The following is a 72,089-nucleotide window of genomic DNA, read 5'->3' as shown; positions in this document are numbered from 1 at the left end:
AAAACTATTGACCTATCGCAGAACAGAATACCTGAACTCCCTCCTTTGTTTTTCGTATTTCTGGAAAAACTCGAAATATTGAATTTACGTGACAATCAAATTGAAGATATAGACTTCAAATTGATTCAAATGAAAAACTTATCCAGTATCGATTTATCTAAAAATCGAATACAATTTCTCGGTTCATCAGCGATTAATTACTTGGAATCCGTGTCAGACAATCGCAAATTCTCCTTGAATTTGAACCGAAATCCGTTTGCTTGTTCGTGTGCTACATTGGAATTTCTAAAATGGATATCGGAAACGAAAATCATTTTACTTGATCGCAGAGAATATGAATGTAAGTACGAAAACGGAACAAAAGCTTCACTTGCAAACGTCAACAATATAATCGATAAATTGAAGAAGGAATGTTCTTCGTATCCAGGCATCATCATAGGAATCACTGGCACCATATTTTTGTCTGTTTCAATAGTTCTGTTTGGACTATTCTACAGATATCGCTGGAACCTACGTTATTTATATTATATGACTAAAAATAGATTCCGTGGATATGTTCCTGTCATAGAGATTTCCAAAAAATCTTATCTCTACGACGCTTTCATATCTTACGCAGAACAAGATGGCAATTTTGTTCACCATGATGTAATTGAAAATCTAGAGAAAAAAGGCAACCTAAAGCTCTGTCTTCACAGACGCGATTTCCTTCCTGGAAACGAGATTTCCGCAAATATAACAAGTGCTATTCATAACAGTCGTAAAACGGTAATCATTCTAACCCGCCATTACTTAAATTCTCAATGGTGCATGTTTGAATTCAATATGGCAAGAATGGAAAGTATGTACTCGAGAGAAATCGGAAACACACTCTTTCTGGTTTTTCTGACCAGCATTCTCCCAAAGGAACTTCCCTTGGTTCTGATGGAATACATTCATTCTAACTCATATATAGAATATCCTAGTGACGAATATGGGAACATTGTTTTCTGGCAAAAAATGAAAGAGGCTCTACGTGCTTGATTTGAAAATTGAATAACTGTGAACATTTACTCTGAACATATTTCTTATCAAAGGATGTTCAAATTAAATGAAGCTATATGACCCTATATCATTTCTTTGAACTGTAATTAAGTGAACATATTTCTAACTAAACTCTGTTCAATTGGATGAACGTAACTTTTATAGAAAATAAAACATCAAAATTACCTATCGTTTAACAAAAATGTGTACAACTACATCATGTGTTGCTCGTTGCAGTTTGTCTTTGCTTGCATGGCTGTTTTTTTAGAAGGTGTCGGATGTGGTCTGTAACACAATGTATACTGTGGGGTATTATTATTAACATTTATTTTTTTTGGCGATTCCTGGTTTTCGTATGCGTGTGTTATTAGTAATATCATTAGTGTTTTCTACCGTTTTAGTATATGAAAAATATATTTATATAGAACTTGTTGCATACAGCGATCACTTATTTATACCTTCCAAAACTTTTATCATGCTAGTAATACAAGAGTAGGTATATTGTCAGACATAACAACATTTGTTGCTTTTAATTTTGATGTATAATAGAGTATGAGGTTTTTTTATTTTGTTTTGTGGTATGTTGAATGTGATTAGCTCTAATGTTTTGGAGTTAAACCTATAACAGTTCTCTTCTAGGCTTGTCTATTGTGGGAATATTTAATTTTATGTTTATGTTTAAGTTTTAAAGAAGATCTTGCTTTTGCAGATGTTTGTGATGACATGAAAAGAACTGTATGGTTTTTCCCCATACTTTTGCAATTGAACCATTATCGGTCAACGTGAGAAAAATTAGATTATTTTCTGTTTTAATTACTTTCAAACCTTTTCTGAAAGTAAGTTTAGTAGTTGAAGTTGGACAAATGGTTCACAATTATTTTTTTTTCTATTGGAAAAAATTATCTACAGATTTACAAATCTTTAAAAATTTCCTCAGTTTGCATAGAAAAATGAAACTTCATTCACAAACATTTATTCTTTTTTATTGTGAAAAGCAATATATAAAAACCTGAAATAATTCAAAATGAAGAATGACAATGCGCCAGGCAGTATAATTATGGTATAGCGACATCCAATGCTGTATTTGATATGAAGCTTTGGTAACTAGAGTTCTACTAGAGTTGTGTTTCTTATATTACTGATATTTTATATTCAGACGTAGATGCATTGAATATCCATACAGTAAATGGTTTACATTGTTTTGCGTTCTTTAAGACGACTGTTCTCTGATAATAAACTTTATTTTGGCATGGGGTTACTAGGGAGTGGTTAACATCATACGCTACCAATAGGGGTCTCGCATAGTCAGCATGGAGTTCCAATACTAGTAGTGTATTGATGGAAAAGGGTTTCATTTCCAGATAGGGACGGATACTTCTACTTCTACTTTTTAGTGACCGCCTTCAACACGTTGAAGTTTATGTCACTTGTACTGCGCATTGCTTTGTTGAGACGTATATTCAGTGAAAAACTTTACATTTTATGATTAAAAACAAAAAATGATTATAACATTTTTACAAAGTTTTACATATTTTTATTTTACATGTATGTATTTATATATTAAGATAAAACTATTTACACATGATGAATTTACTGGCTTTAGGTGTAGGTTGATATGGCTGTTTTAAACGACTCTATAGAGTCGCTCATAACAATACTAAGATGAAGGCTGTTCCAGTTTTTAATTGTTCTTGGAAAGAATGATTGTTGGCGTAATTGTGTTCTGCAGGATGGAATCTGGTATGAGAGTGCGTGCATGTTCTGGGACTGTCTGAACGGTTGTATTAGTCTGTCTGTTTTTGTGATGGCGATGAGATGGTATGTAATTTTATAAAACATGACAAGGCGTGCATCAGTTCTTCTGTATGCTAGGTCTCTCTATTTTAAGTGACACTTGATGTGTTTCTGTGTCGGTTATTGACAAACATAGCAGCCCTCCGTTGTACCTTTTCTAGTTTGTTTATATCCTCAGTAAAGTAAGGATCCCATACTGAACAGGCATATTCTAGTCATTGTCTGACTAAAGATTTATATGCCTGTTCCTTTACTGAGGTGGAACTGATGTTAAGTTTCCTTCTTAGAAAACCCAGTGTACTGTTAGCCTTATTACAGATGGTGTTTATGTGACCGTGCCATTTTAGGTCTGATTGTATTGTCACGCCTAGGTATTTTGCCTTGTCTACATGTTCAAGAACATGGCCGTGTAGAGTGTAATTGTAAGTTATTGAATTTTTATTTCGACTGATGAACATAACATTACACTTGTCAGGATGAAAAGCCATTTTTGCAAGTATGTTCCCAGATGCCTAGTGTGTTAAGATCGTTCTGTAGGGTCTTGCAGTCGCTGTTAGATTTTATAACCAGATAAGCAATAGTATCGTCTGCGAAAAGGCGTATGGTGGAATTTAATCCAATTTGTATATCATTAATATAAAATAGAAACAGACTTGGGCCCAGATCCTTGAGGCACTCCTGACTTCACAGGGACATAGCCTTAAGTCTCGCCCTCTTAGATAACTGCTTGGGTACGACATGATAAAAAGCCCTGTATCCATGCATTTCTTTCCCTGTATATCATAGTAATTTAGTTTGTTTGATAATAAGTTATGACTGACTTTATCAAAAGCTTTAGAAAAGTTCATTATGAGTACATCTGTTTGTTTTGAAGTTTCAATATTTTTAGTGACATCATCTATAAATTCCAAAAGCTGAGTTTCACAAGATCTATTTTTTCGAAAGCCGTGTTGAATGGGATACAGGATGTTATGGTTGTCTGCGTGTGTCATGATTGCGCTAACTACAACATGTTCTATAATTTTGCAGCATATGCATGTTAAAGAAATAGGCCTATGATTTTCGGAATTATGTTTGGACCCGTTCTTAAAGATGGGAGAAACATGTGCAGTACGCCAGTCAGTGGGGACTTCGCCAGTGTCTCTGTCTTTAATCTTTGCTTTTCTTTCAGCATAGTAAATTCTAACACAACATTGTTTAGCAATATAAAACCCCAAATTTGATTGTAATAAAACAATAATGTTATATAGGAACCCGTAAGAACTATGAGCATGCCATGACTATCTTTACATGCTAGTACTCGAAAGATAATAATTCAGAATGACAAAACATGTGTAACCTTGATTTAACTTTAAGGGAGTTCGCTTCTCAGTTTCAAAGTAATTAACTTTTCAAATCTCTAGTTTATATTGATTGAGGATTAATTAAGGAATCAAAAGAGCAAAAAAAATATATAGATCACCGTGCTTGTTTTCGAGATATTAGCCATTGAAATTTGGAGGGAAAATATTCTCTCTTGACTTTTCATTGCTTTACCATTGACAAGTTTAAGTTCTCAAAAAGTATTAAAAAATAATCAAAATTTTATAAGACTTTAACAGATGGCTTATCCTTATACATGTAAAAGATTTACAAAAAGAAAAATTGGGGTCACCGGGCAACTTTTTTCAAGGCATTCAAATGGATAAAACCAGAGGATTCCGAAAATCTGACAAAAATCCAAAATATGACAAGCCAGCTTCCTTAAGGTTTGGCTATGTAAATGATAGCTATCCTATTCCTTATGAAATAAAGGATACCACAGATATAATGTTATCAGCTTCTTTTCTGTAAAACCAACATAAAGAGTCGGGTGAGAACTATGCTTTACGACAATGAGATGACTGTTTCCCCATGGTGAACCTTTCAGAAGCATCTATTCAGCATATAAGTTGCACATCTCCTAATTAATAAGATATTTCCTACAACATTGCTTCATGTCAGGCAGTCCTGTGTTTCTCACAATGGTCATACTCTAGAATGGGAGAAAGGAATATATATTTTGACAAGTGCATTGTTGTCCGTTATATTGGTTATTGGTCATAAGATTTGAATTTCCCTGTAATAATTGAGATGAAACTTGAGAGATGGCTAGGAAAATCATAATGATTTCCAGTTCTGCAGCTCAACAGTAAAATCATTATGTCTACCAATAGATGTGTCACTGGAAAATGGTTTCTGGATGATACCGTAAATTCAGAAATTATTGCATGCATTTACTATTGCGATTCTAGACTAAGATGAAATTTTGATTTTTGATATATTGAGAAAAATTCATGATATTAGGAAGACACATTTTTGAGGAACCACCAAACTCAGCGGTCCCTCCATCTTAAATTTCTATGCCTTACATTATTTTATTTAAAATACACTAACCAAATGACCCTTTCATGACATCAAGAGATATGAGTTGTAAATATAGAAATATAATTGCTTGTTAATTATGGTTGACAGAAGTCCATTTAGAGTGCTGCAAAACAGATATTATAAAGTGATGTTTTGTATCAAATCTGAACTTTTTTGTTTCCATGGTTACCAAAAGCAGAGTGAACTACCTAACTTGAGTGTAGAAGTCAAACTTCACATGTATTCGTTACATTGATTTTCATGTGTGCTATGCTGATTCTGAGTTATTTCAGCAATATCAGGTTGGTTGCTAAGGCTGTTTCCTGTTGCTATGGTCCTTTAGCCATTTTAATTAAAACTAATATATTTTTTTTTTATAATTTTCAAACATTTATAGGTTTTAGTCTTTTAAATTGCATTTGCACAACAAATAGCAAAAAGTTGATAATGAAAAGGTATTCATTTTTTTTTTAATTTTTCATGAATTTTACAATTTTTTCGTGCCATGGTAACAAAACAATACCAATTCTGATTTCAATAATTCAATATATGGACTTTAAGCTGCAATCATAGTTTTTGATAAAATTATTTGCCCATTTTCAATTTTACTTGTTTCAAAATATGATATTTAAGCCATTTTCAGAAAATGTAAAAATACAGATTTTTGCAATTTTTTGAAATAATGTTTTGGCCTTATATAAAAAAAATATTCACAACCTGAACATTAAAATATAAACTTCAAATAATCTATTATTTATGTGTGGAAAATATTTTTATCTTGCAATTCCAATTTTCATATCCAATTTCATCATAAATTCCTGAAAAAAAAGTGGCTGCATGTTTCCATAGCAACAGTTCAACAAAATTAAAAAAATTGAGCTTGCAACCTTAATTTCAATTTAAGCTGTCTATTATATGAAAGAATAAAGCAGTTCTGAGACATACGTGAATCACCCCCTGCCTGGATCTTACAAATAGCTGTACTTAAGTGGTTAAGTTGAATTCCATTCTTTGGAAATTTTCTGGTCATCATCATGATTGTGTTAATAAAAGGTTGTTATGGAGTAGCTGTGTCATAGATAACTACGGATATTTTAATTGGCGAAAGTAACAATTTACCAAGGACTATTGAAAACAATGAGAAATTGTTCATATTTTTGCCAATCTGCTATTCTATATTTTTTAACTGCATTGCAGTATCATTCACGTGTAAAGTTTAATGAAGATCACGAACGATACCAACATATATTAGTATTTGTGCTTGTTATCAGGGTATTAAAGCGTGTTAGGTTCTTTTCATATATAAAACTTAGAATTAAACCATTCCAACATTTCTTCAGTTAGTATCTTTGTTTATCTGTTGACGAAGTGTCACCATGATTCGCAGGATTGGAATCTTCTCAATCACTCTGTGATATTGTTAGGGATTAGATCTTATTTTAGTCCGGACTTAGTCGTTGTTATCGTCACCAAATGCTGAATATGCATTGTCTTTCAATATATCCATGCAAGGCATCATCTTTTACCGAACTCTTTTATCTTACACTATTCTTTGTATTATCAGGCCGCTACTTCTAGTTTACTCCAGTACGCGTGACTCTTTGCATAAAATTTGTAGAATTCATTTGATCAATTTTTCAAATAAACTTTATAGGGTTATTTTATGGAACATTTCATTATCCAATTTCTTTAAAGATTTTTCCCGTTTTATGTACAGGACAAATACATAAACGTGGAAACGACGATTTCCTCCTTTTAACACATACCGTTTTGGTGGTAATTAGAAGGGTGAAGTTTATCCAATATGAGCTTTGTGTGCTTTATATAACCCATCTATTGGTTTGGTCAACGTTAATTAAAGATTTTTCTTTATACGATAGTTTTTGATCCTTTATTTGTACGTCTTCTCAAGAAAGATTAATGGTCTTTTGAAGAATTCAATACACAGCGAGTAAACAAACCTTTGAAATTGTTCTTTATTTAATGTACTTGATAACACTAACAATTTTGAATTATTCAATATAGATATTTTTTTTTCTTTATATTTGACAGAACTACACCAGTAGGTGTCAATAATGTTCCATTCCATTATCTATATTAACTCTATGCAAATAGTAATTTTACTTTCTATTTTGTTTAACTTGTCTGAATATATCACGAAAAACACTGTTTAAGGATATGAAATATTCTTCAAAAATATGTCCATAGTTGCATATGATAATTGATTGTTGTTTGCCTAATGTCTAGTGACAAAACATTCAGGGCAATATCTTTTATGCACAATCACTGTTTAAAAAAAAAAGAACCGATTAAAGTTGCCATTAATTGTGTTTTAGATTTCCTTATTTAAATGACAATTAAACGTCATAAAAACAATTTACAAAAAATCTGTTGTTCATATCAAAAATATTTATCTGTTCCTTATATTCTTAGTGTTAAATACTATATATAGCATCATTTATAGTCTTACTAAGTATGCAAATGGAAGAAAAAAAAACTATAGATTCGTTCAAGTGTATGACACCACACAACGGATGTCACATGTAGAACATGTTTACCCTTCCAGAGCACCTGAGTTCACCTCTGTTTTTTTTTTTTTTTTTTTTTTTTTTTTTTTTAATTTTACCAAAAAATTACTTGCGATGCAAAAATCAGATGTGGTATGATTGCCAATGAGACAACTCTCCAAAAGAGACCAAATGACTCAGAACAACTATAGGTCACAATATGGCCTTAAAGAATGAGCAAAGCCATTACCGTATAGTCAGCTATAGTCAGCGCATTTTTCAGTAGTGTCTGTATACGGGACACTAAGCTAAAACCACATTTTTATTGATGGTGTTACATGTACATGCTCAGAGTAGTTATATGGTCGCGTGTAAGTCTTAACAGTACTGTAGTAAGTACTGCCGTCTTGGTCAAGCATGCAACAAAAATCTCAATACTTAATCTTATTGCACTCAGCGACTTTAAATTTCAACCTTCAAGATGTTCAAGCAATAATTTCATGAAGCAGGCGTTAAAAAATAACCGGGTGTGCAAATGTCCATTGTTACTTGTAAAGAGTGTATGAAGGGTGTGAATCCTAGTAATTGATCAAGGGAAATGAATTTTAAATATATTTTCTTAAAGAAAACCTGGCGATTTAAAATACGTTTTCCTTCTCTTCCAGCGTATGTACGTCTTTCACTTATCAACCTTTTTATAAAACTTTTCTTTCTTACAGTTAATAAAATATTTTGATTTATCCTTTAATAATAAAATTATATTAGGATATTCAACATATGTTCTTCGTAAATTCAAAAATTATCATGATGGCATTTTTTTAAAAGTGATACTTGTAAAAGCAAAGGTAATATGTTACAGAGCTGTTATCAGAAACGACACTCTCATTACAAATTGTATAAAGAAATGTCGATTGGCATTTTTTTGTACAGTGATCAATGATTTCTGGAAGTAATATTGAAAACAGTTTTTAGAACTATTGTTCTGTAATGTGTATTCAATACAAATTCAATAACAGTAGGCGGTAACACTTATAATTTTGTTATATTGTAATTGATTTTCAATTTCGAGTTCTTTGCAATTACAGTTTTAAACTTGTAAATTAGCAAGCAAACACCTGTGTTTAAATAACCCTTTAGTTGAAACAGTTGTTATCTGATTTTATGGCGAAGAACAATTTACATATTGAAGTTCAACGCAAAAATGGCGGAAGAAAGAAGGAAAAAAACATATCAGTTGTTACAGCGTGTGCTGAATGAGACAAGTCTGAGGCCGCTTACATACGTCGATGAGACATCAACCCAAACGAAACAAAAACATACAAATTTAGAAGAAGGGCGAAAGATATCAGAGGAATATTTAAACTCATAGATCGAAAATAAACTGACAACGCCATTGCTAAAAAGAAAGAGATAAACAGGAAAGGTCATGTTTTTCTCTGGCTGTTTGTGACGTCTTTACACTAAATCCATTGGATGTTGGATGTGTACGGATTGATAGTTTAGTCTTAGATGCATGATTTTTTATTAGTTGTTAGTGGCTTTGAACTAGCTGTCAGATAACTGCAAGTACTCCCAGATCTGTTCATTGTGTCTTTTTGTGTCGGGATGTTTAAGTACCCGGCCACGTCCATTTGTATTTTTTGTCCATCTGATGAGTTAAGCCTTTTTCAACTGATTTTTATAGTTCGTTCTTATGTTGTACTGTTATACCACTGTCCCATGTTAGGGGGGGTCCCGCTAACATGTTTAACCCCGCCACATTATTTATGTATGTGCCTGTCCCAAGTCAGGAGCCTGTAATTCAGTGGTTGTCGTTTGTTTATGTGTTACATATTTGTTTTTCGTTCATTTTTTTTTTACATAAATAAGGTCATTAGTTTTCTCGTTTGAATTGTTTTACATTGTCTTATCGGGGCCTTTTATAGCTGACTATGCGGTATGGGCTTTGCTCATTGTTGAAAGCCGTACGGTGACCTATAGTTGTTAATGTCTGTGTCATTTTGGTCTTTTGTGGATAGTTGTCTCATTGGCAATCATACCACATCATCTTTTTATATATGTCCTGCTCCACGTGTGGCATCCGTCGAATTGCTCATGTTATTACAAATCCGGTAGATAGTCTCATTCGGTTGGTCAGAATCGTGAAAAGGGAAAGGGATTGTTGTCACACGACATAAGGAACATATCCGATATCATCTATGAAAAAGATATTCTATGACGGTAAACCAACACGTGATGGTGCATTAACATTTACGAAGGGATGATTTCAACTTCACCATTCGGGACTCTTGGTTTGATAGCGTTCTTGTGAGCAGCAACCCTCACAAGGACTTTTTTTGAAAATGAACCTACTCTTAAATTATAGTTAGCATCGTCGGTTCTGTAGAGTATGCACGTAGTGGTAAATATAATCAGTTGCTTGAACTTCATGTCTTCTTACAATTATATCGTTAAAACATCAAGGCAACTTTTGGCTTGTTGTAAAACATGTTAAGATGTTTCAATACGCATTTAATTTAACTAAATCTAATATCATTCGTTCTATATCTAATACGAATCGAGCTCGGTAGTTAAGAGTAGTTAACTCCGACTTCAGTTTCGGTTGAAAAGTATTTGATCTGAAAATATCTGTTCAATTCATGTTGGTTTTTAGTGCTTGTTGTTTTTAAATGTGTTTTTTTTTGGGTAAGAAACTTGGTTTGTGTAGCTGCTTTATTTTGGCTAATAGAATAAAATATTTCTCCTATCTACCGACCCTTCAGTCTGAAACATTCGAAAAACTGAAAACAAACACATATTTAAGGTTATCCTCAAATGGTACAACAATCTATTATTCTATATCTTTTAAAACGTAAAAATGTACATCCGTACTAAAACACAATTGGAATCAATGCTGGACGCTCAAAGTAAACGGAATGTGAACAAAGACAATGGCGGATTTACTGTAAAGGGTTTCAGCTGGTGGTCGCCAATTTTTGCATTTTGCAAAAAACAAAAGATTGTTGCGATTAAAATTCGTTATTGGCGAAAGAAATACAACGGTAAATTACTGAAGGTTTGTAATAATTATTCTGTAATTAGTTTTACCCTTTAAATATAACTAACCAGTCCTTTCATGTTTCCATAGTGCCAATTCACTGATCCAACTATAATATTCTTGTTATGAAGCAATCATAGACCGAAAACGACGAGGTTAGACCATGCCCGCGGGTTTTGCACTCAAATATTTCATATGTGACAAACATAACAGCTAAAATTGCCCATTAGAATTACAGACAAATATTTCTGTTTAGGTCTGTCATCCAATATTATAATGTTAAACAAGACAACTGTATAGAGGTTCTATGATAGCTAATCTCCATGTTTTTTAAAATTGCACGATTGGCCCAATTATTTTAGACACACAAAAAAACTAATAATTTCCAACAAGATCCGTTATATAAAATATCTATGCGTCCATATTGAATGCCAGGCAGGGAAGCTGAAAAAAATGGAATTCAACCAACATTTTTTTAGTGCAAAGATTACAAAGTTTGATACAAGTATCATCATTGTATATTTCATTTAGTTTTGTGGTGGTAACGACAAACCGTTATATTCTTGGACGGATAGAAAGCTCCGACACAATTCCGAACGGAGAACACTAAAGGAATAATGTCTCTTGTTTTGTACTCAGAAAAAATACGTTAACAGAAAATTTATCAATACTCATTAGTTCTATTTACTGTAACGCTAACCATGTTGTTTTATCGCAGGGAACATTAATTTATCTAGATCTAAATTTAAACCTAAAATTCATAAAACGTGTTTGGTAATTTCATGTTTCATTTGACCAGTCTGTTGGTGAATATTTCAGATGTTTATAACAAACAGACATCAGACAGACGCCGTGCGATATCGCACACTGACACTGAGACAGGCTAGCGAACATAATTTTGAGACTTAAATGAAATTAGATTTGTTGGCTGCCAAAATGTTATGCCATTCAGAAATTATTTTTTTCACTCTCGAGTTTCAATCTTTCAAATCAAATACAATTCCGTCTTCAATAGAACAAAAAGAGTGTTAAAGCGAATTCATAAATGTATATGCTGTTTGAAAGACGATATATAAGGATTCATCTTTATTTTGTAGCGGATAAAAGAACTATATATAATACAGTTTCTTTATTAGTTTATACCCCTACGAAACGGTAAATTCTTCTGTCGTCAAAACAGTTGAGCTATTTAAACAAATAATCCATTGGTAAGATAGTTAGTAGACTTTTATTCAAATTATGAAAGTTGTTCACAAATTCTTACCTATTTTATTATGAGAGATAACCGAACCATGTTAAGATGATTATGGGGTGAAGTGTTTATAAAACTTATCATTCTTTAAAAGCCTACCTGTATGTTCACACATCATGTACAATATACAAGTAGGTAAAACTATTCAAAAATCAAAGTTACGACTTTTTTAATGACTTGATATGAAGTTAATATTGCGTAGAGTTATGTATAGTTCTTGTGTCAGTGAGTCGGCAAAGTTACAAAACCGTTTAAAAGTACTGGATTATTCACCAAACTATACACTAAAATTGAAGCCAAATTGGCTTATACTCGAGTTATCTAGTTTAAACACTTAATTCAAATTGTGTCCATGAAAATTTTATCACATTTAACTACTTCCTTAAGTGCCACTCTATCTAAGATACCCTTAGTTTACTGGAAGAATGCTCCCGATTAGATGCACGACTAGTCCGTCCATTTGGTATAATTTGCTGGTCACTTGGCACTTTCAGACGGTCTTTCTGTGCAGAGAGCATTCGTTTAGACGATGTTCCGCTGCTCAATGATTCACTGCTAGATCCCAAAGATCCATCTAGAGAAGTTGGCGAATGCGAATGTCTACCTACTATAGACAACTTCCGTTTGCCTTGTTGCGATGTCTGTAGTTTTCGTTCTCCATGTTTAGAACTGTGTTTTCTGCCCTTTTTGCTTCCCTTGTCGAAGTCCTCACTTTCATTGTCCGTCTGTAACGGTGAATTGGATTTGTCCTCTGTTAGACTTAAGGTTGGTACAGTTTTCATAGAATCTCGATACGATTGTGTACACTGATATTCATAATGAACATACAGTTTCTTAAACTCGATTCGCCAATTGAAAAACGTTCCTCCATTGTCTGATACTGGGGATGCTCGATTCGGCAGTGCTGATTTTGAGCGCCTTGGATTAAAGATACAAGTCGTAGGTAGAACTCCAGGTTCTAATAGTTGATAAAGATATTCCGGGTGGTTCCTGAAATCTGTAGTATCTGCGCAAAAGATTAGTTTTGATGGATCTTTCTCATTTGGTTGTAAATCGCGTCGTGGTTGTCGTATAAATTTGCGTGGTTCTGGAAATGGATACAGTAAAGTGCTAGAAGAATTTGACATAGTAGAACATTCCCGGGGAAATTCAGGTTTATGCGAAATATGTGCTGTTTTGGGTCTGTTCAAAGTGCGTCTGAAACTGAAATCCGAAACACTCCGAGAGGACAAGTGTTCATGTGATAGCCGTAACTGTGGAACGGAATGTTGACTGACAGACTCATCATCGCTGTTAGCCATGGTATGTTTCACTTGAAGTGCTGCTACGCATGCTGATTGTGAGTACCTGTAGCCCTCATCCAAAGCCGTCAGTCCTTCTTTGTTCTTTGTCTCTAGTGTGTATTTGTAATGTAAGTATGTATCTTTGAGTATCTCAACTAAGGCACTATTTCCACTTCTTACGGCGTAATGGAGGGCGGTATTACCCCATTTGTCGGTATGAACTAGATCAAAATCAATTGCATGTAAAAGAACTTTTACTAATTCTAATCTGTTGTATATACACGCTAGATGTAAAGCGTTCATGCCATATTTATCTTGACTGTCAATTATTGCTCCTTTTTCTATAAGTAAACGAGCTATTCCAGTTCCCCATTGTGAAGGTTCCATAACCGCACATAACACAAGAGGAGAACGATTGTTGACATCTTGTTGGTCTATATCAATTCCCAAATCAACGAAAAAGCGAACTTGTTGAAAATATCCTCTCGAAATTATATCGGTCAAGCGAGCTATAGGAGCGGACTTCCCTCTCCCCCTGTATTTCATTTTCAGTAAGTTTTTACAAAAGCTAAATTGTGAATTTCATTTCTTTTGATCGAATCACATTATCCAACTTCCATCTTTCCTTTTTTATGTGGGTAGTTTAACCTGAAAAATAAACAAATAATGAAACACATATACATGTATAAAGTTTAAATAGAAAAGTATACAAAAGAGTAACTTTTAAATATTTAACAATCTACCTACCTTATACAAATCGTTTAATTTTTTTTTCTCTCTCACTCAATAAAAATATTCGTTAGCTTCTCTCGAAATATTTTGTTGCCAACATGTATTTTATGTCCGGTTATAGAGGTATATTTATCCCTCCGGTGAGATCTCTTACCGACAGTTCAATGTTTACTAAGCAGGTCGAAACTCGTTGTTATCTATGGAGAGTCACTTATCTCAACACATTGCATGTATGAATCTTATTATTTCTGTAGGATTTAAAAAACGAAAGAGTATAGGTAGAAAATCAATCAATTATGGCTTTGTGTAGAAATTAAAAATATTGTTGAACATCTGACTTCGGGATATTTTAATCAAATTACCAAAATATTATTATTGATTCGTAGATTGTCATGTTGTTTTTCCATATAAATTATGTTTTCTTATGTTCAATAAAGCCGTAGTTCTACGGTCTGGATTTTTAACGGAGGGTCATAAGTTGCTAATGTCGTTTTCGTGTTTTTTTATTAAAAGGATACATTAATTTGTTTGTTAAAAGTTTTAAGAAAAAGGATTATTTGTATATCTTGATATCAGTAAGACACGAACACTTTCAGATTAATGTTAGAAAAAAATGAACCCTGCATAAACATTCTATTATATATGGTATCCTTTTTGTACCAAAAAAAAAAAAAAAAAAAAAAAAACCAATTGTGCCATGAATTGATACAATACACTCCCACTTTTCCATTAAAACACAACAAATATTATTAAACATTCTCTAATAAAAAATACTATTTCTTTCATATTTGTTTATTTTCAAGTATATCTAAATAAATTCTACACATTACGCTCCCTCCCTTCTTTCTGACCCAAAATTTGGACAACTTTTACAAACAACAAGCAAGATTTATATAAATTTTCAAAGCTTTTTTTTAATTTAACTAAAATGTTTGAGTATACTCCCGTATGTCCCATTGGAGGTGGAAACTTCAGCCCCCTTTTTTATTTTTGGATCCTCTTCTATTTTCCTTTAATCTCCTTTAGACAACTGGTCATACGATTCTCATTTTCTTTTAAACCAATTATGACACGAAGGGATCAAATGACAGGATTTGAAGAGAACATCAATAATAGATAAATTGTCTAAGATAGAATGCAATATAAAGAGGTAAATTTGTTGAGAATTTATACGCGATCGATTTTACGACAAATTATTTTATTTTTCAATTCCCACCTGAGCGCGATAATACCTTTGTAAATGAAAACGACTAGTGATAAATCTATCTAATATTACACATAAATTTTACATTCTGATTTGGGAACATTTCTATCAGTGAACTATGAACTTAATTCATTCAGACACCTGACTTTAAATGGAAAATGTTTGATACTACATGTAGTTTCTAACTTACCAAGGATTAGAACTGTGAAGTAGAAACCACCTCGGTGCCGGTGGACAAGATAAAGCAGCAATCGTATATTAGTATTGAACACTGTATGCTTTATGAAATTGGTAACAATTTTAAGCATTTGAAAACAATTGTCTTTTTAAATAGGCACTTTACGAGTATAACACCATGAGAAGGCAAATGAGACATCACTTTCAAAACGTGAACCTAGCTGCCACATGGTTGTCTCCTTAGTTTCCATGGTGTTTTAGTACTAGTGACATTAAATTTCGAAAATTGTTTGATCGTGATATATCAAAATTATATCAGCAGTTGAAATCAGATAATCTTTTAACGTTTTTCAAGATTTTGTTCTTACGGTAATTGGTTCCTCCTAAACAACTATGAAAATGTTGGTAGTATGTTCACGTTCAATTTCAACACTGAGAAACTGTCATTTCACGAGGTCTTAGATACAGAAAGAGGCAAAAGTTCGGATATTTCAGAAAAATCAAAGGCGTTGTGAGCAAAAATCCAAAATTATATGCTAGAAGTTCTCTATAATATGAAAACATTTCTTTAGTTTTGATAATAAAAATGTGGTCGTCATCAGGCCAGGGTTTTGTTCTAAAATCCTCCGTGTTCATGCGCTTTGTGCGAGTTTCATTCGGTGTCAATAATATATAATGTATATACAATTTCGAAGAACAATTGAATGGCACCTAGATCTGAACTATCATTAAAAAATGCTACCTTATAAAAGGAATTTACCGCATAACATATCTAACATTTGCATTTTGAGGGAAACTGCTATCAAAAATATCTACGATTTATCTAAGAACAAAAGAATATAAAATGTTTGCGGACAACAAAGTCTTGGTATTATTGTTTCTTAAGTTTTGTACTCTAAATAATCATTAAAATATCTTTCTGAAAAATCATTTCTCTTTTCAAAATTGACTTCTTATCGATTTTTTTGTTTGTTCCAACATATAGTTTAGATACAATGAAATATCAATATATACTAAATGCTAAAGAATCAAAGTATGTTAAGGTGATGAATTGAACTGACGCAAACACTCATGTAGAATTAACTATGTAGATTAAAACAGACATAAAAACTTATATATAAAATCTTTACTTACCATTTCTTTCGATTACGTCACCCCGAACTAAATTCTTCCTCTGTCGTCTGCAAGTTATAAAGAATAATGCAAGCCAAAAGAATGATTTATACCTATTATACAAATACAAATAAGTTTTTAAATTTTACATAAACCCTTTCAACTTCTGATGGAAATATTTTGACAACATAATTTTGTTTAAATGTTAAGGAACAATATATTCTTTCAAACTAGTAACTTTAATGGGTCCTTGGGTAAGTTCGGGTATTTTTCTTTTTTCTTTCTGATCGATGACATTTACAAAATCTGTGTCTATTTTAAACTGTATTGAAATGACAATACAAATTGCATTGAACCTTCTCTTTGAAATACGGACATGAAATCCAAATGACTTCATACAACTTCATGCGTCAATAACGATGTTACTATATATAAAGTGCCTAGAAAATCAACCTAACGATGTTAGAGTAGATTTGATTCGTAACTTCCTCCCCGGCGCCGGGGCTGGAACCTGTACTTTATTTTCTAACTTCTACAACACCGCCTAGCATTGCGCAGAGACCTTATCCCCTCCTCTAACTCTAGCTTATATATATATATATATATATATATATAAATCACATTGTGGTTTTAATGCACATAATTATATGTACACATCAGAAAACCATTCACATGAAAATGCAGTGAATGTAACAGTTAACCTTTTTCGGTATTGAAGAAACATATCAAATATATCTTTACATTAACAATATTGTGTCATCAAGGTATATGTAATTACGAAATCTTCAAAAGGGCGGTTTTTTTAAAACATTGTCGTAGATCTTGAAGAGTGTCTGTTCAGAATGAAACTTTCGAACTAAGTATAACGTATAGAGCTTATGAGCCCCATTATATCATGTATACGTATTTACATAGAAGTCTTTAATAGATCTAATAAAACCATCCAACTAAGTATAGAGTATAGAGCTGGTGAGTCCCATTATATCATATGCATGTATTAACATAGAAGTCTTCAAGAATGAAACCATCCAACTAAGTATAGAGTATAGAGTTTATGAGCCCCATTATATCATATGCATGTACATGTATTTACACAGAAGTCTTCAAGAATGAAACCGTCCAACTAAGTATAGAGTATAGAGCTTATGAGCCCCATTATATCATATGCATGTATTTACACAGAAGTCTTCAAGAATGAAACCATCCAACTAAGTATAGAGTATAGAGCTTATGAGCCCCATTATATCATATGCATGTATTTACACAGAAGTCTTCAAGAATGAAACCGTCCAACTTAGTATAGAGTATAGAGCTGGTGAGCCCAATTATACTATTTATACTGCAATCAGCTATTTTACTATACAGATAAAGCTATACGTATAAACGTTAGCTTTATACGTCAATGACCTCAACTCACCTATAAGCCCCGCCTACATACAACGTCACGTCACAACCATGACAACGTGTAGTAACACTGGTCAAACTTTTATGAATTTAAACCTGTTATGTCTTCAAATTGGTAATTTATATACCATGTTTATCAAATTTTATTAAAATTAAATTCATTTTCCCTTTCTAATTCCTTAAATTGTCAATGCTTACCGCCTAGACTACGCTCATAGGGAAATACCCCAAAATGGTACCCCAAGGGGGAAATTCCAAACACTTTTTTTAATAATATTTGTCTCATATTTTTATTATTTTTTTATTTTTTTTATCGATTTCAGTATAAAAACAATATACGTATAGTGTCTTGAAATATGAAATTTATTTGTATTCGGCACGAAACGGGAAAATGCTCGGTAGAACCTCGCATTTTCCCGTTTCTAAGCCTCATACAAATAAATTTCATATTTCAAGACACTATACGTATATTGTCTAAATATGTAACACTCAGAAACGTGTCCTTCCCCCAAACGTGTCCGATACTCCCAAACGTGTCCACATCGACGTCACTGAACTGCAAAACATGTCTAGTTGTAAAAGGGGCGTCAAAGCGTGTCATTTGTATTATGCAAACGCCTAAACATGTCCATTTGTTTTTTAATAAACACCCAAACGTGCCCAATCCTTCAAACGTGCTCAATTCCCCAAACTTGTCCTATAATATAAAGGGAAATAAAAGATTGTTATACTGATATTCCGTAAAAATGAAACTGTCTTTTTCCGCTCCAAAAAAAATAATTTAATTCCGAGTTACAATTAGTATAAACTCTTAATAACCGTAAAGTGTAAATTCTTATAACTGTACACATTTAGGCCTAATCCAAAATTCCCGGAATAATTAAGGTACAATCCAAGAGTTCCGGCAAATATTCTTCCGCATCTCATTATATAACTTATCCAAAGTATGTTGTCGTCCTGTCCATGCATGAAATATTTGCCACTGGACGTAATGTCTCTTGTTTACGTGTATTTTTAAGTGATGCTCGAAACCAAAAGTTCATTATGTAAAACCTTACTACCAGTTTATAATTTTAAGAGTTTTTTTTCTATTTTTTGAGAGAATCAAATTAAGTTTCTTAGTGAAGTTATAAAAAAATCGGTCTTTACTGGCATTTTGGATTTTTAAGTTTAACTAATGTTAATCCCGAATAATCGTAAACAAATTTAGGCCCAATCCTAAATCCCCGGTATGATAATAAAATATCAGAACTGTTGAAAAAAAAAGAAAGTCAATCCTTTTAAAAGCCCGCCGTGCAGTATTCGCGGATTACAGCTGATTTCCTAATGCTTTCAAAGTAAAACTTTGTTAGGCTTGCTTGCATTGTTTGTATAATTGTTAATACAAGCTTTGTAAATAAGATTGACATCTTTAAACAATATATATAGGCATTGTTTAACCTGAATATATTATATTTGAATTTAATTGGGTGTTATCCTATGGATTGTACAATATAAAAACCAAGCAAGCAAGCTAACCAAAGTTTTGTTCTACATGCAGTAGGAAATTAGCTGTAATATAAAAGGCATCATCGGAGTTTATTAGTACAGAATAATTGCATAGTAAACGATTTATTCAACTGAACTAGAATTGTTTGTACATGTATGTGCGCTCTAAACGAGCATAATACTTGCAACTGGAATATAAGCAATTTCAGTCAAAAGTTGATTTATATGTTACAGGTTAAATTTGCAATAACAACCGGCGTTGAACCAACTAAAACTAATAAATGACCACTTCATCAACTGTGCCCCCCATTATAGAGTTGCCGTAAACGTTATTGGTTTTATTCATGTATTAGCGCTAAAAGACGTGAGACGTCCTGGCGTTTAATAGTGGACACGTTTTGGCGAATAACAATTATCGGACACGTTTGGGGGTTATAAAATGGGACTCATTTGGGGAATATTGGATATTACGGACACGTTTCGGGAGATTAGACACGTTTAGGGGAATCGGACACGTTTAGGGGAATCGGACACGTTTGGGGGACAGGACACGTTTGGGAGTGTTACATATCTATATTTATTTAGATATAAGAATATGTGGTATGAATGCCAATTAGACAACTCTCACATCCAAGTCACAATTAGTAAAAGTCCACCAGTATAGGTCAAAGTACAGTCTCCAACACTGAGCCTTGGCTCACACCAACCAGCAAGCTATAAGCTATAAAATGATGATGTTTTAAACTATTCAAACGGGAAAATCTACGGTCTAATATATACAACAAACGAGAAACACTTATAAACCACATCAACAAACGACAACAACTGAATATCAGAGTCCTGACTTAGGACAGGTGCAAACTAATGCAGCGGGTTTAAATGTTTTGATAGGTACCAACCTTCGCCCTTATCTGAAACAATAGTGTAACATCACAACATATATAGTTAAATCACTATGGTCTGGGTGAATCTGCTCTCCAATTACTAGATAGTTACTTGACTTGTAGAAAACAATGTGTTAAAACTGGTCAAAGTATTAGTCAATTGCTTGACATTTATAAAAGTGTACCACAGGGGTCTATACTAGGCCCATTTTCATATAAAAATTTTATAAACGATATTTTTCTCTTTGTATATAAAAACTGCGACTTATATAATTATGCAGATGATAATACCCTTTCAAAATCTAGATCTTCTTTGGGATCAGTTATTAATACTTGGAGGAAGACAGTGGTTCGCTAATCTCATGGTTCTCACAAAATAAAATGCAGGCTAATCCAGAAAATTTTCAAGCCATAGCGATTGGTAGTAAAACACATAAAAACAACATAGTCTTTAACTTAATTGAAAACACCATCAAATACGATGATGATGTAAAACTACTTGGAGTAACCATTGAAGCTTGACTTTAACCAACACATATCTAACATATGCAAAAAAGCAGCCAGACAGTTTTAAGTTCTGAAAAGAATTATATTACACTTGAACAAACAAGCAAAAATGAAAATTTATCATTCTTTCATCATGTCAAACTTAAGTTACTGTCCACTCACATGGCATTTTTGTAGCGAGCGCAACACCAAAAAAAATTGAAAACTACAAAAACGAGCGCGCAGATTCATCTACAATGACTATAATAACTCAAATGGACAACTTCTTGAACAATCTAAACTACCATCTCTTTAAATCCGACGCATGAAAACCATGGCATTAGAAATGTACAAAATTTTGACAAAATCCAGTCCTGAGTTCTTACACAATGTATTAAATTTTAAAGATAACTCATATAATTTTAGATATAAACTCACAGTTGATTTACCACAACCAAGAATTACAAGGCATTACAAAAGGAGTTTTAGCTTTGAGGCAGCAAAGTTGTGAAACTCCCTGCCTAACCATGCACAGAGCCTCTCAACTTTGGAACAGTTAAAACATTTTATTTCTTTATGGTGTTCTTCAGAAAACTGCTTCTGTAGCTCATGTAGACATTAACTTTGCTGTTCTTCGAGCTGGAATCTTCTGGACTTGTGTTCTGTTTATTGTTTGCTTTTATTTTATTTATTTGCTTAGCTTATGTCATTGTGCTACTTAAAGCAAAGTTTGATTTTCTTTCCTTTTAGCTTGCTTGCTTTGATTTATGCATGTTTGCTTCGCTATTATATTATGCATGTGTTTTATTTGTATGTGTAGTCTGACAAATATGCTGATAATTTGTTATTTGTTTTAAATATCAAGTCGGTTAAGAGCTCTACAGAGCACATGTTTATCTTGTTGCATGGTTCATATCATGCCCGACTATAAATAAAATTTACTTACTTACTTACTTACTTACTTAACTTAACTTACTTACTTACTTTCTTTAATAACATTAACTAGTAAAAGTTCAGGTTTTGTCAATTGAGCATAAAAAGACAAGATAGAACAACAATTCCCATACAAAAGGAGTAATAAGGTATTTCAAGTTTTGATGACAGGAAAATAGCAATAAAGATTTAATTCTAAATTTATAAAGCATCTTCTGAAAGTGGTTATTGCATCTGGAAATTTTGAATTAATGACATCATCCCTGTTTTATCGAAACAAGTAGCTCATTTAGTATAGGAAAAAGGATCAAATAAGAGTTCATTACATCTATTTAAATGTAGTCGTCTATTAACCAATATCTAATAGTTGAACTCTTATCATCGCACTACACATCCTTTTGTCATTTTTTACAACACATTATTGTTATAAATGATATGATACGACATTTACAAAGGAATGTAAAAGATAAAAAAAAAAGGTAACAAACTGAAGTAGTAACATGTGTTAGATATGTTGAATCAAGAAAACCTTGGAAACATCATCATAAAACGAATATATACTTAAGTTTTCCATTGGTACCTTTATAAATATTCAACCGGGATAGAGACTATCAAATCAACAAATAAAGTGTTTATCTCGATTGTCGTACCACTCACTTTGTACAAGCTTTTCATGTTATAATGGTATTCGTACCATACATACCATCATACCATAACACATACCATACCATCATACCATACCATGTTTTACAGTATGCCATAAAGCACATCTGATGATAAACAAAAAAAAAAAACAAAAAAACAAACAAATCAACGCAGAAATGTATAAAGGTAGAAGAGTATATATTGGCATAACGTCATGATTCCCTTTGATTCCTGATTGACATGAGCATCTACAAATAAACTCATCATAGATACCAGGATTAAAATTTTATATTTACGCCAGACGCGCGTTTCGTCTACATAAGACTCATCAGTGACGCTCGAATCAAAAATTGTTTAAAAGGCCAAATAAAGTACGAAGTTGAAGAGCATTGAGGACCAAAAATTCCTCAAAGCAAAAGAGAGGCGTGATATATCAATGTGAAATTCAACTCAAATTCAATGCCGAAAACCAAATGGCAATGCTATGGCAAATAAAAAATGACAAGCTGCTTCAACTTCTTCAGTGGTATGTCACATATCAAGCATTTGCCAAATACAAAAGAGGGACGAAAGATACCAAAGGGACAGTCAAACTCATAAATCTAAAATAAACTGACAACGTCATTGCTAAAAAAAAAAAAAGACAAACAGACGAACAATAGAACATACACAACATAGAAAACTAAAGAATAAACAACACGAACCCCACCAAAAACTAGGGGTGATCTCAGGTGCTGCGGAAGGATAAGCAGATCCTGCTCCACATGTGACACCCGACGTGTTGCTTATGTGATAACAAATCCGGTAAATAGTCTAATTCGATAGGTCACATTCATGAAAGGGAAGGGGATTGTAGTTACGACGTAAGGAACATATCCGATATCATTTGTAAAACGGTTATTCCGTAACGGTTAACCAACTCGTGATGGCGTCCGTAAAATTGACGAAGGGATGATTTCAACTTCACCATTTGGAACTCTTGGTTTAATAGCTTCCTTGTGAGCAGCAACCCTCTATCAAGAAAATCATGATAGGAAATGCAAGCACGGGAATATCGTATCAATTGGGAGATATATACCCAAACGTTTTGTTCCTTTATTGCTGCAATTAATACATAAAACAGATAACACAAGTATTTGAGACAATAGTAAATATCACCAAACTGCAACAACCAAATCTTCTTTGAAATATTGAAGACATCCTAGTACGTTGTGTATATGAAAAAAGCCCAATATATGAATAGGATACTTGCTTCAATCATTCAACCGAAATGGAAAAGATAAACTCATAAGGTTTAAAGTGGATTTGTCCAATATGTATATTTCATGGTAGTTTCTGGCATCTACAGGTAGAAAATACCATAGGAGGAATTAAAAAAAGTCAAAGAAATCAGACACAACTGCCGAAATAAAGAAGATAAAACGACAAAATCAAACTGTCTTCAAAACACCACACAGATGTAAATAGTTTCAACAAAACGAACCAATTCCTAAACCGACTCTAAATTCAAATTACATCGGAACTCAGATGGAATGACCACGTGAATAATATATGTAACTAAGCAAATTAAACAATTGGTTTCCTAAAAAAGACATTTAATATAGGATAAAATACAGCGAAGAAGAATGCCTACAAAACATTGGTACGATCAATTGTAGAATACGCCATTCCAGTATGGGATCCATACCTTAAGTTAGAGACTGACACACTTGAGATGGTTCAAAGAAGAGGAACTCGCTACGTATCCAACAAATATCGGACATATCTAGAACAAAGAAGGAAAGAAGCGGGACTCACAATGCTATACAAAATAGAAAACAACAAAGTTGCCATACCAAAGGAAGGTCGTCTAATACTACCGAAAAGACTTGACACGAAAAAATGCACGACAAATCCTTCCAACTAACATCTTGGATTGGGACGCTCTTCCTCATGGGGTCGTATCAGCACCGTCAGTCGAGGCCTTTAAACCCTCAATGACAAGACTAAACTAAATTCAACATGTGGGAGGATGGGGTGGTCTAGTATGCGAACCAAATACATGGCAGTATATCCAGTTCGTTGATTGTCGCAATTATCTGGAAAAGGCAGAAGCAGAATTTGATATCTATACAGTTCAAGTGCAAGTGATACTGAAGAACTTGTACATGAATATAAAAAGTTAACAACGGAAAAGTTCTTATTGTAAATTTATTCTTTTATCGATCCATTAAATTTAAGGGGTAAGCCAATATTGACCTTACAGTTTTTGATTTTTAAAGGCACGTCTACCAAAATTGATTTGGTAAAAGGGAGACGAAAGATACCAAAGGGACATTCAAACACATAAGTCGAAAACGAACTGGCAGAACGATAGCTGTTTGTAAAGAAGTTCCATGGACTACTTGGCAAACCCTGCAATACAGCGTTGTTAGTTAGGTAACGTGTTATAAAACGTATATGCGTTGTGTATTTATCACGAGCAACACGATAGGTACAACAAACGGAGCAGAATCTGTTCACTCTTCCGTGGCACCTACGGTCTCCCTGCTCTTTAGTTGGGTTCATGTTGTTCAGTCTTTAATTTTCTAAGTAGCGTTTTGTTGACTGTTATTTGTCTTTTTTCGTTTGTTTTTACTATGTATTTTTAAGTTTCTCCATGACATGAATTTGATTATTCTTGGGTATATTTTTGAAGTATGGAGGAAAGACAAAAGAATCATTCGAATCTACCAGTTTTGCTAGTAACCTTGAGCGTTCTTCTTTGTCGATTTAGGGATTTGAACGGCGGTAAAACGCTTCTGCCTTAATTCATCTTTGTTTGAAATTTGAAATTTTCATTTTAATTGTTTAAGATGTTTTTACTAATCTCATCAATGATATGCTCAAAACGTAACTTATCGACGTACTTGATATTTAGCAACAAGACAGTCCCTTCAAAGGAACCTGATTTTAACACAAAGGCCGGGTTTATGGTAGTGTTTGATTTTTTGCCTTTTCTTCACTTTTAATCGCTTAGTGTTTTGTGGACTGTGGTTTGTGTGCATACGTCGTAATAACCAATACTGGCTTTATTTGTTCTGTTCGTCTTTATTTTCAATTTTCTTTTAGCCTGGCCCTATTGTCTTTTCTTCTTCGACCTGTGAATTTCAATGCCCAATAACGTAAACGTGAACGAGGATAGGACTGTGTTTATCATTGAGTTTGACCGGTTTCTAGCAATAGTTGCACGCGGAAGGTGGGTCACGAGTGTTCATAGATCTAGTAACGTTTTCAAAGTATAATTTGCTTTACTGTAAAGAACTGACTTACAAATTTAAACCATCTTAATTAGATCCGGGTCTTTTTATCACGTTTTACCAGACATCGACATACTCCATTACAACTGTGTTATGTCATTTTTAACATAGGTATATCGACCCTTTGGCTACCACGCTTCATAAATAAATGTTGTGAACATTTTAAAATCTAACCCGCCATAAAGCCTTGTATCTGTGTTATATATAGTTATATTATATGACTGGAATAGTCTGATCTTTAAATTATGTTCAATTGTTAGATTTTATGTAGATTATGTCTCTAAATTAAAATCAATCGATTTTTTTTGATAATCTTTCGAATGAAATCCATATATATAAATCATTCTTTAATAAAATTTAAAAAAATGTTTGCTTCAAAACAAAATTGGTTTAATGACTTTAATCCTTACACATTCCTTAAAAAAGTATGGTTATCGGAGTTATCTCCCTCAACAAACTGAATCATGAAAATATTGTTCTGTCGTTTAATTTTATAAAACACATACATTTCTTCATTTAGATGAATAGTTTTCTTTTTCCATGCCATTCTTTTTGGGGCATTGGATCGATCTTTCTCTCCCCATTTGAAAAAATTGCATGGTCCCAGTTGTCTCCATTGACATATTAGAAAGAGTTATTGTTCATGAACGGATAATAACCATTCTTTCAAGTTTCATTAATTTTAATGTTACCACACCACACTCGTATCATAACATTTATTCGGTGAAAGTGTCAAATTTTTACAGGATCACTTTTCATCATTCACAGTGAATATGAGTAGGAACACATTTGTATGCCTACCACACGAATTGGTCGGACATCTAGATAGAGTCAAAATATGTATGGGGTACTTTTTCAACAGCTTCCTTGAAACAAAATATAAGTCAAAAACAGACCCTAGTCACGTACCGACAACAATCAAACACAATTTGTACCCAAAATTTTCTATGCAACCCCAGTCGAGAAACAGATTATTTAAGCTTTCCTTGTATCTTTTGAAAATACCGGGAAAATATATGTAATACTAAGTAAATGGCAGTGCAAATATGATGATTATTTCAAGTTTCACCTCCTCCGAAATGTATAAATTTATGATATATTTATATAATTTGAATGTTGGTTACCTTCGAATATATGTATTTTTCCTTAAAGAGGGTTTCCAAATTTATTTTACTAATCTTACTTGGGGCTCACTTGCTTACGATATTTTTACATCTTGTTCTATTTTTTTGCCAGCCTCTCCAGATCATGCAACTTGTACCCTTCTTTCACCTTCTCGGCTGCAATGCTCCTTCTTCATGTGTATCTTGGTCTGTCCCTGCTACGTTTTCCTTGTGTGTTGTTCTTTGACATCCTCAGTGTGTGCCCTATGCATCGCAACTTTCTCTTTTTCAACTCTACATCAACTGAGTATGGGTTGGATTTCCTCACAGATCTTTGTTTTATATCTTCTCATGCCATCAAATGTTTAGAATGCGCCTGAGACAGTTGTTGATGAAGACTTGAGCTTGAAGGGGATGTTTCTTGCTTTCCAAATTGATCCACTTATATCAAATGCAGTTCTAGCTTTGTCAATTCTATTTTTTACATCTTTATCTGAGCCGCCAAGATTATCCACTAGGCTTCCAAGGTATGTAGGGAATCAACTTCTTCTAACGCTTTGGTGTTAACCATCAGACTTTCTAGGGACCTTGTGCTTGACTATAAAACTTTGGTCTTATTGTGATTGATTGAAAGGCCTGTTTCTCTTTTAAGCCTGCGCTAGTTTGTCCTGCATTTGTAGGTGGTTGTGTGACAGCAAGGCAATGTCATCGGCAAAGCCTAAGTCATCCAGCTGGGTGAACATGGTCCATTGGATACTTTTTCTTTTGCCGTATGTTGCTTGCTTCGTGATCCAGTCAAGTGCCATGAGAAATCGCATAGATGAAAGGAGACATCATTGTCTTGCCCCAGTTTTTATATCAAAGGCCTCTGTTATAATCATGGAGAATCTTGCTCTGCATTCTTGTATAGGTGTTTCTGAAAATGGTTATACATTTTCAGGAATGCCATAGGGTCTCGTCAATTGCCACAACACATATCTATCTAAGCTGTCAAATGCTTTGAAAAAGTCGACAAAAATAAAATAGAGGGATGAATTGAGCTCTTTGGATAGTTCGAGGATGAGGCGTAAGGTTTCTATTAAGTCTGTACATGATCTGTTTTGTCTAAATCAAACTTTCTTGTCACGAAGCTATTCATCTACTACAGTTTTAAATCGTTTTAACATACTAGTAACTCTATTTAAAATTCCCTCTGGGACTGATAGTAGCATTATTCCTCTATAGTTGTCCCAATTGCTTAAATTGACCTTTTTTGGAATCTTTACCATGTGTCCTTCTTTTCAATTTAGAGGGACCTAATCTTTTCAAACCGTTAATATAGCATTTAAGTTGATGTGCTTTTATAGCATCTGCAGGTTTGTTGTCAAGACCTGGAGCTTTGTTGTTCTTCAGCATGTTTGTGGCTTTTTTTATTTCTGCTATTGATGCCAAAAGCTCTTCCGAGGGTAGAATGTCAGCTTTATTTACAGGTGGGTCTTGGTTTAGCCCATTCTTGAAATGCTCAACCCATCGTTTTATTTTCTCTTCATGTGTGTTGAATATATTTTCTTCTTTACTTTTTACTGATCTTCTTCCTTTCTTGTATTTACCGGTAAGCAGTTTTATGTTGTCATACAAAGCTTTGATGTTTTTTGCTCTTCTTCTGCTTCTGCTGCCAGTTTGTCTAAAAGGGCCATCTTATCTCTCCTTGCACTGTTCCTGATATCCTTGTTAGCTTGTGTACTCTCTTGAGGCTGATTGTTTTGCTGTTGTTCAGGATATTTTTCATATTTTTCCTTTCTTCAACTTTTACAAGTGTTTCTGATGATATCTATCTCCGATGTTACTTATTTTCCCAACCAACTGATGTTTCGCAAGCTGTCGTGAAGATTTTTTAATCTCTTTATTGGCAATAGGTGTGGCTATTAGTTTGTCAACTTTATGTGGGAAAGAATGACAATGATACAAAATTTATCCGGGGGAATAATGTAGAAAAAATTTGCTTAGGGGAAAATGTCTATACAACACCGGTGTTGTTCTGCTCCTTTGAAATCGAAGATGATGAAAGACACATGATATCTGCTTTAAATGATTTAAGTTAACGAAAATTATCAAAATGAAAAGCATACTAACTTTCATTAAGATTTTGTCAAATTCAGCTAAATATCTTTTTTTAGGGTGGAAGATCCTCAGAATTTTGATAAACCTCAAAGTTAATTCATAATTAGGACCATATCAATGATACTTCATGTAAAACAGAAGTGCTGGGAGCAATATGGACCCACCAAAAAGCTTGGATTTAATTTTCACTGATGAGAAGTAGCTATCTTCAAGGAGAGACATATGGAAAACGCAAACCTTGAAATTTCGTATCAGCTTAGAAACATTAACTCAAATTAGTAATTGAATACATGGAAAAGGAAAGTTCATAATAGGAAGACAATAACAATCAAAACCAAGGAGTAAACAAAGACTCACAAAACCAAAGGACATTTTCATCAACAGTTATAAATAATAAAAAAGAAACAACACAAACTCCACTAAAAACCGGGAGTGAAATCAGGTGTTCCGAAAGAGTAAGCATTTCCTGTACCGTATACGGCACCCGTCGTGTTATTTCTTTGTTCAGTTCGGTAATAATAGAAGGTTATTATGACTGAGGAAGAATATCAGATATTATTTCTGACACACTTTTGTCATAATGGCCAATAAGCTCATGATGGCGACCGTAAAATTTCTTGAGTGATGACCTTCATTTGATTGATTTATAACCCGGTCTTAGCTACTTTTGAGAAAGCAGTATTCCCCGTTCAACAAAATCAACGTATTTTGAGCTAGCTCTAGACTAATGTGTCAATTCAGACACATATACTCCATATGCTGGTGCCGCTGGGATATTGCTACACAGAAATGGAAAGTTGACTATAGGAAAATTAAAATCACCGCGTTTGTCATAAATTTTGGTAATTAACCTACCATAAGTAGTCATTTCGAGAAAAAGGTCTAAATATGAAGCAGATTTATCTGTGTCGGTAGTATCTTTATTTTAAAGTTCACTTGGATATATTAAATGTAAGTGATCACTTAATCTATTGTTATTAAGAGACAGTACATCATCAATATACCGAGAGGTGAAATTAAAAGACTGGGCAAATTTTTTTTTCTCCTTTCTGTACCAGCCCTTGAATGAATTCTGCTTCATAGGAATTAAAAAACAAATCTGCAAGTAGAGGAGCGCAATTGGTACCCATTGGGATATTGAAATATCCAAAAAATATGAGATCTCAAACGAAGTCAGTTTGTAGATGCAAGTTAAGATAAATTGGACGAAATACATTATGGTTTATTAAGTGTTTTGACTTACAGAATTAAAATGACTGTGACACTGTTGTAAAATTAAGTACGGTTGGATTATTCTAAAACCAATGTTTATTAACTTCCAGGAAGTCTCGACCGGCAACAGATATCGTATAATGATTACTCTTAACATTCATTTGTAAATTAAGGAAATGCTAGCTTCCCAATGTTAAAATATCTTATAAATCGACTAGAAAAGTATCATAAAAAATACTGAAGTCCAATGTATAAAGCTCAAAAAGGAAAGTCAATAAAAACGTTAAACTTTATCAACCAGCAGTACGAACATAAACATCTGTCATATTCCTAAGATGGTACAGTAATTTTCAATTGAAAACAAGAAGAAAAACCAAGTGGAAAAACACAAACTGAAGGAATGATACCGGGTTGGTCTTCAGGGTAAACGTCTCATGCTTAGAATTCATCTGCAGATAATCTAACCCACACCCTGTCAAAATTACGAAAAAAGGACACAATCGAAAAAACACAAACCAAGCGACTATTAATTAAACAAATAATGAATTTCACATTGATTACTTGTATTTCAAAAGGAATGTGGTGAGGGATTAATTGTAATTTATAGCCCAATACATCAAAAATATACATGAGTTGACTTAAGTTGAAAATTTCAGGGCTAAACAACTGAAAGCCACAATCAATTCTAAATCTGATCTATATGGTCAAGTAAAAAATCCAAAACTAGATATTCTGGGTAACTAAAAAAACACCATATAAAAAACAAGGATTTTGAACATACAGTTTATGAACGGATGGATCAGAAGTGAAGTATAAAACATTCACAATCAAAATTGAAGACAAGAGTGAACACACTGAAATGCTCGCCTTCTTTACTAATCATTGATATTATGTTGATAGTCCTAAGTATAAAGCTTTATTACAACTGCCACATACACTTAACATTAACCAAGATAGCTAAACAAAGACCATTGAACCATGAAAATGAGGTCAAGGTCAGATGAACCATGCCAGGCAGACATGTACCGCTAACAATGCTTCCATACAACAAATATAGTTGACCTATTACTTAAAGTTTAAGAAAAACAGACCAAAACTCAAAAACTTAACACTGTTCAATGAACCGTGAAATTGAGGTCATGGTCAAATAAAACCTGTGGGACTTACATATAGATCATAAAATATTTCCATACACCAAATATAGTTGACCTTTGGCATATAATATTAGATAAAAAGACCAAAACTCAAAAACTTAACTTTGACCACTGAACCATGAAAATGAGGTCAAGGTCAGATGAAATCTGCCCGTTAAGACATGTACACCTTACAATCATTCCATACAACAAATATCGTACACTTATTGCATAAAGTATGAGAAAAACAGACCAAAACACAAAAATTTAACTATAACCACCGACCCATGAAAATGAGGTCAAGGTCAGATAACACCTGCCAGTTGGACATGTACACCTTACAGTCCTTCCATTCACCAAATATACTAGCCCTATTGCTTATAGTATCTGAGATATGGACTTGACCACCAGAACTAAACCTTGTTCACTGATCCATGAAATGAGGTCAAGGTCAAGTGAAAACTGTCTGACGGGCATGAAGACCTTGCAAGGTACGCACATACCAAATATAGTTATTCTATTACTTACAATAAGAGAGAATTCAACATTACAAAAATTCTGAACTTTTTTTTCAAGTGGTCACTGAACCATGAAAATGAGGTCAAGGACATTGGACATGTGACTGACAGAAACTTCGTAACATGAGGCATCTATATACAAAGTATGAAGCATCCAGGTCTTCCACCTTCTAAAATATAAAGCTTTTAAGAAGTTAGCTAACGCCGCCGCCGCCGGATCACTATCCCTATGTTGAGCTTTCTGCAACAAAAGTTGCAGGCTCGACAAAAACTGTGTCCATATTCCGTACAAAGAATCTGAACGATTTTTTTTAAATTGCCTTGGAGTTTAGTGAATTATTATTTTTATTCTAAGAATTATTTTTATCATAACTGCAAAACCAAAGATTACCTCCCATACAAGCCTTTCATTGTTATAGGGTTAATCCTACATATTTCTAAAAAAAAAGTCTTGATCTCTAGGTGATATATGTGGCATGCATAATCAAACAGCTTCTCCTTAATTTTATGTGGTAACTAACAAATTGCCTGTTAAAATGTTTAAACCTGCTGAATTTTTATGCACCAAAGTCTGGAGCCTATTGTTCAGTGGTGATGTTTGTTGGTGTGAATCATAGGTATTTCTTGTTCAGAACATGTTTTATTTGGTGTGGTTTATAGGTGCTTCTCGTTTTTTATAAAGATAAGATTGTGGTTTTCCTGTTTCAATTGTTTAACACTAGTCATTTTGGAGTTACTTTGACAAATAATTGTTATCTTTTATACATTGTGACTTGGAGGAGAGTTGTCTCATTTGGCACTCATACCTCATCTTCTTATTTATAAGAAACTGTCAAGTTTAAAGCTAGTAATAATGAAACATCAAGTGTATGAAGGCTTTAATCTATCATACTATCACATATTGCAATTGAAAAGTAAATAATAGTTATGATTGCAGATATTCAGAATGGCAAGGCACAGTACAGAAAAGTATTGAAAATAGAATCTGCTTATATGTTGTAAACACTTTGCAGATACTCTGTTTAGACATGCAGTTGTTAAAAAATTATAAATGGAAATCAATGTAGAAACTCTGAATTGGATATAAAAATACATAGATAAATTCCTTGCTTACCTTCTATCAAAAATATTCAAGTTAATGGCTTACATTCTATCAAAAAAATTCAAAGATCAGGACTGAATATTTTTTTCCTATCAGATTCAAAGTCTTCTGGTATAAAAACTACCAATCAACTGCTCAACTAGCAGACAAAAGTATCATTGATAAAAAATTATAAAAAAAAGATTAAAAAGAAAATATCAATGTTGTAAAAAATATAATCATACATTTTCATGCAATATTAAATGAACGTTTGATATATCTGTTACTTTGCATATCACACTCCATAATTACTTTTTATATTCATAATATTTTGATTTTGCTTTTCAAACTTATTTTGTTTAAATCATGTTTCATGTTTTATATGTATGTTGAATTATCCAGCATGAATCTAGCAGCGCTATATATATTGCAAATTGTATGATTAGTGTTACACTTGTAGAGAATTTGGTTATTCCTTTACTATGCTTATATATATAGGAATGAATAAACACTGCTTACTTGGTATCAATATAAATATAGAAAATCCATCTACAGTTTTCTCATATATAACACCACCTATATTTGGAACTTATGCATCCATCAATAGTTATCATAACTAAATTTAACACCTTGAAAAATATCAAAATTGAAGGAAATGGAAAGCTACTTTACCATAACAAATATGAATTTTCGGGATCGATAAACTAAGTTATTTACTTTCAAATATTAAATCTAGAGTTCAGTATATTTCATTCTTAAAATAAGTATTAGAGTAAAATGGTTTGTATGGAATGTAATTAGTAAAACTATGTTTACAAATAGACCACATTCGGGGAAAAAAAATATAGTCATGCGGAGGAAACAAAGTATAAGAACAAACATAAAATAAATATATTTCTATCAAAATGTATCAATAAATTACGCACAAACTAAAAGGATAAATAACAACCATTAAAATACAGAAAGACACCATGTAAAAAGGATATCACATTATCAAACATTATAAAATTGTACAATATATGATTGATAATAAATATAAAACAAATTAGAGACAGCAATTCAATAGCAGAAATATAAAAAAACAAAATCATTTAAAAGTCATTTTCATTTTGTTGTTATAAACAGAAAAGAGGTTCAATAAAATGTAGTTTAGTTGTGAATAACATTGTATTTCACATGCACATTTGGAAAATTATGATTATAATAGCTCAGATGATTATTGTACACAATTAAGTAGATTCTTTATTGCTAAAAATATACACCCTTAATGACAAATTAAAATTATATTAACCTTCTACAATTCCAATTAAAGTCAAATTAAAGCAATTCAATTCATATTCTGGATATCAAATATTTTAATTTACTCCATCTTGTGTTGTAAAATAAATTGATTAAGAACAAAAACATATTATTTCTTTATGCCATTCAATCCTTCTATCAAAATTTCCTAAGTTTTCATAACAAATATCAAAATAACCTTGATTATTTATTGGTTGATTGTTTCTTGTTTAACATCCAGTGGCAAATATTTCATGCATGTTTAGGATGACCCATATGACCTTTTCATATAAAGGATCTAATTGCACCCCTAATGGAAAAGATATCTTCTATGCTGTAAAAATCATCCCATTTATTTCAATTTGTCTAAAATATAAAATTAAATGGAAAACTAAGTTACATAGCACCAATTTCTACCAGAACAGATGACTATCTACAAAGAGTTATGGTGAATTATATACATCTATCAATATTGGCACTATATATATAACATTTCTTCTATTACAAAGGTTTCTTCAAACATTTAGTTTGATTTTCAATAAAAACATTGCTTCTGCTAAGGACGGATCAAAGCTATGCTAATATAAAAATAGCTAACAAATCTATTCCTTATTAAGTACTGTTTGTAAAAATCTAAATACCAATATAAATTTGCATGAAATTCTAAAATAAGTATAAAATTATCATTATCTAAAATAATATAAATATCAATAAACTGCATTTTTACTGCAAGTATTTAATTGATCATATTTCCTGACTCTACAGAACTTGTGGGTACTATTACAAGTCAATATCTGTGAAGAACTTTATCACAGAAGGCTGTGCCCACTTTGATTATTTCAGTACTATCAAAATACATGTACAGGTATCTATTTTGATGTCTATATGGCATGATAGTCTCTTTCTTTTGCAGTTTGAAATATTTCACTGAGTATTAACATTCTGTAGTAGGATCCTGAAATAAACAGGAAATAAAAATTAGCATAATTTATAAATTACCCATGATTATAGTTACCATGAACAAATTTAATTTTATAAACACCAACTTCATAGTTTATACAAACATTTAAAACAAATAAATGTACATGGGTCCCAGTCATTTTATATCTTTTAAGGATATGGTCTAGGTCATTTCATGTTCAAGATGTATTTTTTACAATCTTCAGACTCATTTTGTTTTTTCATAAGATACAGGGTAAAATATTTTACCCAGCATCACTCATTTTTCTTTTTATAGAAGACTTTGATAGCTCATCAAAGCTAATTGCCAAAATTTAACAAGATTCTGTTTTTCTTTTCTTACTATTTTGGACCCAAAAAATGACAAAGCTAATTATATAATATAATGTAAAATCAGGAGTCAGCTTTTTCCCACCATGTTTTTAAAAATCAAATATCTTGAAAATGAGTTCCATAACCTATCAATATGTTTAACTTATTTTGTTTCTTAATAACAATAAAGAATAATAAGACTCTTCTGATTTAAAGTATCAATATTAAATTCCAGATTTATTTAATGTCATCTGTCTACACCCTTAAACACCCTGTTGATAATCATAAGGTCTACATAATATTTACTGTGACTCGATGTTGTAGTTCTATAAAAACTGATATATTTTAATGACAACCAATGGTAAGGAGCAATGACATTAATTGTTTGTAAGCTGTATATTTACCTGTCCACCTGATGTAAACCTAGGTGTAGATACATCTACCACTGGTCCAGTACTCCATACTTGTGGAGTTGAGACACCTACAATTTAGGAAGAATATTATAGATTCAAACAAGATTTGACACACAATTTGAATTTGGTTAATGTAGGTTATACGAAAAAGTAAAATCACAAAAATACTGAACTCCGAGGAAAATTCAATTGGAAAGTCCTTAATAAAATGGCAAAATCAAATGATAAAACGCATCAAACAAATGGACAACAACTGTCATATTCCTGACATGGCACAGGCTAATAAATGCTAATTTAATCTTTAGAAAAACTTATTTTTACACAATTATGAAAAAGCAAAAAAACTGCAACATAGAAAGTAGGGATGTCAACGAAAACTCAAGTACTCCAGTATCGCTCGGTAGTACCAAGTATCAATTACCAAAATGATACTTGACTAATCAGTTTCCTATTAGAATGTTGTTACTTTCTTTATTTCAAAAATAGCAACAAAATATTTTCATCGAGAGTGTCTCCCAGGAAATTATATATTAATCACAATTAATAAAAATTAAAATATGATTTAAGTGTTTGCGTTTAAAACTTCTCCACTTAGTCACTGCCCCACTTCTGTACCGTCAGAGCTTATATTTTCATCAGCAGAACTGTTAGTTATTAATTAAATTTGAGAAATCGCTATGATAATATATTTAAATAAGGACAATTTTGTTCCGCCCTATATCGATCCTCAGAAAATGATTAATGACATCTAATCATCAACCCTTTGTTTATCACTAAATGTGTTTTTTTAAGGTTCCCAAATACTGTCATAAAGCGTTTTAGTAATAATTGTTGTATAGATATAAATTAATTACTTTATTAGATTATTACCAGTTTAAATAATTAGTACATGTAATAAAAGAGCTATCATGGTTTAAGTTTTCTTGGTCATAATGTTGACGGTTTTACGATCATATTAAGACAATGACCTACAATACATAAAATGGAAAAAGATTTGTGTTTCCATTTTGTAAATGTTTTATCGAGCCAGTATTCGCGTATCGCTTGGTAAATCAAACGAGTACTCGAGGAGCAAATCTCCACAGAGTTGACATCCCTAGTAAAAAGTAATGCAGAGCAGATTTTTGAGTTTTTAACTGCTTATAAAAGCAGTGCTCTAACCAAAAATTGAAAGGGGCAGGGTGCCAGTGGAGAGCAGGGCACTTTTTTAGGATAGGAAAAGGCACTGCTCATTTTGTTGGTTTACAAGGTTTTTAAAAGTTTGCATTGTTTTTTTTTTACTGAATATGTTTGCAATAAAGATGCACAAGTTTATTATTTATTCTATTAAATTTGCTTTAGACCCCCCCCCCCCCAACACACACACACACACACACACACAAAAGCAAAAAAAAACACAAAAAAATATAATATTTTAGCATACATGTGACAGAGTTGTCTTGTCACAAATGGAGATTTGAAAAGTTTCAGCTAGAGTTTGGCCCTGGAAACTGTTTTTTTCATTGTCGGTGTTAAGGATTTTGTAAAGTATAACTTGAACAAATTAATTTGTCATGATAGTTAAACTACACATTCCCAATTATTGTTAGATTACAGCATTACAATTAACTCAGAACAAAATTAAATTTTTAAGCAGAACTTTTATTAAATTTATAGTTTCCATAGCTTTAAACCTGATTCTTTTGATCTACAATACAATTAATTCAAATTTATTAGTGTCTTCTTTTTGTCCATATACATTAAGTTTTTCCACAAGACAACTTCTATTTTGGACTAACAAGATCACTGATAAGTTAAAAAAACAAAAAAACCTGCTGAATCTCAGGCATGTGAAATGAGCTATTGTGTTAAATATTTTCAAAATTCACAATGTTAATTTTGATACACAGAATGATTTATGATCATTATTAATTGCTGTACGAAGACCTATAGTTGCTTACTTTGACGTCATTTAATTAATAAGTCTCTGGTGAACATCTATCTCATTGGCAATCATAACCCAACTTTTTATGTTCCACATCTAGAAATCACTATTTGCCTGAGGTTTAATCACTCTATCCCATTGTAATGGAGTCAATTTAGGTAGTTTTAATCTATATTTTTTATCTTAGAATGGTGTAGCGCTAGTTACACCTCTCCAATTAAGTGATGCATTTCCCAATGGAAGTGTATTATTTATTCAAGAACGCTGCCAGTTACACCTTTCCTATTAAGTGTATTATTACCTGATGTACGAGTTACCTCCCATGCACTTCCATCAACTACAGAAGATGGCGTCCTACTTCTTCTCTGACCTCCTTTCTTTTTTGGCTTGGATCTAGGTTTTGACCTGTACAAAATAAGCAGGATTAAAATGACTGCAAACATGATTGATTAAAATAGAATTTATTCAAGGTCATATAATACTATGGCAGGGGCAGATAATAGTTCATCAAAGTTTTAGTTTTTCTAAAAAAACACAAGGGAAATTCTCAGAAAACACACAGTCATCAACAGTAATTATTGCAAGAATAAAATTATAAGATAAGCTTAGCCTTCGTAAAACATAGATTTTACTGTCGCAAATTGAGTTTACCTAGCGACGTGTAGCGGAGCTAGGTAAACAGATATTTGCGACAGTAAAATCAAGTTTTTCTAAAGCCAAGCTTAAAATACAATACAGTTATCTTCATTCTAATACAGCATATTAAAATAAATACCTTAATAAATATTTTGGCGTAAAATGGCATAATTGAAAAAGTCTGCAAAACTGTTGCATTGTCTTTAGCAACTAAACAATGTGACGTCATATGTATATTGACGATGTCAAACATAAACACTAGACCTATTTATCTTTCTTACGCTTGGGAATGATTTCAAAATTGAAAAAAAGAATATTTTGAGGCTCAAAATGTGACTTTCATATTTATTTTGTGAGAAATTACATAAAAAAGAAAATTGGAATACAAAATGGTGGCTTTCTTAGTTACAGACTGGTAGTACCTGGAATTTACCTCTTCAAAATACTTGTCAACCTCAAATCAAAATTATTGTTACAGATAAATTGCATCAGAATGAAATATTTAGAAGGCATCTAACATAAGTCAATAAAATATCACAGTAGAAAAACATGCAGAGGACATCTTCAGGCATACAAATATTTTGTCAAAGATGAATCTACGAAGGATTTAAGGCAGAGAACTTTACCTTCTTGGAGGTGAATCATCATCTCCCCCTTCATCTCCATCATTGTCATCATCCTCTGAGTCATCTACATTCATAAAAAAATCAAGGTATTCATTGGTGTTTAATGAAAGTTGATATTTAAAACAAAAACAGCAAATGTTGGTTTATTTTATTAAGTTTTCATGAAGACCACACAAATTAACTCAGATTCCCTTTTGAAACTAGGTATAAGCAAGCAATATCTCCTTAATCCTGGCTTTGAATAAATGGCAAACAATCTAATTCTTTCATTTAATCAATTTTTGGGATTATGGTAAGGAAGTGTTATACTATTATATATTGGAAATTTCAAGGTTTTGGAATCAAACGTGGCATTAATTAGGGTAAAAAAGGTGATTATCTTTTTTTACAATAATTATAAGGAGTACCAGTCATACAAATAATGACCACATACCCTGTCCAGTCATTCTGAGTAGTAATCTCTTTATAGCTTTAACAGAATCCATCATGTCATCCTGTCTGAGTGATAGGTCTCTGATACCTTCACGTAAAACCTCTACTTCATTCTCAAACTTCTCTACAGATACCGTCTGACCATTAGATTCTGAATCTTCATCCTACAATACAAATATCAACATTAGACAGGTCCAATCTACAAACACAGTGTTTGTATTGTTATAAATACACATATTAAAACTTTACATCAACTGAAAACCTTTTACTACTGGTAAAAACTGTTCTAAAATATTTAAAACAAAGGTTTAATGATAGAACTAATAGATTAACAAAACTATAAAAATCAATGCCTAGTTATTATGGCTTATCTAGAGGTTACCCTTGTAAATCTATACAAATGATCCATTTGTGACAATATATGCAATGTGTGAAAAACATGAAACTGTGTGTGCATCTGCAGAACATCATACTGGTTCTTACCCTGACAACATAACTATCCAGTGTATACAAAAGTATGTGCACATTCAGTAATCTCAATAATCACATAATGTTTGAAACTATGTTATTTTTTTAGCATATTTCTATCTTCAATCTTTCTCAATTCATGTTAATCTAGACAAGCAAACTAATGCTATTTGGCATATCACTGTGAACATTTCAAATGTAAACTTAAACACTGAGAGTATTGTAGATGAATGCTTAAACAAAAAGAGCATTGTAGATGCATGCTTAAACATGGAGATCATTGTAGATGAATGCTTAAACACTAAGAGCATTGTAGATGAATGCTTAAACACTGATAGCATTGTAGATATATGCTTAAACACTGAGAGCATTGTAAATAAATGTTAAACACTAAGAGCATTGTAGATGAATGCTTAAACACTGAGTGCATTGTAGATGCATACTTAAACACTAAGAGCATTGTAGATAAATGCTTAAACATTGAGAGCATTGTAGATGAATGTTTAAACACTGAGAGCATTGTAGATGCATGCTTAAACACTGAGAGCATTACAGATGAATGCTTAAACACTAAGAACATTAAAGATGAATGCTTAAACACTGAGAGCATAGAAGATGAATGCTTAAACACTGAGAGCATAGTAGATGAATGCTTAAACACTAAGAGCATTATAGATGAATGCTTAAACACTGAGGACAATGTAGATGAATGCTTAAACACTGAGAGCATAGCAGATGAATGCTTAAACACTAAGAGCATTGTAGATGCATGCTTAAACACTGAGAGCATAGTAAATGAATACTTAAACACAAAAGAAATTGTAGATTCATGCTTAAACACAGAGAGCATAGTAGATAAATGCTTAAACACTAAGAGATTCGTAGATGCATGCTTAAACACTGAGAGCATTATAGATGAATGCTTAAACACTGATGACATTGTAGGTGAATGCTTAAACACTGAGAGCATTGTAGATACATGCTTAAACAGTAAGAGCATTGCAGATCATGCTTAAATACTGAGGACATTTTAGATCAATGCTTAAACACTGAGGTCATTGTAGATTCATGCTTAAACACAGAAGACATTGTAGATTCATGCTTAAACACAGAGAGCATAGTAGATAAATGCTTAAACAATGAGAGCATTGTAGATGCATGCTTAAACGCTGAGAGCATTATATATGAATGCTTAAACACTGAGGACATTGTAGATGCATGCTTAAACACAGAGGGCATTATAGATGAATTCTTAAACACTAAGAGCATTATAGATGAATGCTTAAACACTGAGGACATAGTAGATGAATGCTTAAACCCTGAGAGCATTGTAGATGCATGCTTAAACACTGAGAGCATTATAGATGAATGCTTAAACACTGAGGACATTGTAGATGCATGCTTAAACACTGAGAGCATTATAGATGAATGCTTAAACACCAAGAGCATTGTAGGTGAATGCTTAAACACTGAGAGCATTGTAGATGCATGCTTAAACACTGAGAGCATTATATATGAATGCTTAAACACTGAGGACAATGTAGATGCATGCTTAACACTGAGAGCATTATGGATGAATGCTTAAACACTGAGGACATTGTAGATGAATGCTTAACACTGAGAGCATAGTAGATGAATGATTAAACTCAAAGGACATTGTAGATTAATGCTTAAACACAGAGAGCATAGTAGATAAATGCTTAAACACTGAGGACATAGTAGATGAATGCTTAAACACTGAGAGCATTATAGATGAATGGTTAAACACTGAGGACATTGTAGATAAATGCTTAAACACTGAGAGCATAGTAGATACATGCTTAAACACTGAGAGCATTGTAGATGCATGCTTAAACACTGAGAGCATAGTAGATGAATGCTGAAACACATAGGACATTGTAGATTAATGCTTTAACACTGAAAGCATAATACAAATCTATACTTGAACACTGAGAACATGACAAATGTTTACTAAAACACTGAGAACATTTAAGATGTAAACTTTAACACTGAGAACATTGTTGATGTATACTTTAATACTGAAAACATTTCAGATGCATATTGAAACACAGAACATTACAGATATATACTTGAACACTGAGAACATTGCAGATTTATACTTGAGGAGACTAGCGGGTATAAAAATTTCAGAAAAAAAATAAACATTAATTTTTCATTTCAAATTTTACTATTACCTTTAGTAGTTGTTACTTTATCAGATGGTACAAAAATCATTAAAAAAAATCAATTTGTGTTGGCCCAAGATGACTTTTAAAAAGCTCCAAGTTATCTCCCTTTGGTTCAAAAATGCCATTTTTTGGCATTAAAATTGAAATAACTTTTTTAACTCATCGGTGACCTATATTTTTTATCATAATTTTCAATTAAGCTGTACATAAAGTAAACTATTGTAAAATTTGAGCGATTTCTGTAAATAAGTTCTTTTTTTATGTCGATATAACCTCTATTTCTCCTATTAGTTCAACAGAAAAAAGGTACCTTTGCAAAAATGTATGCTTCTTTCGAAGTCAGATTGTGAGCGTAAATGAACAGTGACCCCATTTTTTTATTTTATTATCCTATTAAGTATAAGATAAAGTTCATTTATAGAAAAATATAGCGAAATCCTATATTAAATAAAAAAAAAAATGATTTAGACCTGCAAGCCCCCTTAAACACTTAGAACATAGCAGATGTAAACTTAAAACCTTAAGAACATGGCAGATGTATACTTAAATACTGAGAACAATGCAGATGCATACTTATATACTGAGAACATTGAAGATGCATACTGAAATACTGAGAACATTGAAGATGCATACTTAAATACTGAGAACATTGAAGATGCATACTTAAATACTGAGAACAATGCAAACATATAATTAACCTTGAGAACATCACAGATGTATACTTAAACACTGAAAAGATGCAGATGTATACAACATGACAGACGTATACTAACATTCAGTCAGCATGCATGTTTCACACTATCTAGCAAAGTTGTTATAATATGTGTATACATATAAACCAGCATCAAAACTGTTCATTTCCAAATTTTCATACAACAGCTGTCTTAAAAATGTATAAATCACGAACATTATAAAGATAATCATCTTTTCACTATTCATGGATTCATTTTTTTATTGCCAATTTCCCAAAGTACAAATTCTAAAATCTTTTTAAACAACTGATTTCTAATAATGGCTCCAAATGATGTTTAATCTGGTTCATATAAATCAAGAGTCAATTTGAAGAGTAAATTAGCATGTTTCAATAATTTGTTTAGAAATGAATTTCTAAGCTCCAGAATAAAATCTAGTTTTAAGTACATAAATATACTCTGTGATAATAAAAACATGTAGAAATGAACAGCTTTGACAAGATGTAAAGAAATCTATAGCCATGAATACACATCAATTGGTCTAATTATAGAGATTGTGGGAGTTAGTTACCTTTGGCATAGGGAGAGTCTACAAACAACAGTAACTATGTCAATAAGTACTATTGTAGAAGCACATTTATCATAGCTACATAGTTTATACATTAAATGCATTATAATGAAAATGGTTTATTAAAACCATAACCATGTTTAAATATGCAAAGAAAAATACAAAGCTAAAAAAAATTAAGCTTGTTCCTATCTGATCTTTCAATATGTTGATATACCCAAAATCCTAGATCAAAGCAAACTTATTTACACTCTTATCCTGATCTCTGGTGGTTAGTTCTCTTATTGGCTATCATACCTCATGGCCTTATTTGTATATTGTCTTACTGTAATGGTTGTAGTACAATTTCTATTTTTTATAGAACTGTAACGACTACTTATATTTTAGTTATAGAGAAGTTTGTCACTGCACATGTGTGACTTATTCTAAATTTGATATTGTCATAATGCTCAATAATACAAGTAAAACTGGTATCAATTTGTATGTATACAATAATGACAAGTCTATGACAGAAATAATATTTCATAATTAAAATTTCCATACCAATTAAAATTAAAAGAGTGAAGAAAATTACAAATTTCAAAAATTCTCCTTTCATATGTGCACCTTCAGGAAAACATAAATTAAAAGTTAACTAAAAATTTAACAAAAAAAATAAAAATAATACAAGAAGTAAGCAAAGGTCTAATAAAATTTAAGCAGTGTTAAATATTTACATAAAATATAGATTAGTAATATGCAATAATGTACATTTTATGAAGGAATATAAGTAAATATAAATGACTACCTTTTGACCGGATGGCTTAAAGTTTTCACTCCATTTCTCTTCTAGATCATCCAATTGTTCCTATATAGAAATAATAAAAAAAAAAGATACCACTTTAGTTTATTTATGTCTAGGAAATTAATTACATGTAAATTATGGTTGGTATAGTTTATTAATTTAGACAAACAGGTTTAGATTACCAGTCCATCAAACTGTCTAAGTTTGTTAATGTCTTAACCAGGAAGGCCAACAAAGCATTTTTCAAAAATAAAATGATAGACATATCATTAACAGACCACAAGAAAAACAAAGGGCCTATTATGCTTCCCTCAGGTAGACCACAAGTAATATTGATAAGATGAGATTCAGTCCTATTTATGCTAACAAGTTGCTTGCTTTCTGCTGAATAATTAAGACTCAAATTATTTGATGTTTTTGATGCTAATGTGTTTTAATTTTTTATAACAATTAACAAAAATAAATCAAGTGAAAGTTCATGTACATCTATGAACTCAATAAGATTTAAATCACATCACATTGATGTTTAATAAAAACATACTGTTTCAGACAAACAAATTCAAACTAACAGCCTATCAAAACTGTCTAAGTTCCTTTCATTTTCTACTTTAATTACATTTAAAAAGTCCATAAACAATGTTATAAAAAGAATAACTAATCAAAGAATTAAAATATTCAAAAATATTCAACTTGTGACCAAACAACACTGATAATTAACTCATGTGCTACAAGCATTCATAAATTAATGTTATGTATTGTAACTCTTTGAATACTTTTCTACATTTAAACTCTTGAATTAGTTATTCAATAATGACTATTAATATCTCAGAAATAATGAATGAAGTCACATATGCATGTTAACATACCTTTATCTGAATTGTGACCTTTGTCAGATCTTCTCCATCAGCGTCTGTCATATCATCATCATAATATTGTTTGAGCGGTGAACAATCATCACTTATATAGCGAAGAAATTTATCTCGACTATTGTGAGACATGCCTTCCCAGAAACTAATGATGGACTGAGCTTTCTGCATCATAGCATTTGCCTGGGCATTATCATATACTCTGCAAATAATCAAGAAAGAAAACTGAAAAAACCTGGTTAAGAAAAGCTGACTTTATATGCCAACCCAAGAAGCAACATCCATGATATGAGCAAATATTGAAAAAATTTAGAGTATTCCTATTTTATATACTTTGGTAGGATTTAAACAGGTTTATACAGTTTCCTGACCTCAAAACATTTTATTTGTTAAAACATTTTAAATGACTTAATAATAGTCATTTTTTGTAATTTTTAAAGGAATTTTGCTTCCATAAATTTAACACAAACTAATAATCCATATTTAATTTAAACTAAAAATAAAAGGCAATCTACAAGGGCCATCAAGGCTTACTGAAAAATATTTAAAAAAGAAATATTGCAATATTATGGTATTAATAAGCTGCATTCTATTCTGTGAAAATAAGAAATCTGTATTATTCAACCACATCAAGTGAATATCAAATTGGGATATTTTTAAAATATCTGCAAAAAAGGGCTAGATATAGATAAATATGAAATAAAGTATCCACAAATAAGTGGGTTTACAGTATCTTTAAATGAAAAATAATATATGTGTGTTTATCTACCAAGTATTGAAAGTGAGGTTGGTATATTACAGTAAACTAAGTAAGTTTACTCTTAGATTAATGATTTTTTAATTAGTTGTTATTGGTTTTCAACTGTCAGTAACTGCAAGTACTCGCAGATCTGTATTTGGTGTCTTTTATGTTGTTAGGAGCGATGGATGGATATATACCTTGCCACATACTGTATGTGTTTTTGTTTGATGCTTTTGTTTGTATCGATCTGATGAGTTAGGCCTTTTTCAACTGATTTATAGTTTGTTCTTATGTTGTGCTGTTACGCCACTGACCAAGGTTATGGGAGGGTTGATGTCTCACAAACATCTTTAATCCCACCACATTCTTTATGTGCCTGTCCCAAGTCCAGAACCTGTAGTTCAGTGGTTGTCATATTTATTTTTCATAAATTATTTTGTTAAAAATTACAGTTAGTTTTCTTAATTGAATAGGTTCTTATTTTTCTCATTGTTGAAGGTCGTTCAGTTGTCTATCATTTCTTACATCCACTTCATTTGAACTTTGGTGGATAGTTGTCTCATTACGTCTCATACAATTGTTTTTGTTTCAATACGTAGAATATCTTGTACAGGATAAGCCTGACATGAAAATAAAAGAAAGACAACATTAACAATACAAATTTCAACTTGAATCAAATGAATCATTCTTTAAAAATATCTCACTTACCTTTGAAATGTGTCGGATAACAAGGCAATGAAGAGATTGAGACATAAAACAGCTGACAGGGCTAACCAAAGACCAACCAATAGTCTGGCCATTAAAGGATCAACTGTTAACATATTCTACAAATTTAATTATCATAATATTATTTCAACATATACATGTAGATGATGCCAAATGTTATTTTCCTAATAAGATGGAAATTTTTGGTTATGAATATCTTTAGAAGGTTTCCAGTTGATGTTACCACAAATTCATGGTAAACAATTTTAAACCAAAACTTCAACCTTATATGGCATGGACAGACAGATGAATTGATTAATGAACTAATGGACAGACAGACAGACAGAATGACTGGAAAACATATTACCCACTGCCATCTTCAGCAAGAGCTATCAATTATCTCATGGAGCTTCATACAAAAAAGTAATAAACTGAGTGCTAAAAAAATTATAGGACTGCAATAATAAATTACCAATGGTTGTCTTAAATCTGGACCAAAATGTGAAGCATAATTTTATCTCATTTTAAATGTGATTTATTGTGGTCAAAAGATAACTCTTTTTTTTATTTTAGAAGATATAATTTTCATAACACTTTTTGCACATATTAACATAATTTATATCATACACCTTATTACTATTTAGTACAAAATGGGGAAAAACACCAAATCACTTAGACAACTTTCTGTTACGGTCAAGTTTTACAAAAACAATGGTCATCAGAAATGAGCTGAAAGAATAAAAATTTAATGAAAAAAAGAACCTTTTTATAGTTTAGGATCAAATATTTTAAAACACAAATGAAAGTAAAAAAAATGTTTTGTTTAAAGTCTTTTAGGTAGTTTGAACATGTCCCTTTGAAAAAATGTATGCAGTTTAAACATGGTCTTAGATAGCTACAACTGGTTTGTAAGATTGACACCCTATATCTCTTCTCATTCATATTTAGATAGATAAACATTTTCTTCTTATAATTGTTTTACATTTCGGGGCTTTTTATAGCTGACTATACAGTATGGGCTTTGCTCATTGTTAAAGGCCGTACAGTGAACTATAGTTGTTAATTTCTGTGTCATTTGGTTTCTTGTGAAGAAAATTTAGTTTAAGGTGGTACCAAACACTTGGACTAAAATTAATTTGGCTCATTTAATTCTCATAAAATTTTGACAAAATATTTACTTTCACCCTTTGACAAATATATCAAACTTTCAAAAAACTTGAACCACACACCTCATCGGAAAAAAATCATTGGATAGATAGCAATTTGACAGACACTAATTAATATCATTGAGAAGCTTAATATTTCCCTACTAATAGAACGACATTAAGACATATGACATTTTATTTCACTAAAGCCCCACATAGGGTATGTTTTAGTGCAACATTTTTTAACAAACAATAAAAGTGTGAACATATTTACATTAGAACAACATGGTTAACAAAGGTGCGATAATAGTATAATATAATTAATACAGATATTTGACAGGAAGTACAAATTATAGTAACATGATTAAGCACATGTATAAAAAGGTTTTAATAACACTTTTGCAAAATTTTGCTGATTAAAATGTTCCGCTGATTTTTACAAAGTTATCCCCCTGTAGTGTTAGGTACCACCTTAAATCATATACTTACATCAAAATCATAGTCATCCACCATAGTTAATCTGAACAAACTGAAGAGGGCGCTGTTGAAATCTTCATATCCTGACACAGTAATATTATCAGCTTTAACAGCACCATTTCCTGAATAAGCTACTTTATCTCCACCAAATATCATGTAGAATGCAAACACTGAAATTAATATCAATTAGTCAACTAAAGTATGAATAATAAGTATACAAATAAATGTTTGTAAGTAAAAAAAAATTCTCTGGTAACCCTGAATATAATAGAGGATGAAAAACATAATAGAATGCCTACAATATGCAGATTTGTGAACGATATTTTTTAACAGTGTATGTAATATAGAAAGTAGTTTTAGTAATAAGAGTAATGACAAAAAGTTTTTATTTATGTTTTGTGATGACAGTTTGCTATTTTACCACCTAAATCTTCAATGAAGTACTTTTTAAGAGAAAGTGTATTTCATACTCGTAATAAGTGTATATAACGTTGTTTGGTTTTTTTTATAATTGTTTTCTTAATATTATGGTGTTTAATGCTAAGATAATTATATTGATGTACGTTATATGTAATATAAATGAATTTTAATGTGTGTTTTAGTCTCTCATAACTCTGTTTAGAGTGGCTCTTTTATAAATTGATCTGTTATATTGTGTTTTATATCCAATGTTTTAAAGAGGTGAGACTCTAATAAATTATTTGTTTGTTTGTTTATATTTTGAGTAAACATTTAAAGTTTTCATCAATACCACAAGCCCAATGCATGCTCATGTCATGTCACAACAAATGAGAAACATAAAATTGCATTATGCTAATTTTTTTTTACTTTAATGAAATCCTTGAACTAAGTTGCATGAAAGGGTTACTTGTACTTGTCTTTCAGATGTATGATCAAGCTAGCAAGCTGACTCAGTCTCAAGAGTTTGATTTATCCAATTTTTCAGATATCAAACTTTTCTATTTTTAGACTTACCAAATGGGATGTAGAATTCCAAGTACAGGAATGTAAATCTGACCAGATCTTTTAACATATGTGTTAACATTACTATAAATGGACCTGTAAAATATCAAGACATGTATTGAATGAGCACTTAAAAAAATTAATATAAATGTTTTCGGTCTAGGTGGTAGTCTCCTAAAGCGCTAAATATTGCAGGCAGCATTGTCTCGATATCCCAATAGCACGGGTTTGAATCCCGGCAAGGAAAAAATTTGCAGATTTAACATTGTTGTGCTGACATTTAAAGTAATAATGAATATAATATGTGTTTTAGCGGTGTATCACCTTCACTGGTTATCCAATGGATAGATCTGTCTTAGGGTTGTCACTTGTTTATACATACTTATTAATTATATATTTATATACACAAGTGGTATGGAGCACATAAGGCCTAACAGGTGGTGTTGCCACGATGTCACATAAGCAAAGAAAAACCAATTGAAGATCTAACGTTGTTGGGCTTAATTTCAGATAAATTATATATATAAAATTATAAATTATGGTGTTAGCCCTGTACAACCATGCATTATCCCATGGAGAATGTCTGTCATAAAGATGTCACATGTTTAGACATGTATATTTATATATTTATTGAAGATTCCTTTAAAGGATATTTAGTTTTAAAATTTGAAGATCAACTCAAAGACTAGTAGAAAACTGATGCAATAAATTTGTGTCTTATTTCAATTACATTTTCTTAAACATCAAACAATCTACATTAAAGTCAGTCGAAATTAATTGATTTTAATCAGTATTTGAGACTTACCAAGTAGAGAAAAACATCTGACATTTTTCATGAGCCTGAGCCATAGTAATATTATAGTAACTGCCATCAGTCTTATGTGCGCTCTTGCTACACTTGTTTTGTGGTCCACAACATCAGCTATGTGGGTGGCAATACACACCATTAGAAACAAATAACATGTCCAATCAAATATATTCCTATCAAAATAAAATTGATATGTTTTATTTTAAAACAATAGAAAATTATCTGGTTTCCAGTCTATTATAATCATTGATTAAAGAATGCAGTTTGTTTTTAAGTATGGCAAACTGAACTTGCTTTCTGGTTGTAAATTTTCAACCCTACTGAACATTATGTTGCCATGAGTAGCATAAATATTCCTCTTTGATGCAAAATATAGGGGTATCTTACTACTATATTCTGTAAAGATGCATATAAAATAATTTACCAAAAATCTGAGAAGTAAGATGGATCTCTCTCCTTTAGGTCCTCTTTTTCTGATAGAAGAAAGAGTCTCTCTTCAGGCCATCGTTCATGGCAATACTGCAAGTCTGCATCAATTTCTTTTGAGCGTGTTGATTCCCATAGCTAGAAGACATTAGAAGATTAGCTATATATGCATGTCTGACTAAAATAAGTATATACTCAATATTTTTCTTTACAACAATGCCTTAATATTGTAATGAAATAAAGGAATATCTATAACTTTGCGTTGTGTTACTTTTATGATCAAAATTTATATCTAAGGCACTCAAACAAAAGTACTAAGTAATGTCATAAGCATAAGACTTAAAATCCGGAATACATAACATTATTGATTTGCACTATTTTCTCAACAAATATGACCTGAGTAGATTGTGCATATTACTGGCTACTTCTTTTTGTATTTTATTTTTACATTAATAGTTATTTCTATATATTCATAGTTCTCTTATTTATGATATTGTCTTACTAATAACAGACTTTAAAATTTCAACATTATTATAATTACAACAAAAAAATTTCGGTAAGAAATCAGAGGTCATCATCTTTTTATTAAATTCAAATGACTGTAAATTCTGGAATTATTGCGATGTTTTTATCATTGCAAATAATGCGACAGGATTACAATCTCAATAATTTAAACCTGCTTTTTGAAATTTTTCTTATAACAATTAAACATGATTTTTCTCAATATCACAATAATTAAAATTGAATTTTAGACTAAAATGACAAAATGGCAATGATAAATGCACGCAATAATTTCTGAATTTACAGTTATCACATTCTCTTTAGATAAATCACTTACATAGTTTTTCCGTACAGATCTTTTATATTCTAAAACTTCTTCTATTATTTGCCATGCTGTAAAACCTACTGCAGCAACCTATAAATAATGTACAAACATTGACTTCAAATTTGACAGAGAGCAGATTGTAATATCCTGATTTTGCTTTAATGCCCTCAGATTAATTTAAAATCTTGATTGAAATTTTTCAGAAAATTCATTTAATAAATTCAAGATTTCATACTCATGATACAATGTGAGTATTATCTGGAATTAACAAATTATTTAAAGCAATTATAGGCAAGTGTTCATCCTTTAACAATGAAACAAAATGTACAGTATTATCGGCTATAAATGACCCTGACATGTACATTTTGAAACAATACAATGGAGAAATCTTTATTCAAAACAAAATAATAAATTAAAAACAAATACTTATTTTGGTGAATACTTTATTTCTTATTAAGCCCTCTCAAGCCCATATCGCATCAATTTAATTTCGTGATTTTCAAATCTACCTGATGTAGTTATTCAATTTAAAAAAAGCTCAAAGTTTTACATGAATCAGTTATTTCTCTACTCGTGAAGGTCATGAAAATAAATCACTCATGAAGATGTTGGTTTAAAGCATAACAGACATGAACCAACAACAACCAATGAACTAAAGGCACAAATAAACATGTTTGCAAGAACTCAATCCTCCCCTACTTTGTGACAGACTGACCAAACTTTAATAATATAACAATAAGTCTATATACAAGGGATATTTTATTGATAATGGCTACTTACCCACAATACAACTCTATACCAATGTTTTGGCATGGTATATATGTGTCGTTCATCAAATTCTATGAAGATACCAATTAATGACCATAAAAGGATGTACACAAAATTCAGGAATAAATTCAACCATGCTCTCCATCTAAACAGAACATTAATATTTATTTAGGTTATACATTCTGAAATATAAAACTTTAATGTTTATGCCATCACTGAAACGTTTGTCTCCAATTCAGAGACTTTCTTCACAGGGAAGATAGTAAAACTTTATGGAAAATCCCTTTTTGATTGGATCAAGGTAAAACATTACAGCATGAAGGTGTCATAAGAAAGGATGGATCAAGCTCTACGGAGAATGCCAACTTTGGGAGGTTCATCAAACAATTCAATTTAAGAATTCGTAATTTTTCTGAAAAAATTATCTTGAGAAATGGTTTTCTAAATATCATAACAGCATTTATGCATAAAAGTCTTTTTTAGAGTTATAATATGAACAAACCTTGCAAATCTAACCCACTGTGTGTTAATCAGTTTTATAAATGTTTTGTTCATCAATAAATCATACTGTTTATAGTTGACTGCTGCTCCTAACTGTAAGTAAATAAAGATTATACATTTATAAATTTCATTCTTTAATGTTTTTGGAGATAAGGCAAAATCAAAGAGCAGAATGCTCTGAGGGATACGATTGCCATAGTTTTCATTGACACATGTATAGCAGTTCTGCCAACTTTTCATTAAGCAAATGCGTGAGATTTGGCCAAAATTGAAAAGATCAAAAAGGGGAAAAAAAAGATCCAAGGAAACTACAAAAAAGCATGAACATGCGTGAGTCTCGCGCATTTTTGGCAGCCCTGGTACAGCTGGATAGTATTATTTTCAAAACTATTAAATTCAACTGCACATGCAAAATGTAATAATCTGAATAGTCACTCAACTTTAAAAATAGCCAATCCCGGATACAAGTGTATAAGCAATGTACTTATTGTGTTTTATTTTTGTACTATCAATTCCAAGTTTACTCTCCACAGCAGTCACTGAGAGTGAGAGAAGGTATTTTACTTAGTATCTTATCACCGTTAATTCTGTATAATGTTTGGTAAAAGTCCGGCTGTGTAAAGCATGAAACGGTCATATATATTTTAGTTTTCAAGGGTTTTTCGATATTTTAACATAATTCACGATCTTTTTGACCCAACCAAAAGATTAAAATTATTAAAAAAAATAGTTTATCAACATGATTTGATGAAAAATTTAAAAAGGTTTCAAATGAAAAATCGTCAAAACTACGTTGTAAGAACTAGAAAACGTGTGCATGTGCACAGGTGAGAAATTTAATTATGCATCCTACATTTCTTCAAAAATGCTTAAATTACCATTGATACCTGTATCTAACGTTCATTTCAAGTATTTTGTTGAAGAAATAGCGTGGAAAGAGCTTCTTCTCTCAGTCAAGCTTTGTAAACATGCACGGATTTTACGTATCCATTTATGGTCCATGTTTTACCATTGACAACTTAAATGTCAAGTCAACATTCAGTTTTAGGAAATGTGAAAAATGTTTTTTTTTTAAACCAATGTCAATCATTGGAATAGCCATCTGATTACCATAATTGCCTTTTGTGACTAAGTCTTAAGGGATTAAAATGGGGATCAGATATAAAATATTGGGCTGGCTTAAATATGTTTTGGAAGCCCTGCCCTCAGGTCTAATCTACTAAACCAACCAAGCAAGGGCTGTAAAGCCAGTGAAGGTTGTTAAACTTTAAATCATCAATCTACTTAAAGATAATTTACTCATTCTTTGAAGCACTGTATCCCCCTTCATAATCCAATACAATAAGAATTTAATAAGAATACATGTTGTGAAACAAAATGTAGGCTAATGTTGTGGATAGTTTCTTTAATTATTTTTTTTTCCTTTTATTAATTCTTTTAAAATTCTAAGGAAAATGCAATAACCCATAAATAATTAACTTGGGTGCTTCCACACCTCTCTCCCTCCCTACAAATCAATTTTGGAACAGATCTATTACTTACAGGAGTAACAGCAATAAGGTCTTTGTCAACTTCTAAAATAGAATAAAACAGAATCCAAATTATAATAAAGCTGACCTTTTCATGTGTCTCAGCTGCAACTTCTAATTCTATTAGGTCTAATTTTTTTATTGTGGCAACAATCAGTATTCTGGCAATAATCAGATCCTTTAAATTGAGGTAACTTCCTTAAAAATATGCTATAAAACAAAGACTTCTGTAGGTATTTGATACATGCTTAGCTAATGCTCAGGGTAAAATAATCAAATATAAATGCCCAACCCAAGGTTAAATGAAAGCAAATCTACGGCTGCCATGAATTATTTCTTATCATATATACAGGTTTAACTATGCATATCTATATTGTTTGCAGATGTCAATCTTAAAATACAATGCTGAAAAGTCTTACTCTACCAGCATTAGGAAATTAGCTGTAAATGTTAAATATAGTAGTCTTACTTTTATCATGAACCATATGATGTAAATCAAAGTACTGCTTCCTGTTAGGTCTGTCACATGTCCAAAACTGGCTTAAAGCATCTTGTGCCTTGATAAATAAAAAATACAATATATTAGATGTTCGTGTGTGAATTACATTAGTGTTAAAAATTATCTACTTTCATTTTTTTTAGTACAGTATTTTATCTTAAAATTTCCATTGATAAATTAAAAAATTATAAAGATACTAAAGTTCCAACTCCCTCAGGCACAGTTGACTTTTTCCCACTATCTGTAGACTTTCCTTGCCAATTTTTAATATAAATAAATAATGAAATATAATAACAATAATAGTTAGATGCAATGTCATGATACCACTATGAAATCTAATGTACCCCTACAGATTCATAGTTTTTTCAGCGCCACATTGTCACTAATTATCTGGAGGTGCAATAAAGTTAAGTATCTTGGATATCAGAATTTCTTATTGCGATTCTCACACACTCACATTTTTAACATCAATACAAAACCTGGCAATAATTTTTGTAATTTCTGTACAAGATTGAAAACTTACGACAGGAGGCATTTTAACTATCATCCAAGACAGACATATTTGTCCACTGACGTCTCGTGTTGTAGCAGACGCTTTGTTATTCAGTAAAATTTGAGCACTTTCACTTCTATCTGTAATAACAATAGTATAACTAGATGAATTGAGAGAATGTGGTGTAGCATGGAACATTTGGTAAAAAATAGCAAGAAACAAATACATATGTGAATGCACTGTAAATATGTTATTAGTCTGTAGTTCCTATCAAACTGACTGAAGCAGAAGACTTAACATTGCAAAATTGTTAATAAATTCAGTCACTGGACCTAAGGAGAAAGATCTCTAAACAGTTGTCGAACTGATTTGTGCTAATGATGGAGCAAATTTATACAAAGTACAACAGGTTGTTCTTATCTAACTAACTTAAGCATAGAACTTAACCATTTGTTTACGCTGACTTTTGTCCGCGCAAGACCGAAAAAAAACCCCCCACTAACTGACAAGGTTCTTGACTTGGGTAAGTCCCTAATGTCATCACATGCTAACTGTGCAATACAACTTTCATTTAGTGTTTTACCCTTACAATCCTGAATTCAATCATGTACTTACCCAATTGTGAAGCAACATATAGAGGTGTCCTTTTTCTGTAATCTAATACTTCTTTACCATCAAACAAGCAGCCTCTTTTAATTAGGGTCTTTAAAGATTTTACTGCATCATTTTTGGCTGCAAAATGGACAGGTGTCTGCAATTCTCCTTTAGTTTTTGCTTCTTTTACAGCTATCAAGTAAAAAGATATGTGTTAGTAATACCAGACCTCTTAATTCTTTATTCAGATTCTAGTGCATTTGTTATTCCCTTTGTTTAATAAAAAGTGAAATAAGAAGGTCGTTTAGACAATGTACATCACAAATAGGCTATTCTTTTAATTTTTAAAATTCGCATCATTCAAAATAAATTTTGTTATCTGTATTCTGCTTTAGTTCACTACTTCAGAAAACAGTGACAGCATAAATGTTAGTTATTTTTCTTCAAACATTTTCTTAAAGGAGTGACAATGTTTTAAGGAAGATAAAAGATAAAATAACAGGGCAATACATCATATTCACTCCAAGTTTTCAAAACAAGCAACACAATTATATAGTTACTGATGAATTTGCTGGCTCATTTCTTTTTTTTAGCCAGAACAGCTCTTATCTTTGGTTCTTAAATATTCTAGTAATAATTAAACCAGCTGCTTTGTTTTGCAAGAAAAATCTTCTGCAATGGTAAATGTTTGTAGAATTTAGATTAACATTAACAATAGCTGAGTATTTTGACTCCAAACTTATAATGAGTCTAGTGTATACAAGATTTACCTCCCCTTTCAATCAAAACTTCACACATTTCTGGATAGTCAACAGCTGCTGCTACATGTAATGGCGTCCTACCAAGGTGGTCAGGGTGGTTTATATCTGCACCTTCATCCAGTAAAAATTGGGCTATATCTACATGCCACATTCGTGCAACCTATGAAGTACAAAGCAAAATCATATTCAACATTGGAATAATTTACAGTATACTGTGGAGTCATTTTTATCTAAATTTCATTTTTTTGTTGATTTCATGGTTACAGGTGCACCACAAATTTAAATGTTCAATGAATTTTAAATTGTCTTAAAGCTTACATGCACACTTTGAATAAACCATGTGATCAAATATCTATGAAAAATAAAAGTTTTCATTAATCCACGAAAATTCATCAACATGAACATAAATGTAGACAAATTATCATCAAGTATCTTTATAGTTGTTGGACAATCAGGACAAAAACATATCAAACCTCATGTAATAATGTTTGCCCATGCCTGTCTGAGCAGTTTATATTGGCACCATTCCTTAGCAAACTTGATATGAATTCTAGGTCTACTACAGCATTAGGATTTTTGGAACGTCCAAGTTCTTTAAAATGATCAAACAATGCCTTGGTCTGTGATGCAATCATAGTGCTGTTTTTCTTCTTTCCATGGCCAACATTTATAGATTCCAGGACTTCAGGGTCAATGGCATCTAGACCTTGACCTTTATTTCCTGGTTGATTTTCCTCATCCTCTGTATTCCCACCTTTTAGGACAAAAATAAATGTTTCACTTTCTATCATCCAGGATTCAACACTTTATCACATCAGATTACTATAAACCCAACTTTCATTTGCAATTTCTCTTCATTAAATTTGTGTGCAATAAGAAATAAATTAAAATTTCTATCATTGTATTTGTAGAACATTACCAAATATAAAAAAGACAAGAAAATTACTGTTTAAAAAGATTAAAGAAATTTTAAAAATAAATTACAATAAATAACAGTTTAATACTAATTAAGAAATCATATTGATCTAATTGTTAAAGTTAAAACTATAAAATTTAAAAAGATACATAAAAAAAAAGGCAATCTGAAAATAGTTTTTCTTCAACATACAGTGACTTGACTGTTAGTGTTGCTCTCCACCAATTGCAACTCATTCAAAATTTTGACCAAATTGCAATTTGTTTTATTAAACCAAATTGTTCAACTGGTCAGGATATTGAACAAATTGTTTAGTCAAAATGTGAAAGTGTAAGGTGATAAAATAAGATATACTTACAATCCTATAAGACTTTAACTCCACTTTAATGATGTTGTGACAAAATTAGTTTATCAGTTTGTATAGTTATATTATAGTCATTTCCATGCTGAAGAGGAACTGTTTATTTTGAATTGCTATAAAATTGTCCGAACCAAGCTTTCATATAGTTTTTCTTTCTAAAAGTATTCTATATTTATAAGAATCAGATATCATTTTAAATAAAACATCATATATTCAGTAAAATATGTGTGAAATAACAATATGCTATTGATAAGTTTTCAGGGGAGATAACCTAAAATATTATTCTTTTGAATAAAGACTTTTTGAAAGAAAAGTTATTATCTCCCCCCATGGAAACTTCCTACAAACATATATTGCAATTTTACACATATTTTACTGAATATGAAATGTTTTAATTCACATAATGTCTGATTCTTATAAATATAGAATACTTTTAGAAAGAAAAACTATATGAAAGCTTAGTTTGGACAATTTAATAGCAATTCGAAATAAACAGTTCCCCTTCAGCATGGAAATGAATATAATATAACTATACAAACTGATAAACTAATTTTGTCTCAACATCATTAAAGTGGAGTTAAAGTCTTATAGGATTGTAAGTATGTTGTATTTTATCACCTTGCACTTTCATGACTTGGCTGCGGTTTTCTACAGCAGTTGGTTCAAATTTCTGACCAGTTGAACAATTTGATTTTATAAAACAAATTGCAATTTGGTCAAAATTTTGAATGAGTTGCAATTTGTGGAGAGCAACACTAACAGTCAAGTCACTGTAACAAGATACTGATCAGAGAAATCCAGTTTATATATCTCTCTTGAAAAGAATGTATAAATCATTTTATATAATCAATTTGTTTCTTTTTTTAATTTGGGGAGGGGAGGTTACGTTACAATTCATTTACAATGAAAGAATTAAAATATCTTAACAGCTGTTTTTATAAATAATGTAAAAGGGGGGTGAGAATTGACAAAGTTGTTGTTCAAAATTATGCCAAATTGTAATCTCATCTGTCCTTATTAATTGGTCTGTTGTCGTCATAACAGATATAGGATATTGCTATAAATAACACATCTCATAGGTGATAAAACTGTCATACATTGAGAAATAACAATAGTTTTCTGCAAACCATAAACATTCTTGAATTGGGTAATGTAGGTCTAAATGATCTGAGTGTTCTAAACAAGACTACAAAAGTGGTGAAATTTTAAAGAAAATTACCATATCTAAGGATTGTAGCACACTAGAAGTAAAATAGGTTTCTGACAAAATGGATGAAGAAATAAACTAGAGGCTCTAAAAAGCCTGTGTTGCTCACGTTGGTCTATGTGAATATTAAACAAAGGGAGCAGATGGATTCATGACAAAATTGTGTTTTGGTGATGGTGATGTGTTTGTACATCTTACTTTACTAAACAGTCTTGCTGCTTACAATTATCTCTATCTATAATGAACTTGGCCCAATAGTTTCAGAGGAAAAATGTTAGTAAAAATTTACAAATTTTATGAAAATTGTTAAAAATTGACTATAAAGGACAATAACTCCTTAGGGGGTCAATTGACCATTTTGGTCATGTTGACTTAATTTTAGGTCTTACTTTGCTGTACATTATTGCTGTTTACAGTTTATCTCGATCTATAAAAATATGCAAGATTATAACAAAAAACGTCAAAATTTCCTTAAAATTACCAATTCAGGGGAAGCAACCCAACAACCTGTTGTCCAATTCATCTGAAAATTTCAGGGCAGACAGATCTTGACCTGATAAACAAATTAACCCCATCATATTTGCTCTAAATGCTTTGGTTTTTGAGTTAAAAGCCAAAAACTGCATTTTACCCCATGTTCTATTTTTAGCCATAGCGGCCATCCTGGTTGGTTGGCCGAGTCACCAGACACATTTTCTACACTAAATAACCCAATAATGATTGTGGCCAAGTTTGGTTTAATTTGGCCCAGTAGCTTCAGAGGAGAAGATTTTTGTAAAAGTTAACAGACGACGCCTGACGTCGACGATGACGACGGATGCAAAGTGATGAGAAAAGCTCACTTTTGCCCTTTGGGCCAGGTGAGCTGAAAAAAAACAAGTCCAAAAATCAAATTATAGGTCAAGGTGAGTTAAATGTTCTTCAACAACAATGAGCAATTGGTTTCTTAGAACTGTCTGTAAATATTTTTATAAATATATATATACATGAGATTGTTAGCACTATTATTTTCCATGCATTTCTCCTGTAAAAATGTTTGGTCCCCACAAAGTTATAGACCTTGCTCATACAAGCCTTTGATATAAACTTCATAAAAAGTTAGAAGAAAATGTATGTGTAGGAGTTCTTACAATGTAATTTTCATTTTACATTACTTATCAGTGAGACATTCGTTCCAGCTAAATGTCAAAATAATAGTTGAGCATAGATTTTCCAAGACATTGCTGATAGAAATCATTGATATAAATGTTATAACAATTCTACAAGAAATTGAGTTCTGAGAAAGCTTACAATGCAACTTTACACAAAATCAATTTCCAAGGGGCATAAGTCCATAAAAACTAGTTAATAAGCACTGATTTTTGTATTAGTCTGAGACATTGATACATGTTTAAACATCAATAATTATTTCATTAATATCTCTATACATTATTTGAAGGTCCTGTCAAACTGAACAAACCCAATACATCATCAGGTTAAGTAAAACAAGGATGTTCCACTGTGAATTAAGACATAACTTCCTTTACAGACATGACAAAAATAAATTAATTAGGACCACAATATTTTTTATAAAAGCTGGCCAAAATGATCAGTGTGTTAATTTTAAACAGAAGCTAAAGCAGGTTATCCAAACTTTTTATTAGATGTTAAATAGCCATATCATCTTTTGTTAAATGTTAAAAAAATCATATCATCTCCTGGTTTCAAACTTACTTTTCTCAATTTTCTTTAATAATGCTTGTTCTATTTAATGAAACAGGTTTTTATTGAAAGATTTATAATCATAATAGTCTGACTAATGCAATGATCAAATAAAAAATTAATTATTTGTTTAGTTTTAATTTTGTGAAAAACAGTAAACGCATACTGGTATATAAGTTGGTATTCAGTAGTGTAGGTATTAAAGTTCTCCTAGGCTAGTACAAATCTGGATATCCTAATTTCTACTACACAGTTGATATATAAATTTTGATTTTTACTTAATTTCACTTAGTATTAATCATAATTCTGATTTCTCCTAGTAGATAGTAGAGCTCCAATTGGTACTATAATAATCCTACTTCCTACTGAATCCCAATTTGCTCTGTAAAAAAAAAATGTATGCATATCTTTCAACTTCTCAAAATCTCTGTGGGAAATTTTAGGCACAATGAAAAACATTTAAGCATGTATTTTATATTATCGCTATTTTGTGCATTTTTCCTTTGATCTTTTTTTGTGATAATTTTTCATATTATGCTACTCGCTTGAGATGGAAAGTTATCACTAGAAACTAAGGAGGCACAGGGCGTTGCTAATGAAATTGACATGAAATTGACAACCTCGTCATAGGTAAAATAGCGATAAACAGATTATCATTGGTCATCTCAACTCGATTGCATTTCTCACTTTCGCTGTACCGGCTCAAGTGAGAAAATCAATCTCGTTGAGATGATCAACGATAAACGATAATCTATAAATATACATGCAAATTGTGTGTTTAATCTGATATTCCATAGTTTTTATTGAGTATGTATATGCTTAAATGTCATTTGAACTTCTTTGCATTCCTGTTTTGAGAATTAAGTTTACATAAATAATAGAGGTCTTCAAGAATGTTACTTCAACACTTCTTATGGGGGAAATCTGTCTAAACGCCAATTTGATCAGCATTTTAGTATTTAACTAAGAAAATGTGATAATCACATAGAAATTTTTTAACATCTGAAAACTGAAATTTCAATTCTTTTTAAGTAAAAATGTTAAAGGATTTGTTCTCAACAATATTAATTCCCAAAAATTTTGACTTTTTTATCAAAAGTTAAGGTTTACTAAGTTAAATATAATTTTTAAGATTTTCAAAAAAATTGTGATACACTATCTTCCAAGACAAAGACAGACAAGAATTATTTACCCCAACTAAATCTGATACACTTGTAAGGCTATGCATATAACCGGACAATTTAACATTAGATGAATGAGAAATGGTTTTGTGCAGGAGAAAAGTATGCAATTAACCAAATTATGCTATTAAGCAGTATGCAATTAAGTGGAATCAACTGTACTCTAATAAGGATTTCTTTTTGGTGAAAGAGGAAGTGTTATCCCAAAATAACTTCTACAACACAAGAAAAAATTTCAATGCTTGGATCTAATAATTGTGCAAAATTTCCTTCCAGTACAAAAAACAGTGTAGAAGAATTTGAAACCACAAAAATGGGTTCCCTAAATATAAGATTTTTCATGTGAACACAAAGTTTAACCTCAAATCAATTTTCCACTTTCATTAAAATATAACATGCAAATCTACATAAGATTCTACAATCATATGCAATATTTCATTTCATTATGAAACTTACCAAATAGAAAGGACACACAGAGAAGATATACAAAGTGAAACTATATGTTTATGGGTTGAAAAGAGAAAACCTAAGAAAGATAGAAGCTATGATCATATCTACATGTAGTCATGTACATTAGAATACTATATATATAACAGACTGATAAATGTGATAACAGGTTTTGGGGAGATGCAGATCTAGACCTCTCTCTCACCTTTTAATTCACTTTCTAAAATGAAAAGTATATCCACATAAGCAAAAAATGCATCTAATTTTTAAGATGCATTTAACTTTTCAAGATCAGAAGAAGGTAAATAAAAATAAATAATTACAAAAAAATAATTTAACTGGCTTTAAGGTGGTACCTAACACTACAGAGAGATAACTCTGTAAAATCAGCAGAACGTTTTAATGATGTTGTGTTGATAAGGGAATATTAAGCTTCTCAAGGATCAAAATAAGTTTTGGTCAGACTGCTATATATAACCAGTGTAATTTTTCTGATTAAACGGTTGGTTCAAATTTTTTGAAATTTTTATATTTTTGTCAAAGCGCCAAAGTAAATACTTTGTCAAAATTTTAAGAAAATTAAACGAGCCAAATTAATTTTAGTTCAGGTGTTCGGTACCACCTTAACTAGAGATAAACAATGTGTTATTGGTCAGAATACATTGATTGGTATTTAAGGGAAACTATACATCAACATCCAGTATGCTATCATGTTTTTTTTTTAAAAGAGAATTAAATTTTGGTCAATATACAAATTCACATTTGGGACTAATATCCAGATATGTTTTTGGTCTAAATATAAATCTTTCATATGAACTAAAGGTTTCAATTCATGTGGTTAAAAATGAGTCAAAACATGCTAACAGAAGCAATAATAAATTAAAAGACAAACAAACAGCAATAAATTGGAAAAGAAAAAAATCGACAAAAAAGACAAACAGCAGCTTAGAAACTTAATCCTGAACCAAACAAATCACAACAAAAAATAAGCAGGTGCTCTGGAAGGGTAAGGAGATTCAGCTACACATGTGGTACCTGCTGTACATGTGTTGCTGATAAAAAGTACAAATTTTGTTATAAATGTTATTTGGTGATGTGACAATTGATAGAATGAGAACATGATTGTGACTAAGACCATTGGGAATATCTGTGGTATCTCATGACATAGATGTTCCATAACAGTCAACCAAATCATGATGGGGTGGGTAAAACTTCCAAAGGGATGTCTTCCACATTACCAATAAACAAATTCTATGGACAAGTTTTTTAGGAAAGCTCAACATTGCAATAGCTGAAAAAGTCAGCCATTTTGTGAAAATTATATGCAACAATAACATCCAGACATTTTACATACAACCTAGGTATAAACTTATATGAACCCATGTGTGTATAATATGTTGATTGAGAAGTGACAATTATAAATACTTTCCCTGTGTGTTGTGTTTTGATGTGCAACTGTGAGTTGAATTTATGTGTATTCCTTTATATAGCCTTCAGGAGCAAGTGTATCTATAACATGGTGTTTCTCATTATTGCTAATAATTAAACTTAGATTTACAAATGTACTACAAATACTACAAGGACAAACTTCAAATGAAGGCACAAAAGGATTGGAAAATGTTATTCCTTTTTCTAGAATAATAAAATCAATTTATACAAATATAGTTATACTTTCTGACTTTTACAATAGTATGTAAGATTACAATTTACATCATTTAAAATGTTGCCAACATTTAAAGCATTTTTTCCCCATTACTGTTCATCAATTGTTGACAGATTTAATTCATTTTTTATAAGATGGTTTACAGATCTGCAGACTCATATTTTCTGCATTTAATTTTTTTTTTAAACAAATTACTTCTTAATTTTTCAGTCTGATACTGCCCTATGAAAAAACTTAATAAAATCTCATTTTCTACCTTCAATGCTTTATGGTGTATGATATGTACATGTATGGTAATAACCAATGTAAATTAATGTATAAAATATCAAAATAAAAATAGTTGTACAATGTACATGTATATATAGTTATAGATAATGAACTAATTTTACAAATCAAATCATAAATTGTTTGAACAAATAAGTAAGTTCGGATTTTTTTATGACATTCCCTAGAGCATTGAGCATTGTATAAAATTGTGATGAATAAAATTATTATAGAAAGGCATTAAAATAAAGAACTTCAAAACTGGCCTTAAAATTAAAGCATTATACATGTTATCAACTGTGAATTCATTTAATTTGTGAGTATCAATTTTCATGGATATTGGATGTGGATAACTTGCATTTCAAAATTATTTTGATTTCTAGGTTATGCCAAAGACTACATACATTCCAAGAGAACATTTGTAATTCAATGAATAATTCCCTATAACCATGAAATCAATGAAAAAGGGATACAACGAAATTAAAGGGAAATTCCGCGATTTTTTACTTATCATCTAATTATGTTCATCTTAACATAAAAAACACATTTGCAAAGTTTTAAATTTATATTCCTTCTAATAACGGAGAAAATCAAGTATTTGTAACTTTTTTGGTTGAATTCTCGAGTGGGTCGTGACGTATTAGCCCGATTTATTGAATTCTGGGAAAAAATAAAATCTGTTTAACTCTTATAGCTTATCGACAATATACGTAATTAAAAGCGCACAGCTGACGAATGGTCGAAGTTATAAACCACAATATAAGAATGAACGAAAGTGAATATGCTTATATATACCGTTTTGTATTGATTGAATTAAACTCCTATAAAATTATCTCTAGTAAATGTTTTTGAATAAATTTAATTAATTATTGTTGAGATTTTTTTCATAAAATATTTATTGAACATTTTTACTGATATTGTTTTGATAATCATTTCAATGCAACTAATGTGTGAGCAGAGTGTGTATATTATTTTGTAAAGGTCACTGTATATTTCTCGGCTTGAGGTCAATTCGTTTACCTTGTAGCTATTTAGCCGCAGCTGTGAGTTCAAGCGTACACAGGTATAAATGTTGTTATTTGGAAAGGATAAATAGAAAGGATTAGAGTATATGCTGTCATGATGTTAATACACTAAGATTAAATACACGATGAGAATAAAGATACAATAATTAAATTGTGTAAATTAATTGAAAATAAAATTCAGATTCGTAATTCCGAAAGTGTATAAAAATAAAAGGAAACAATTTTTGATTACTTTCTTAGCGGCAATTGGCGTAAAGATTCAAATATGAAGCTAAAAATAGTAGTTTTAATCTTTAATAAAAACTAAATGCAATATTACCCAATTTGATATACCATTGTACATCTGTTTGATATCATTGACTTTACCGGAATTTCTTAACTTGTATTCAAATCTGGCTGTGTTTAAATGCTAATAAAACTATTGCAATTTTAAAGTTTTTAATTGACAAAAAAATACAACATACAACATGCATAATTTTTTTTTAGTTTCTTTTTAACATTTTATTCTTACATAATTAAATTCATTTGACAATCATTTACACGAACTTTTTGTGAAAAGAATACTAATTATCTAAGCTAAGGCATTATATCTTTTGAGGATTTTTGAGGATTTTTTTTAAAATTCTATGATAATAGTTGTGCAATGTTGAACATGATAGCCGTCATTAATCCAAATAAGTAATACAGTAGTTGTAATAAAAGTTATACTTTAGTCATGCATTACAGATATTGACGAATTTATGATAGTTCGTTCATACATGTTCATGAAACAATCATTATTAGTATACATGTAAGTTTCCTGACGTATAAGAGCCATTGAGGATGAGCTCCAGAGAAATCAGACTAGTTGCGTTTCGTTCGTTTGTTTGTTGGGAAAGGAGAGGAAATGCAACCGCTTGTACAGATAAACGACAGAATTACCATACAAGCATTTATAGTCAACACAATCAGAAAGAGTTCCCATCGTTAGACGGGGAATATGAAGGCTTCCAAGAATGAACAAGTGACATGTCTAACTCTGAACAGTTAGAGAACAGACTATCGACATCGAACGCTTGTTCTTGATATTTGAAACTGTATGCATATATATACGTATACGTTTATGATATAGTGATGAGTTCTGACAAAAACTAAATTCCTTCATGGTTATATCTTGCCATACGTTTATATTGGTTTGTAAGGTGATTACTCAAAATCGTTATTTGAAAATCCTGTTTGTGAGATGTAGATTCATTTCAATACAGAAATTTCGTCTATATATTTCACAAGTGTATAACACGGAGAAGCTCTGAAGGTTCATTACTCCCATTTTGTTTGGGTGTGAACCATCGATGTTTACAGCAATATCAAGGAATAAGGTGATGATGGTAGAAAGAACTATGGGCGTCATGTGGCAAATATTACATGCATATCGGACAATGAGTTGTCAATCTGTATGAAAAGTTTTCCAATACAACCATATTATTGAGAAGGAATGTAACTTATTATGTTTACATGCTATACTCTCGTACTAGTATTACAGGGTTCTTGTGGCGTTCACCTTAGACACACATCGTTTTAACGATGTTTAAAAAAAGACAGAACCAATTTAATGTCATATTTCCCTATTTTTTAAATATAACTAAAATTCTTTTATCTGACAAGAATATCCCTATTTAGCGAACAAGTAATTTATTCTTTTTTCGGTTATTGAATACCAAGAAAGAAAATAAATCCCGAAATTAATTTGAAACTTTGATACTCAAAAGTTTCCCAGCAAAATATTCACATCCCCTGAGGATAATTAGTGTTCGTCCAGTGGCATATATAACAATTGTGATGACGAATTCCTTCCTTTGTTTGAGAACAATCTTATTGAAATATAAATCTGTGATTTTCCTAGGTCCACAGCTTCAATGAACCAAAGCAAAAGTTATACATCGACCTGTATTTAAATCAAATTGGTTCTCTTCTTCTTTTGGTATACAACTGTAGTCTATCGACATTCGATGATTACATACTGTTGGCATACGTTGGCTAGTCTATTTACAACACTTTTACCCCTATTTATTCAAAATATATGTTTTTTTCTTATGTTCAATGTATACACGTATATATTTTAAATTGCGCTATAGTTCCGTAACTTTATATCCAGTCGTATAAACGAATCGTCGGCAAGTGCGTACATTTTTTTAAATCAATATTTCTGGTCTGTTCCAATCTGTCCTTCACTATTGACAATGACTATATATTACATTTTCCCAAATTCACCCTTGGAAAAAATATTTAAATAGATTTTAATTTCATCAAATCTTATTTTTTGGGTATTATTTATATATTATGAATTATATTCTTTACACCAGAAATGTTATTTATAAACAAGCGTATGAGTTTAGTAATGACAAGTAAGACAGAGTTGTATATTATACATCTGATAGTTCAAAATGGAAAGTTATAAGTTATAAGTTATCAGCCGTGTACACTGATCAATACCTGCAGAAGTGAAACGATGCATGAACTTGCAAGCCCGACAGGAAATCGCTTGAATACCTGGACGTGTCACCTCACACCCCTCACAATACCTTTGGAAGTAATACCTTTAGCCATGCTGGTGATCAGATAAGGGAAGATCAAAATATATTTGAAAAAAGTTTATTACTTTAAAGAATTATGAACAAATTAGATTTTCGAAAACAATTTTCACGGAACACTTATTTATGATTTCAACTTTGACTTTTCACCTAATTCCAATATCAACAGTTTAAAAACAACAGACCATGGTAATTTAAAAAAAGTAAGAATATTTTCCGTATCAAGTTAGTTAGTCGTATTAAACAACCGTACGATTGACAAGATATCGACACGCAATTACGACTACATCGGTTACTGTAGTTTTGTTTCTTTGTGGTTTATAGACATATCGTTTTTATTCATCGGGAAAGAAGACAAGATGGCGGATCTCGGAGAATTGATACTCTAAATTTAAAATCGATGGTGATCGCTTATCTAGCGGAATAAAACTTTAATATCTATGAATTTGAACATTTTTATACAGAATGAACATAATATCAATTTTTGATTTTTTTGCGAAGTTTCCCTTTAAAATAAACCCACAGTATCTCATTTATAAATGAAAAAGCCAAACATAACATGCTGCTTTATATATTGCCTAAATTAATCTAAGTTTAAAATTAGTACCTACATGTATATAAACATATTTATTTCAGACAAAATTAAATATTTCAAGCAATATTGTTGATGAACAGTAACAACCAAACAACCCTTTGGTTTGCTGTCTGTATCCTTAAATAAAGCATGCACTACACTTAATTTACCTTTTGATTGTGCTTCTAACAAAATATCATAAAAATTCATAAAATACCATAAAATATTCATAACATTGGTAGCATACAAATTTGAGTGTTTATTCTTTAGATTTTCTTTAATGTATTTTGGAAAGATCTGTGACAGCTTAAACTACTAAAATCTAGCCATTTTCTAGATTTCTGTAAATGAGTTACCATCGACCATTGCTTTTTAGCATTTTGGTTGAGATCAAACTATAGTATTGCTGTCTGATTCTTTATTGTATAGTAAGATTTTTATGGTGAATAAATTAATTTATGTTTTCTTTGATTTTAATTAAAATAATTTAATTAAAATAGAAATAAAAGAATAAATTAAAAAGTTAAGCACATGGTTCTTTGACATTTTTTCATCAATATTGGTGCAATAGACTATCTGACTCGAGTCATAGCTAAATATTGTAAGTTCTGTTTATATGCTAATAGTAATATGGCAAAATCAGTTACCACTCGTCTTTAACTCGTTTGTTGCATTTGTTATTGACGTCATTCCTGAAATTTTCACACATAGTCTAACCAAATCAAACTTACTTGTCTTTGTGATAGTTCTTTTTGATGCACAATATTGTCTCCATTTGTGTGCCCCTTTCTTGGCTTCAACAATTGCAGCCAGTGCATTTTTCTTTTTATTTGCTTCATCTACCTTACTTCTAAATGTGTTTAGCATTTTACTAAAATGTATGAAGAAAAATATGAAGTGTAATGTGAGCTCCTCTCTAGATAAAGGGTTTTTTTTTCGATGGGAAAAATTAATAGGTAAATGTAATAATAAAAACTTGCTTCAAATCTTTAATTGCAAAATTTTTAATTGCAAAATGTTTAATATCTGTTTGACAAATTCTTGCATCAAGTTTAGAGTGGATTTACTATATTGATAAACTGATTATTCAAATTAATATTTCTGAGCATGTTTCTTAAATGACAAAAATAAGTATAAAAAATAGGATTGTCCATGTAGTTTAAATAAATTTATACCTGTTGTTTTTCAAATTATGATCTGAATCCAAATGAAGCTCAAAGGAACTGTTAGCAAATCCATTTTCATCAGGTGCTACACTGCCTTTAGCCCTCTTCCCTCTTTTCTTTCCATCCATTTTCTTGAATTAAATACAAATTTATGTACAACGATTACTGAGAATATGGAAACAATGTATTTGAATCATACAAACATTGGGAAATATTGTTTAAGGGTCACTAATTTACTGATATGTTAGTTATTTTGGTTTGAAGATATCATTCTTATAAATTAAAGTTTATATTGATATACACATACATGTATGTAAAATAAAAGAAGAATTAATTTGTCTGAGGACATTTATAAGAACTCCCCTCAAGCTTTACAATTATCCAATTTAAAATGGGAATAAATCTATAAAGACAAACAACTCGCTGTCCAAATTTGAACTCTGTCTGTGTGTTGTCACAACTTGTGGTAAAAAGCTCTCAAGAGCATATGGTTGATTGGTTGTACATTTGTATTATTGTATGTGAACCAAATCAGTATAAAACTTTTGTGTTTGTATACTTGTGTTCGCATTCTCTGTCATAGAAATTTTGAGGACTGTGGTTTTTAACATTAATATGGGGACGAAGTAAGGAACACAATACCAATTTCATTTTTTAATAATTCCTTGATATGAAAAAACGTTACCTGATGACAGCATTTCTTTGTTAACATTGCATATGACATCATAACGTAATGTCACAACTAAAATCCCTTACAATTGAACCAAAATCGGAAACGTTATGTACAGTATTTCCGTTTCTTTTTTAAGGAGGCTCGAGGGTATAAAAATTTCAGAAAAAAATCAAACATTTGTTTTTCATTACAAATTTTATTTATTTCCTTTTGTAGTTGTTACTTTATCTTATGGTACAAAATTCATTCAAAACAATCAATTCGTGTTGGCCCCAGATGACTTTTAAAATGTATACATCATTGAAAAAGTTCCAAATTATCTCCCTTTGGTGGAAAAATGCCATTTTTGGCTCTAAAATTGAAATATCTTTTTCAACTCATCGGTGACCTATCTTTTTTAATATAATTTCCGTATAAGCTGTACTTAAACTAAATTATTGTAAAATTTTAGCGATTTCTGTAATATATTTCTTTTTTTTATTTCGATATTAACTTTATTTCTCCTATTACTTCAACAGAAAAAAACCACCTTTACAAAAATATATGCTTCTTTCGAAGGCAGATTGTGAGCGCAAATGAACGGTGACCCCACTTTTTTATTTTATTTTTCTATTAACTATAAGATAAAGTTCATTTATAGAAAAATATAGAGAAATCCTATATAAATGATTTAGACCCGCGAACCCTCTTAAACAAATATTAAGTTACAAAAAAATAATTTATACAGACTTTATTCCCATTTAATACAGGTAATGCCTGCCTCATATTAAATGGACAACGATTTGTTTTTTATGTCGATAATGTTACCTTAGAACTTGATTTAAATTATGTGACTAGACTGTAGTGTAGACTAAGTGTAGTGCAGGGACAGTTTTTTTAACTGGAAATCTGGATTATGAAAATGTCATATTATATATATTTTTTTTGTAAAAACTTTAAAAATTCATTTTTTTTTCTTTACTTTTTTATATATGGTTGAGCAGAGACATATCTCTGGTGTAAGCAAATGTGGTTGCTTGTATTTGTGTATTTTTGAGTGAAGATTTGTCTGGTTTTCCTGCTATCTCTATCTTTTATAACTAATTATTTAAATGTCAGTTTTAATGGGATAATCGTTGTATAATTTTTTACATTGTAATTTCACTCACTGTGTCTGCAAGATATAATTACACGACAAAATCGAAATTGTTGACATAAAGCTCAGTGCACGACGCCATTTTGTTTACTGTTACCGTAACAACAAATTCCCGCCATAATAGGGTCTGACAATGTACGGTAACATACTTTTAAATTGCAAATCACCATAACGGACAGGTAAATCATTCAACAACACATATTTTTTCGTTTAAAGGGTAATCGACTGACAAATTTATTACTTTCAGATTAACTCCAACTCGTTAATTTGATTGATAACATTCATAAAGTGTTACTTAAGAATACTTTAAACAAACAGTGAAATGTTAATAGAGTATCAGCATTTCGTGAGTATTTTAGATCATTTTAGACACAATCAATGATAACCTCTGAAGACTGTTGATGGTAATGTGAACCAGTGGCGGATCCAGAGGGGGGGTTCCGGGGGTCCGCACCCCCCCTTTATTTTGGCCGATCAATGCATTTGAATCGGGACATATGTTTGCACCCCCCCCCTGCACCCCCCCCCCTTTGCCCTGGGCTAGCACCCCCCCTTTCGAAAATTCCTGCATCCGCCACTGTGAACATATATAAACATAACTATAAATAGACAGAGAATCATATGTTTTAACGCAGATCTTTTTAAAGTCTAACTAATCATGTAGATAAAAAAAAATATGTAAATAATCATTTTACGTGACTGTGTCACCTCCATTTAAGGTTAAAAGTTAGGCGGTATACATACAGACTAAAATGAGGTAGAATAATTATTCAGAAAGACAGAAATATATCAGGAATATAACGAATTATCATTTCAATATTCCACTTTTCTAATTGTTGGGGAAAAGTTTGTCTTAAGTCGTAGCTATATATATATAATACCTCTTCTAGATATGCTATGATTTTCAGTGTTCCAATACTAAAGGCAGAAATATTACTTTGTGGATAGAAATTGTAGAATAACTATGATTTCGTGTGTATACCCATGGCATAGCAATGTTTGCATTGACACAGTTTCAATTTAATAGTAAAACATGCTCCTATATGTATGAG

The 72,089-nt window shown here is 31.4% G+C and overlaps 3 protein-coding genes across 9 annotated transcripts in view; 1 reads left to right on the top strand and 2 right to left on the bottom strand.

Annotated features, from left to right (window-relative positions):
* Nucleotides 1-1,205, top strand: part of LOC143069882 (toll-like receptor 4) — a 3,090-nt gene extending 1,885 nt beyond the window's left edge. Inside the window, exon 2 of the mRNA XM_076244687.1 lies at nt 1-1,205. This exon is cut by the window's left edge and continues 1,526 nt beyond it. Coding sequence (XP_076100802.1) covers nt 1-1,020 — 1,020 coding nt within the window. The 3' untranslated portion in view covers nt 1,021-1,205.
* A 10,747-nt stretch (nt 1,206-11,952) lies between these two features.
* LOC143069864 (uncharacterized) lies at nt 11,953-16,663 on the bottom strand. 2 transcript variants are annotated; one of them, XM_076244680.1, is made up of 2 exons: nt 16,526-16,663; nt 11,953-13,926 (listed from the first exon to the last, which is right to left on the bottom strand). In XM_076244680.1, the coding sequence occupies exon 2, from the start codon at nt 13,822-13,824 to the stop codon at nt 12,394-12,396; it is 1,431 nt and encodes a 476-aa protein (XP_076100795.1). In that variant the 5' UTR covers nt 13,825-13,926; nt 16,526-16,663; the 3' UTR covers nt 11,953-12,393. The 2 variants fall into 2 exon arrangements, with proteins under 2 accessions (XP_076100795.1, XP_076100787.1); XM_076244672.1 differs by lacking the exon at nt 16,526-16,663 and adding an exon at nt 14,026-14,203.
* Nucleotides 16,664-32,551: 15,888 nt separating this feature from the next.
* Nucleotides 32,552-71,158, bottom strand: LOC143069822 (uncharacterized). Of its 6 annotated transcripts, none has more exons than XM_076244649.1 (26): nt 71,051-71,158; nt 69,239-69,360; nt 68,795-68,934; nt 68,234-68,248; nt 56,628-56,908; nt 56,164-56,314; nt 55,415-55,585; nt 54,830-54,939; nt 54,277-54,364; nt 53,821-53,852; nt 52,280-52,371; nt 51,790-51,922; nt 51,022-51,099; nt 50,182-50,321; nt 49,755-49,930; nt 48,962-49,045; nt 47,999-48,156; nt 46,368-46,483; nt 44,918-45,119; nt 44,055-44,114; nt 43,271-43,288; nt 39,352-39,514; nt 38,919-38,982; nt 37,958-38,061; nt 35,724-35,800; nt 32,552-35,002 (listed from the first exon to the last, which is right to left on the bottom strand). In XM_076244649.1, the coding sequence occupies exons 2-26, from the start codon at nt 69,355-69,357 to the stop codon at nt 34,982-34,984; spliced, it is 2,793 nt and encodes a 930-aa protein (XP_076100764.1). In that variant the 5' UTR covers nt 69,358-69,360; nt 71,051-71,158; the 3' UTR covers nt 32,552-34,981. The 6 variants fall into 6 exon arrangements, with proteins under 6 accessions (XP_076100764.1, XP_076100757.1, XP_076100744.1 ...); XM_076244642.1 differs by lacking the exon at nt 68,234-68,248 and adding an exon at nt 62,173-62,187; XM_076244629.1 differs by lacking the exon at nt 68,234-68,248 and adding an exon at nt 60,352-60,381.
* Between the last annotated feature and the right edge of the window lie 931 nt (nt 71,159-72,089).

This window comes from Mytilus galloprovincialis, chromosome 1, assembly GCF_965363235.1.
Source record: "Mytilus galloprovincialis chromosome 1, xbMytGall1.hap1.1, whole genome shotgun sequence".
Classification (NCBI taxonomy): Eukaryota; Metazoa; Mollusca; class Bivalvia; order Mytilida; family Mytilidae; genus Mytilus; species Mytilus galloprovincialis.
This window is presented reverse-complemented; position numbering and strand designations above follow the sequence as displayed.

Coding starts and splice junctions, on each gene's coding strand:
- LOC143069822 (XM_076244629.1), bottom strand. CDS start 69,357: ATGGATGGAAAGAAAAGAGGGAAGAGGGCTAAAGGCAGTGTAGCACCT. Junction 54,365..54,829: donor TAGTTAAAATGCCTCCTGTC/GTAAGTTTTCAA, acceptor TTATTTATCAAG/GCACAAGATGCTTTAAGCCA. Junction 48,157..48,961: donor GGAATTCTACATCCCATTTG/GTAAGTCTAAAA, acceptor TATTAATTTCAG/TGTTTGCATTCTACATGATA.
- LOC143069864 (XM_076244680.1), bottom strand. CDS start 13,824: ATGAAATACAGGGGGAGAGGGAAGTCCGCTCCTATAGCTCGCTTGACC.